The sequence below is a fragment of the Castor canadensis genome, chromosome X (genome assembly GCF_047511655.1).
Source record: "Castor canadensis chromosome X, mCasCan1.hap1v2, whole genome shotgun sequence".
Classification (NCBI taxonomy): domain Eukaryota; kingdom Metazoa; phylum Chordata; class Mammalia; order Rodentia; family Castoridae; genus Castor; species Castor canadensis.
Window position 1 is genome coordinate 2,095,104 of NC_133405.1, and position 71,912 is coordinate 2,167,015.

General features: G+C 44.1%; 2 protein-coding genes and 1 pseudogene across 6 annotated transcripts; 1 reads left to right on the forward strand and 2 right to left on the reverse strand.

Annotated features, from left to right (window-relative positions):
• Positions 1–1,854: 1,854 nt before the first annotated feature.
• On the reverse strand, positions 1,855–5,598 carry LOC109674927 (uncharacterized). The gene has a single exon (XM_074063570.1). The coding sequence runs from the start codon at positions 5,548–5,550 to the stop codon at positions 1,855–1,857; it is 3,696 nt and encodes a 1,231-aa protein (XP_073919671.1). The 5' UTR covers positions 5,551–5,598.
• Positions 5,599–18,738: 13,140 nt separating this feature from the next.
• Znf275 (zinc finger protein 275) lies at positions 18,739–36,788 on the forward strand. Of its 5 annotated transcripts, none has more exons than XR_012444653.1 (7): positions 18,740–18,905; positions 21,576–21,652; positions 28,615–28,706; positions 29,208–29,313; positions 30,118–30,207; positions 30,640–35,782; positions 36,344–36,788. XR_012444653.1 is itself a non-coding variant. In XM_074064394.1 (7 exons), exons 3-7 carry the CDS (start codon positions 21,625–21,627, stop codon positions 31,794–31,796), a joined length of 1,473 nt encoding a protein of 490 aa, XP_073920495.1. In that variant the 5' UTR covers positions 18,740–18,905; positions 21,109–21,249; positions 21,576–21,624; the 3' UTR covers positions 31,797–36,788. The 5 variants fall into 5 exon arrangements, 4 of the variants coding, with proteins under 4 accessions (XP_020042229.1, XP_073920495.1, XP_020042227.1 ...); XM_074064394.1 differs by adding an exon at positions 21,109–21,249 and having other exon boundaries at positions 30,640–36,788; XM_020186638.2 differs by having other exon boundaries at positions 18,740–19,022; positions 30,640–36,788.
• Positions 29,517–29,623, reverse strand: LOC141419989 (U2 spliceosomal RNA; annotated as a pseudogene).
• Positions 36,789–71,912: the final 35,124 nt, after the last annotated feature.

The following is a 71,912-nucleotide window of genomic DNA, read 5'->3' on the forward strand; positions in this document are numbered from 1 at the left end:
GAGCTCTTGGAAAGTGACCAGGTGGCAATGAGACACTGTGTGACCCACACACTGTCTCAAGGGCAACATTCTGCCCACTGTCACACCCCGCCATCTCAAACGTCCTGTGGTGTGTCGGATGGGGCTGGCCACCTGTAGGTGACTGTCAGGGTCAGCTGAACCCGGTGGGTGGGTGGGTGAGTGAACTCCACCCTCTGCCCTCTTGATTCCTGCAAGCACCTGCAGGCAGAGCCATCTAACCTCATGCCCGGGCCCTTCTGGACCTCTGCCCTAACCTGCTTTGCCTGCCTGGTCTTGCACACGTTGGTCATCCGTCTGGATGCCTTGAGGCCCCTGTCCCCTGCTGCCAGGATCCTGGGGTGGTGTCTGCTGTGTCACACACTGGCTCCCTTCTACGCCTAACCCACTTCTTCCTGGGGGCTTCGTTTGTGCCCTGGGAAGCCAGGCGGCCACTGCTCCCCAAACCCACCAGCATCCTGTCACCTGGCTCCCGCCCACCCAGAGCATCCCACAGCCCCCCACTGAGGGTCCCTTCCCTGCCCATTCCCCAATGTTAACCCGGCCATCATCGCCCCTCCCATCCCAGCAGAGGAGGGACTCAGGGGGAACATCCATGAAATTTATTGCATCAAACATTTGCTGAAACCATGGAAGAGAAGGGGATGACATCACAGACAGGAACTACCCGCGACCACCTGAGACCACAGGTCCCGGGCTCCTGACGAGGTTCCTCATTTGTCCCCCACCCCGGGGCCTTCCTGCCACGTTCTCCTTTCCTGAGGACCCCAGATCTGCCTCTTGCCAGGACCGTGGCCTCCAGCAATGCCCAGTCACTTTAGGGAAGAGCCCTTCCCAGGGACAAACCGCTGTGAGTTGGTCCTGCCCTATGGATGCACAGGACAGTCACAGGACACTGGAAAGAACAGCAGGGAACACCCCACCAAGCTGAAGAAACTGAGTCACAGGTAACAACAGGAGTGGAACATCAAAACACAGCCTCCCCTCCCCATCTCTGCTCCAGTTCTTTCTAGCTGAGGCCGAAGTCATGGTCTCGGAGTGAGCATCAGCCACTCGCTTGCCATCTACCCTTTCTTTGGGCACCTGGGACAGAATGGTCTCAAGGTTTCTGGGGAGGGACTGCTCAGAAAAGAACTCACACATGTCTACTAGAACAGTCCAAAGGCAGCTGGCCTTGATCTACACTGAGAAAGCAGAGGTTGAGCTCACAACACTGGACAGGAGTGAGCAGAGCCTTGGGTGGCACGGAAGCTCACAGCACGTGCCCGGGTGTGGAGGTGTCTGACCGGGTGGGCCAGGACTGCCACCAGGGTTGACACACACACTTTGCACAGGAAGGTTGGCTAGTGTGGGGGTGGCTACTTGCTTGACAGCCAGGTCACTTAAAGGGCTTACAGATAAGGGTGGGCTTCCCAGGACAGGGAGCAGCCTGCCCAGGAATGCAGGATGGGATGGGGTGGGGTCTCCCTGCTGGGAGAGCCAAGCAGCTGGCACCCTTCAGGTGGCCTCTTTCCCTCTGACTTGTCTCCCAGTCTTGTGTGAGAGGCAGATGTCTTCGGGAGCCCTCATCTAGGCCAGGGCTGGCCCCCTAGGGGCGTTTCCAGGTAGGCTGCCTGACTCGGCAAGGTCTGGAGCTGAGACTGGGGTTGATGTGCCATGGGGCAAGACACTTGTCTCTGCCCCATTTGATGGAAATAGTGGTCATTCTGGACACTTAGAGGGGCTGGGGATGATGGTGGCCCTGGGGACACAGGGGTTTGTTTTGGAGCGGTAGCCCCGGCCCCGCCTCCTTCGTCTTCCAGGGCTCTGTTGCCTGGAAGGAGAGGCATTCTGAGACTATTTGCCTGGAAAGGACTCGGAGTGACTCCTCTCCCCTGCCCCATCCTCGTTTCCCGACTCCTCCAGGATGGCCTGGAGCTCCTCCAGTGTGGGCTCCTCAGTGGCCTCCTGCTCTCCTGCCCTGGTGAGGCTCTCCAGCCCCCAGCCAGGCACCCCTGGGCCTTCCTCAGAAGCCCTGCCCATCTGGGCTGCGGTGGGGCCTCCAGGAGCCTCTGTGGAACCTGCCTGGCTTAGGCCTGCAGAGGCAGAAGCATTGTCTCCTTCCTGGGTGGCAGGGGAGACCTTGGCCTCTTCCGTGCCAGTGCCAGCGCCTGCCTTTGTGGCAGCATCAGCAGCAGGGGTAGCCTCAGCGGGGTGCTCAGGGTCAGGAGCAGGCTCACCGGCATCTTCATTGGCAGGGGAGGCCTGGGAGGTCTCATCAATGGCAGAGGCAGGTTCAGCATCAGCTGCCTGGGCGGCAGCCAGCCCACCAATGTGCGCTTGGGCTCCTTCCTCTCTTCGGGACTGCTCATTCCTAGCCAGGGGCGCCTCCCATACCTCAGTCTCCCGGACAAGCCGCAGCAGCCCCACGAAGCCAGGCAGCCTCCTCTCCAGCTGCATCCTCCTCAGGTTGTTCTGGAGTATCTGGTTCGGCCGGGCCCGCATCAGCACCTGCCGGGCTCGCAGCTGGTCTGCGATAGCTCGGTGGATCGCTCCCTTCTCCCTGGCCATCTGCAGCAGGCCTTCCAGGCGCATCACGTAGGCAAAGAGAGTCTCCCGAGGCCGCTGGGAGCAAGTCAGGAACTTCAGCCTCGCGGACACCTTGGTGTCCTTGTTCCCAAACGCCTGCACGAGCGTGGCCAGGCAGTCCTGTGCAGGGGTGTCCGGATGTTCTTCCAGGAGCCCGCACATGAGATCCAGGGCGGGGCCGCTCAAGCTCTCCACCAGCCTCCTCCTCCTCTCCCTCTCTGATATGTGGCGCCACAGGTACAGCATGTCATTGGCATGGTCCAGCCAGCTCTCGAAGGACTCTGCCTCACGGCCTGGCTCTTGCGTCCCTGAAAAGGTTCTCAGTTCCTGGTAGGCCATGGTTTCCAGTACAGGCTGCAGGGCCTGGCTCCACTGCCGGCTCCATCCTCCTGCCCCAAGTGTCCCTCCTGCTGCCTCAAAGGCGCCTTCCTCCCCTGCAGTCCCTGCCTCCCCTGCAGCTCCTGCCACACCCACAGCTCCTATAACACCCGCAAATCCCATGTCACCTGCAGCTCCCTCCTCATCTGACACTCTGGCCTCACCTGCAGCTTCTGTCTCACCTGCAGTTCCTGCCTCATTTTCACCTTCTGCCTCAGCAGAAGTTTCTTCTTCATCTACAGACCCTCCATCCCCTGTAGCTACTGTATCACCTACAGCATCTGCCTGACAAGAAGCTCCTTCCTGAACTGAAACTTCTGCCACAAGTGGTATTTCTTTATCACCTAAATCTCTGTCACCTGTGTCTCCTACTTTGCCTGTGACTTCTTCCACAGCTTCAGCTCCTGCCTCTCCTGCCTCTCCTTGCTTATCTGCAGTTCTTTCATCTGCAGCACCTGTTGGTCCTGCCTCACCCACAGTCCCTAACTCTCTTTCAGCTCCTTCCTCTCCAGATGTTCCTTCCTCATATGAAGCACCTTCCTGAAATGAAACTCCTGCCACACTTGGTAATCCTTTCTCACCTAAGACTTCCTTGCTTGTGTCTATTGCCTCAACTCCAATATCTTCCTTTTTCTCAGCTCCTTCCTCACCCGTACCTTCTGCCTCACCTTCAGTTCCTTCCTCACCTGCAACTCCTGCCTCACCTGCTGCTCCTTCTTTGCCTGCAGGTCCTTTCTCATCTGGACCTTCTTCTTCATTGGAAAGTATATCTTGAACTGCAGCCCCTGCCTCACCTGCAGCTTCTGCTTCACCTACAGCTCCTTCTTCGTCTGCAGATTCGTTTTCTCCTGTAGCTTCTTCTTCACTTCCAAGTCTTTTGTCACTTGCAGCTCCAGAAGCTCGTTCATCAGCTGAATTTCCTAACTGAATTGTACCCCCTGCCACAAGTGCTATTGCTTTCTGATCTATGGCCTCTTTGCCTGTGTCTTCTACCTTACCTGCACTTACTTTCTCTCGTGCAACTCCTGGCTCACCTGCAGTTCCTTCCTCACCTGAAACTCCTTTCTCAATACACTCTCCCGCCTTGCCTACTGCTCCTTCCTTGCCTGCAGGACCTTTCTTATTTGCATCCCCTGTCTCCCCTGCATCTCCTGCCTCACCAGCAGCTCCTGTTTCAATTGCAAGTCCTTTCTCACCTGAATGTCCTGCCCCACCTGCAGCTCCTGCCTCATCTGCAGATCCTTTCTCAGCTGCTTCACCTGAATCTCCTACCTCCCAGGTATCACCTGCCTCCTCTGGCGCTCCTGCCTCACTTGCAGGTCCTTTCTCACCTGAATCCCCGGCCTCACCTGCAGCTCCGGATTCACACACAGGTTCTTTCTCATCTGCTTCACCTGTAACTCCTTCCCCCCCTGTATCACCTGCCTCACCTGCAGTTCCTTCCTCACCTGTAGCTCCTGCCTGGACTACTGCTCCTTCCTTGCCTGCAAGTCCTTGCTCACCTTCATCCCACGTCTCCCCTGCATCTCCTGCTTCACCTGCAACTCCTGTTTCACTTGCAGGTCCTTTCTCACCTGATTCCCCTGCCTCACCTGCAGCTCCAGCCTCAACTACAGCTCTGCACTCACCTGCCTCACGTGTAGGTCCTTCCTCCTCTGCATCACCTGCCTGCCCTGAAACACCTGCCTCACCTGTAGCGCCTTCCTCCCCTGCATCACCTGCCTCCCCTGGAGCTCCTGCCTCACCTGCAGGACCTTTCTCACCAGATTCTTCTGCCTCCCCTGCAGCGCCTTCCTCCCCTGAAAGTTCTTTCTCACCTGTAGCTCCTGCCTTTCCCGTAGGTGGTCCTTTCACACTTGCATCCCCTGTCAACCCAGCATCACCTGCAGCTCCTGTTTCACTTGCAGGTCCTTTCTCACCTGCAGCTCCTGCTTCACCTGCAGCTCCTGCCTCACCTGCCTCACGTGTAGCTCCTTCCTCCCCTGCATCACCTGCCTGCTCTGCATCTCCTGCCTCACCAGCAAGCCCTTTCTCACCTGATTCTCCTGCCTCCCCTGCCCCACCTGCACCTCCTGCAGCTCCTTCCACACCTGCTGATAGTTCCTCAACCGAACCTCCTGGTACGTATGGTATTCCATTCTCACCTGTGGCATCCTGACCCGTGCCTCCTCCCTCACCTGTAGCCCCTGTCTCACCCACAGCCCCTGCCACTGCTTGGCCCTGGGGCTGAGCAGGGAAATCGGGGCTGTCCTGTAACTCAGCATCGGGGGCCTGGGGCAGGAAGATCACAGTCCACGGACCCCCATGGCCTGGTATCTGTCGGGGGATCAAGCTTCGGTTTAAATATTCAGCAAACTCCACCAAAGCGACTCTGGCCCCGAGTTCCTTTCTGAACATCTTGCCCAGCACTCGGTACCTGCCCACGGGCCACAGGGCAGCCTGCACCGCCTCCTGGAATGCATCTTCCGGGCAGTCTTCAGGGATGCCCAGGATGAGCAGTGAGCGCTGCTCATTGGCGCCCATCCACCTGCACCAGTCCTGCAGCATAGCCCGCGCCATGGCGGTGCACTTGGGGGAAGGGGGCATGATCGGACAAGGTTGTGAGCTGACTGTCGCAGTCTCTGTGGTGCCCTGTGGGTGCAAAGAGGGAAAAGGGATGTTGGTACCAGACAGCCCAGTCGTGTCCCCCACCGTTGTCCTCTACACTGCGGGGGCCAGAAGCTCCCCCACCTCCCTACTTTGTTTGGTTTTAAGGACGGGTTTAAATAACAAATTAGATGCAGTACTAGTCCTACATTCTACTTTACCTAGTGGCAGTTTAGTAAGTTGCTTTTGGCCCCGCCCCCAAGGAATTCCCAAGTTTCTAAGTTTTCAAAATTTTTGTATAAATTTGTACTTAATATTTCTTCATTATTTCTTCATGTGTCTATGACCTTCATAATTACTCCCCCCTTGCTTCCTGAAAGTGGAGATCAGTGCTTGTTCTCTTTTGTCTTGATCAGTGCTGTTAGAGTTGATCAATATTGTTACTCTTTGAAAAAGAACCAACATCTGTGTGTTAGCTGTCTTGTGGTCTTCTGTCACCGATTACCTCTTATGCGTATAGTTTCTTCCTTTGCCTCTTTTTGGATTTACTTTTGTTCCTGTTTTTCTAGCTTCTTTAGGTGCACGCTTAGGTCATTGATCCTGTTACTCCTTCTTCTTTCCTAATAGGAGCATTTAAAGCCGTACCTTTTCCCGATTGGTCCCTTTCTGCTTTCGTCGCCTCCCCCTAATTTTATTTAAGTTGTAATATTTCATTATTGTGTCCAAAAGATTTTCTAGGCTCCTTTATGGTTTCTTCTTTGACTTACGGGATTGCAAATATTTAGACCTGTTATCCTTGTTGATCTCTTATTGATGCAAACAGATTATCCCTGCGTTCAGAGAACTGAAGTAAAAGTGCAATCCTTTTATATTCATGACAAAGAAACTTAAGACGGAATCTCCCAATATTGCCCAGGCTGACCTGGAACTCCTGGGCTCCAGCTGTCTTCCTGCCTCAGCCTCCTGAGTAGCTGGGACTCCAGGCGCTCACCACAGCGAAAGGCTTCTGAAGACGTTCTGCAGTGTGGTATATCTAAGTAAATGTGCAACATGCCCCGTAATTAATCTGTATGTCCTTGAGAGGCCACGGTCCTGTCCGCTCCCACCACTGCCACCCACACAGACACCCACAGGGACACTGGAACGCAAGGGCAGAGGGCCAAGGCCCACCAGCTCACCTCCCCCCACACCACTTCAAGCTGTAGCAGCTGAGAGTCTGTGGTCACCACGGCAGCCCAGGCAGCCACATGGCCTCCCCTTCTTTCTGCAGGGATCCCACTCCCACTCAGCCAGCGACTCTGTCTCCCAGCCCTTACCCCTGCTGACGTCCAGGGCCGTCCCCTCCCTCCCGCTTGCCTGCCCACCAAGTTTTCCCGATTCAGCACGGAAGACAAAAGAACAGTAGAAATGCAGGATATCAGTTAATGCCTCTCAATCCTAACCCTAAATGTAAACGTCCCCAACTCTCCAGTCAAAGGACACTGATTGTCTGATTGGATCAAAAAGCAAGAGCCAATAATCTGTTCCTTATAAGAAACACATCTCACAACCAAAGACACACACAAAGTAAAAGTGAAAGGATGGAAGAAGTTATACCAGGCATATGGAACTTGAGGGACAGCAGGAAGAGCTATTGTCATGTCGAACGAAGTAGATTTTAAGCAAGAATCGGCCACAAGAGCTGAAGAAGGTCAGTACGCACGAACGATAGGAACAATCCAGCAAGAAGATACAGCGATTCTAAATATATATGCACCAAACGTCAGTGCACCCAAGTTCATAAAACAAACACTTCCGAGCACAAAGGAACAGATAGGTCCAGATACAATAGTAGTGGGAGATCGCAACACCCCAGTCTCACCAACAGACAGAACATCCAGACACCAAATTGACCAAGACAGCCTGGAACTAAAAAATACCACTGATGAAATGGACTTAGTAGACATCTATAGAATATTCCATCCTATAGCAGCATTTTTCTCGGCAACCCATGGGACTTTCTCAAAAATAGATCACATCTCAGGCCATAAAGCGAATCGCAACAAATACAAAAAAGTCGAGATAATCCCCTGTGTCCTAACAGGCCATAATGGAATAAAATTAAAAATCAATAGCCAGGAAAACTACAAAAACCATTCACACTCATGGACATTGAACAACACGATGTTGATCAATGGGTCACCAAAGAAATTGAGAAATTCCTAGATTCAAGTGAAACAAAAACACAACTTAGCAGAACTTGTGGGACACAGCAAAGACAGTGTCAAGAAGAAAGTTCATGTCCATGAGTGCCCACATCTGAAAACCAGATAGATCTCAAATAGACCTTCTGAGGTTGCACCTGAAACTTAGAAAAACAACAACAAGCCATTCCCCAAAAGTAGTACCTGGAAAGAAATTACGAAAATCCGGGCAGGATTTTCTGAAAAGGAGACCAAGGAACACTACAACAATTTGATGGAACAAAAGACTGTCCCTTTGAAAAGATAAATAAGATCGAGAAACCTTGAGACAAACAAACCAAAGGAAGACAGGAGAAGACGCAAATTAATAAAGTCAGAGAAGAAAAAGGGACTATTACAACAGTCACCAATGAAATTCAGAAGATCATAGGGGAATATTTTGAAAACCTATACTCCAGCAAATTGGGAAATCAACAAGAAACTGATAAATATCTCGACAGACGTGACCCTCCGAAATTGAACGCAGAGGGCACAAACAACATAAATAGATATGTAAGAAGCAATGAGTTTGAAACGGGGACAATGAAACTCTCCCAACAAAGAAAAGCCCTGGCCCAGATGATTTCACTGCTGAATTCTACCAGACTTTAAAGAAGAACTAACAGTGCTCCTCAAACTATTCCAAAACATACAACGGGGAGGAATGCTATCGAACTCATTCTACGAAGTCATTATTACCCTAATACCAAAACCAGGTAGAGCCATGTCAAAAAAGAAAGTGATAGGCTAATTTCCTTGATGAACACGAACACAAAAAGTCCTCAATGAAATACTTGCAAACTAAATCCCACAACACATTAAAACGATCATACAGCATGATCAAGTAGGTTTCATTCTGGGAATGCACAGTGGTTCAACATTCACAAATCAATAAAGGTAATACTGTTGTATTCCCATAAACAGGATCAGGGACAAAGTCAGGGACACCATCATCTCAATTGATGCAGAAAAAGTCTTTAACAAAATTCAACATCTTTTCATGGGAAAAGCTCTGAAGAAACTAGGAACAGAAGGAGCATACCCCAATGTTATAAGGCTATCGTCAAGAACACAAACAATGACAAATGCTGGTGAAGATGTGGGGAGGGGGGGAGGAACCCTTATAAACTGCTGGTGGGAACGTACACGTGTACACCCATTATGGAAAGCAGTATGGAAGTCCTGAAAACTCAAAAGAGAGCTACCATACGATCCAGAGATCCCACTCCTGGCTATGTATCTGACGGAAGGTAAGCCAGGATACAATGAGACATTTGCACACCCATGTTTATTGCTGCCCTCTTCACACCAGCCAAGAGATGGAAACAGCCCATGTGCCCTACAACTGATGAATAGATTAAGAAAACATATTCCTGGGTGAAACACCACGGAGAAACCCCTTTGAGCAACATGACGAAGAGGAGTGCACTAAGAGTCCTTTTCGGGGAGGGGAAGCTAGTGGGAGGGAGAGGGTGAGGGGAGAGGTGGAAGGAGGGCGAATACGGTCAATGGACCCTATATACTTGTATGAAAATAGAAGAGTGGGACCTGTTGTAATTGCTTTAAAGGGAGACTGGGGTGTGGGAGAAGAGTGGAAGGGAGGAATCTAACCAAGGTATATTTTAAGCATATGTGGAACTATCACAATGAAATCCCCCTGTCCAACTAACACATGCAAATGAAAATGTAAAGAACAGCCAAAAGAAAAAAGAAAGAAGAAGAAAATGTGCTATGTTTACATAATGGAATATTCAGCCATCAGGAAGAATGGAATCATGTGGTTTGCAAGTAAATGGATGGAACTGGAGATCATGTTAAGCAGAGTAAGGCAGGCTCAGAAGGACACAGGTCACATGTTCCCTCTCATATGTGGTGACTAGAGCTAAAAGATAAATGTGTGCATATGGAGAAAGAGAACATGTTTGTAACGGTGGGAGCGTTTTAGGAGAGTAGGGGGAGGCGGGAGAGGAAAAGACAATGCTAGAGAGTGAATAGTACCGAAAGAGGTCGCATCTCTGTGTGGAGATGGCATAACAACACAGACTGAAAGCAGTTAAATAATAGGGGCTGGGGGAATGGGAAAGAGACAGTAATGGGGGGGCTAATGTGATTAAAGTACCGCCTATGCATGTGTGAACTACCACAGGGAAACCCCTATGAACAAATAATATACACTTAACAACGAAGGACGGGAATGTGAAACAGGTGTCCTGTTTGCTGGTGGGTGCTGATGGGGGGGTGAGCGGAGAGGGCCAATATGGACTTCACATATCTGTATGGAAATAGAACAAGGAAAGGTGTTGAAATTGCTTTAAGAATGTAGGAGGGATGAATCTAACCAACGTACATTGCAAGCAGCTATGGAAATGTCACAATGAAACCCCCTGCCCAACTAATGCATAGGACTAAGAATGCAACGGGTCTTGGGGGTGGACACCAGAGGCACCTGGAACCTTTCTAATAGCCACTCAGGGTGCCACGGGTCCACCCCTACACACACACGCACACACCAGCAGCAGAGAGTTGTCTGTGGTCACCTCAGGCGGGCCAGGAAGCCGCCCCTACCCGTCAGCCAGGGCACTGTCTACCATCCTATCCCGCTCACGCGCCACCCCTACCCCACCCCCATCCCCACCCCGCCACCCAAGGTGTCTCGGCCCAGAGCATCAGAAATGGGCCCCAACCTGAAGACCCAGGAGAAAGCGCGCCTCCCCACACTGAGGCTGACGCCAGCCAGGGGGCCCTCAGTTCCTCCATTCCTGCCTGCCTGCGTCCTGCCAGCCAAGCCAGTGGCCCGCCCCTCAGCCCGTGGACCCGGTCGCCCCCAGAGCTAGGGCCCCGGGGCTCAGCCCGCCAACGTGCTTGGAGCACAGCCCTCCCCACACGTGCCGCCTTCCCGCCAACCGCCTCCGCTCAGGGCGCTCGCGAGCTTGCGCATGCGCACGGCTGCCCAACGCCCTCGGCACCTGCGGCCTCGCTCGCCTTCGCCCTTTGCGGGGCGGCGACTCCCCGTTGTCCCTCCCCCCGTCCCCCGTCCACGCAGGCCCGCCTCGGTGGACAGGCAGTCCGTTACCCCACACCTCCAGGTTGTCCCCGCTCCAACCGGCTCTCCCAAGGAGCCCGCCACTAGAGCGACCCCAGCCCGAGCCGGGAGCTCACCCACCTCCTGCCGCCCAGACCCCACAGGGGGACCCCCATCCGGGGACCCCCTCCAACCGCCATCGCCATCAGGGCGCCCGCCAGAGCCGCGCTCCCCGCCTCGCCCTTGACTGCTCCGCGCTCCCTTGTAGGTGCTCCCGTGAGAATTCTGGGGTCCCACCCTCCTCCCCCGCCCCCAATCGCTGCTGACTTTCTCCACTCGGGGTAACGCCGCGGTTCCACACGGAGAGGCTGGAAAGGCGGGTAGAACCCGCCTCCGTCGAGGCGGTCTGGCCTGGAACCGTGTGCAGCTCTCGGAGCTCCCAGAAGCCTCTCCGTCTCCCAGAACCCCCAGCGGGACGGGGACGGGGACGGGGGCGGTGCACGGCGCATCCTCGTGCATCCTCCTACCGTCCTCAGTCACGCCATGGGACTCCTTCTGTGCGACACGCTCGCGGGGACAGAAGAGCCTCCGTTGTGCCATCCTCTCTGGACGGCCATCTCGCCTTCCTGCTCATTGTGCTCTTCAGCCTGTCCAACTTCATTGCAGCTGGGAGTGTAGCTCAGCTGCACAGCACCTGCCTTACTTTCATGGGAGACCCTCTCCCTCTCCCCCACCACCATCTCCCTCCTCTCCCCCCATCTCCATTCCCCCACACAGAAGCCTTTCCATTTCCATTTGTAGTGGGACTTTGACAGGGCTGGGCTTAGGTGTAGTCTTCTGCTGCCTGTCCCATCTACCTAGGTCTCATGGTTGCCTCTTTCCTGCCTAGGTTAGCAAAATGTTTTGGAATTCCGTTTTCATTGAATTGTCTTCTTTTTGACTTCACCATCTTCTTTGTCCATACGGACAAAACCAAATACATCATTCATTTCCACTGCCCACTAATGATTCATGGTACGCCACTTCACATAAACCTAAGAACCTTCCCACCACGGGGATTCATTTCCATTTCACCTCATCCTTCAGGCTATCTTATCAGATCTTGTAAGTGTGCATGGTTTAAATCCTGCAATGCACTATTAAAATTTCATTTAAACCGTCCCATGGGTTATGTAGAAATGAAGAGCAGATGAATATTTTTAATATTTGCTCATTTCTTCTGTGCTTCATTTCCACCCAGAGGTCAAGGTTTCCCCTTTTCCTCAGATGACTGACTTCTTTTTAACATTGCCTTTAGCACAGCTCTGCTGATGAGTGCTCCTACCTTTCACGTGTCTCAAAATGCCCTCATTTTGCCTTCATTCTTGAAGGTCATTTGCCCTGGATGGAGAAACAGAGTTCTGGGTTAAAGAGTCCCCTCTACACTCACACCTGCCTTTAGCACTTTCAAGATTCTGTTCCACCGTCCCCTGGCTTCCATTGTTTCTGGAGAGAACTCAGTAGAACTTCTTCGTGTTGAATAGGCAATGCTTCATTTCATTCTAAGTGCCCCGAAGAGTTCCTATTCGTGTTCACTCCGTTTCTTTCTTGGAGCACTCCCTGTCTGTGGATAGCTCTGGGATCAATCAGAGATTTGAACAGAGTTAATATAGCACGTTTGGGGCTCGCAGTCCGTTTCTGCCTTTTCGGCAACCAGCCCTTTCACTTTCCCTCTCCTGTGGTCACCCTGAAGTCTGCTCTGAGTTTTAGACACTGAGCATGGCATCCTCTGTGGCCCTCTCTCACACAAAACCCACGAGCAAGAAACTCACCTACTGCTGGTCCCTTCCTTCATATGTCAACTCTCCTGTGGTGTTTCGTCTACTGCTTAGTTCCTTGTGCTTTCTGGAGGTTTTGCTTTTAATCTTGGGCCCTTGGCTGGTCTGACAGGGGATACCCCACCATGGCTGAAGGCAAAGCCTGACTTCTCCTTGACAAGATCACTTGGGCCTTGACAATTGCAAGAGCCCCTACCTAGCCCTTGGCTTCAAGTATTTTTCTCTTCTCCAACCCACCCCTCTCATGCCACCTGACGCGATTTATCATGCATGTCCAAAAACATGATTTAAAATCTAGGGCCACAAATTCTTTGACTCTCCCCCCTTTGAAGGACTGTAGGCTCTCAACCCAAAACACAGCTTGTTTCTTGATCTCTCCTGTCCTTTCCTCTCCTCTCCTCTCTTCTCCACTCCTCTCCTCCCTTCTCCTCTCCTCTCCTCCCTCCTCCTCTCCTCTCCTCTCCTCCCTTCTCCTCTCCTCTCCTCTCCTCTCTTCTCCTCTCCTGTTCTCTCCCCACCCTTGAGTGATCTCTGATTTTGTGGAGAACCCTGCCATGAAGAGCCTTATAGAGAGGCCCATTATGGTGAGGAACTGAGCCACTTGCCAACAAGCACATGAGTATCTTCAAGTGGGCCTGCCTCACCCCCAATCAGGTCTTCGGTGACTGCCCACAAGACTGTCACCTGCTGAGTTACCCTAAGCTAGAACCGCCCAGGTAAACCACTGGAGGTAATTTGTTACGTAGCAACAGATAACTGAGATTATAATAACCCTTAATACCCACAAGTCTCCAGCAGCAATAAGGATATTCCCCCGAGCCCAGTCTTTGGAGAAGCATTATGTTAGTAAATGGCACCAAAACTCTCCCAGGGAAGCATCATTTGGTGGAGCCCAGATACTCTCATCTATACATGAATAATGTGAAGCCTGTAAACCTGCCTATGAACAAATGGTCACCATGAAGGAGGGGAGGAGGAAAAGGAGCCTGAAAGGACTCTCTAATGAGCTGCCCGAGTCTAAGGAGCAAACCATGAGCACATGGCATCCTTGATCCCAGGGAGGGGGGCACTTAAAGCTGTGGGGAATCACATGGCATCTGCAGAGTCCTGGTCCCTTAAGGTTCCTGGCAACACACAACACAAAGAGACTCACTGGTGGAGGTGCCATGAGAATTGGCTCTGGGGTATCTCAGAAGCATCTGGGGAAGGGAGTGCTGCATGCAGGTACATGGGTCCTGGGCTGTGGGGGCTTTCCACTGTGGTTGTCACCTGAGCCTGGGCACCAGCTGCACTATACTCTTTAGCTGGGCCTCAAGTACCATAGTTGCCTCTGCTCCTTGAAAAACTAGTGGAAGTGCCACTGCTACCACTACCATCAGCCCATCCAAGTGGGATCTGTGGAACACTGCTTCTTCTTATCTTCAGCCTCAGATTCTCTTGGCAGGGCATGTCATTGGTGGAAACCAGGTCATGTGTCCACACCCGAGCTGCAAGTGCCTTTGGGAGAATGCACATTTACCCTCGTTGTGTTCTGTCGTTTGAGGTAAATTCTACATCATGGAATGGAACAATGTCTCAATTGTAGTAAAGTTGGGGTCATATTAAAACCAATGGAATTTTTTACTTTATATAGTACATCATAGACGGAAGGAAGATATGTGAGACAGCAACACACATGTGAAGAAACAAATATCACACAGAAATTGCCAACATTAGGGTGATCATATCATTACAAGTAATAGGGAATACTGTATACAACTTTATGTTAATTTTTGTGACAACTTACTTGTATTGTAATCATTCCATGACATGCACAATTTGCCAACCTTATTAAAAAAGAAACAGACAATCTGAATATTCCAAAATGTATTAAAGTAATTTACACTGTAGTTTAAAGCCATCACCCAGATAAAACTTAGTTCAGATGGCTTCACTGGATAATTTTGCCAACTATCAAAAGAAGACACAATTTCAGTAGTACACAACTCTTCCATGAAAGGGAACAGGAATACTCCTAACTTATTTGATGAAGCCAGCATTATTTTGATATCAAGATCATACAAAACCATTACACATAAAGAAAACCAGAAGCCATGCATTGTGTAATACACCTGTAATGACAACCCTTAGGAAGTGGATGCAAGAGGATCAGCAGTTCAAGTCCATCCTAGACTACACTGCTAGACACTGTCTCAAAAAACAATAAAAGAAGGTGAAAATAAAACCACAGACCAATAATGCTTCATGAAAATGCATGCAAAAATTCTAAATATGATTTTACTGAATTGAGTTTTAAGAGATATTAAAGAATAATAACATCACAGCTAGTGTTTATCATGAGAATACAGTTGGTTTAAACATTTGGAAACTATTAAGTATAATTCATCATATTTACATAATAAAAAGGAAAACTGCGTAGTCTAATTAGTCAATGGAGAATATGCATTTGACAATATCCAAAGTCCATTCCCTGTTAAAAAAAGAAAGAGAGAGAAATAAAAGGCTCCCAGAACACAAATGGCAACTTCCTCAACCTGATTATGGATTTCTATGACAAATGAATGTATAACTTCATACTCAACAGTGAATCTGAGTGCTTTCTCCCTAAAACCACAAGAAAGATGTTTCTATTCTCACACATTTTGTTCAGTATTGGACTGGATGTGATGGTCTGGAAAAGTGGCAGGAAACAGAAATAAACAGCATCCAGACTGAGAAGAAGACGTAAACTCTCTTTATTCAGAGAGAACGTGCCTATCTGTGTGGAAAATCCACTGACAGAATCTACAGAAAAGCTCTTAGAACTAATATATGAGTTTAGCAGGTTTCAGGTATATAACATCAATATATAAAAATCAAGTACATATTAGATACTAGCAATGAACAATTAGAAATAAAAAATTAAATCCATATAAATTATAACTGGATTACAAATAATCAATATTAGAAGCAAATCTGGCAAAGATGTAAAAAACCTGTACCCTGAAAACATAAAACATCGCCAAAAGAAATCAATGACAAAAATATGTGGAAAGCAAGAGAGAGATTGTTTATGGGTCAAAAGACTCAGTATTTGTAAGGTGCCAGTTTTCCCCCAAATTGATCTACAGTTTCAATTCAATTCCAATAAAAGTCTCAGAAGTCCTTTATTTCCCCTAGAAAATAGCAAGATAATTTAAAAATTTCCATGGTAGTGCAAAAACTATAGCATAGTCTACACAACACTCCAAAGAAGAACAAACTTGGAGAATTTTCTCTATGTTATTTAAAAGACTATTTTAAAACTACACTAATCAAACCAGCCTGGTATTGCTTTAAAAACAGAAAATAGATTATTGGAACTGCATGAAGTCCCAAAATAAATCTACACGTTTATGGACAGCTGATCTTTGAAAAAGTTGCAAAAGCAATGTAGTAAAGTGGTCTTTTCAACAAATGATGCAGGACTAATTAGATATTTACACACAAAAATAAACTCTGATATGTACCTTGTACTACATACAAAAGTTGACTCAAGACCAACCAGAAACCTAAATATACCACATCAAAACTTAAAACTTCTAGAAGAAAATAAGGTTTTTGTGACCTTGAGTTAGATAAGGTTTCTTAGATGTCACCAAAAGCACAATCTTTTGTAGATGTCATCAAAAGCACAAGTTCTCTTTTATGAGAGAAAATTGATCAATTTAACATCATCAAAATTTAGAATTTCTGCTCTTCAAAAACGCATTGCTAAGAAAATTCAAAGGCAAACCACAGACTGGGGAAAATGCTTGCAAAGCATATACCTGAAAAAGGACTTGTATCTAAAATATACAAGGAGCTCTTGCAACTTAAGACAACTCAATAATAATAAAACAGGGAAAAGTTTGAACAGATTTCACCACAGAAGATATACAGGTGGCTCAAAAGGATATTGAAATATGCTTAATGTCACTAATAAAGTCCACATAAGGCCACAGTAAGATTGTACTATACACCTATTAGAACCACTAAAGTTAAAAAGATTAACCATGTCATGTTTTGACAACAATGCAGAACACCTGGAACTCTCATACACTATTGGTAGGAATGTAAAATGGCACAACCACTTTGGCAAAGAACTTGGTGATTTCTTTTTTTAAGTTGAATGTACCTCTACTATATTATCCATCCATGTCACTCTTTAATATTCACTCTAAAAGCAAACATACATTCCTATAAAGAATGTATGAGAGCCAGGCATAGTGGCTCACACCTGTAATCCTAGCTACCCATGAGGGATGTAGTGACTGGGAGGATTGCAAATGGAGGCCAGCCAGGGCAAAAAGTTCAAGAGACCCCCATCTCAACTAATAAAACCTGAGCATGGTGGTGTACGCCTGTCATTCCAGCTACCTGGGAAGCATAAATAGGAGGATTGTGGTCCAGGCCTCTGTGGGATTGTGGTGAAAATGAACTACAGAGGGATTTGAGGGAACTTTCCAGACTGCTCATAATCTAGATAGGGGGTTGAGCATGCATTTTTCAAAACTCACTGTACGAGGCACTTAAGATTTGTACATTTTGGCTTCTGTGCCATCTGGCCAGGGACCACTGTTCCTTCTTTTGTAGTGACTATTCTTTTCTTTCAATGAAGCTTTGCTGGGATAGAGGTGTGGCTCAAGTGGCAGAGCAACTGCCCAGCAAGTTCAAAGCCCTGGGTCCAAGCCCCAGCACTGCCAAAAAAATAAAATAAAATAAAGTAAAATGAGGCTTTGCTACTGTTTTGCAAAAAGAAAAAACAAAACCCCAAAACTGTACATTTCACTGAATGCAAATTTTACCTACAAATATAAAGAAAACAGTAAATAAATACTGGCCCCCATTGCTATGAATGCTGAAGTGTTTAGGGATGAAGTGTCCTAATGCCTACAAGTTATTTTTAAAGGCACCCATAAAATAGGAAATCAAGCAAATACAGCATAGTGCTAATTTTAGAATGTTATTGATTGGTACATGGGCACAATCCTCTCTATTCTGTATGTTGCAAAGTTCTCATAATAAAATGTAGTGATAAAATAGGAAAAATGTTGCTATCTAATGTATAAGATTACTTCAAGAATATTTAGGAAGTAGTGTATAATCTTATTGCTAATGATGCATTAAATGTGTATTAAAAACAAGTGAAGGAAAAAGGTAGACCACGTCCCTCAGAATTCAGTGTTGAGCATCACCTCCCTAAAACCTTTCTTTCCTCTTGCTCACTGCACTCCAGCTGCATTTTTCTTTTTGATCCTAGTTTATGCCAAGGTTGTTCATATTGCAGGGTGTCTGCACTTGCTGTTGTTTTTGCTTTTGCCTCACAGAAGTACCTTCCAACCTTCACTTCCAAACATCACCCTGACTGATGTTTTTCAAAGTTCTCGGCACTCTTCTTAGGCTTTTTTGTATTGATCCTTGCTTACTACTGGCTTCCTCAAGACACCAGTATCTTCAAGAAGGTAAGAAGGCAGTAACTTGGGGCTTAGGCAGTGCAGGGCAGTAGCATCATTTGTAGGCTTCTGTTGACGGGCAAAAAAAAAAAAAGTCATCGGGAACTGTGTATTTTGATTCAGAATATAACCAGCTGTTTTGAAATTAACCTGAGTACTTACTTGCTGGTGTGTGTTCCCACAACACACACTCACAAGAGCTCTAGGGTGCTAGATGTGTGCCCCCTTAGGACTGGAAAGAGGTCTGGTTTTGCTCACGCTATGTAAACTCAGTGTCTGGGACAGCAAGAGCTCACAATATGACTTCATGAGCAACTTAGACCCCTGGAGTGAGGGGCTCCTTTCCTCAACGGTCCTCTTTTCTTGACACCCCCCCCCAGCCCCACCACCATCCTGAAGGCTCCCAAGAGGGAGGGGTCTTTTCCGTTCCTTCATTCTCTCATTGTCTGCTAGTCTGTTCGCTCATTCATTGCATTTTTACAATCTTTCCTCTTCCTCCACCTCCCCTCCCCCAGCTCATCCAGGCACCCAGTGCACGCCTTGACCCTGCGGTCCCGCCTGCCCCACCTCCTCACTCTGCCCGGCCCCCAGACCGCCCCTTTCCGGTCCGCCCCCTCTCCTGACCAATAGAAGCCGTCAGACCGGGCGGGGCAGAGGCCGGGGCGGGGCCTCGCTTCCTCAGTACCCCTGGCGGCGCCCCCGGCTCCGGAAACGCGCCGCGGGGCTACTGCGCTTGACCAGACGCTGGCAGTTCTGTGGCGCTTCCTGCCACGCCGGGCCTGCCTGGGTTGTGCCAGCTCTGCTCCTCTGAGGGCCGCGCGACAGCCGCCTCCTGGCCTGGGTGAGCGTGCGGGCCATGGGAGGGACGTGCGAGCCCGAGTAATTGTGAGGGAGGAGGAATGATGTGCGGGCCCGAATGAGCATGCGGGGCCGCGGGAAGATGTGCTGGGGGGCCAGGGTGAGTGTGCGGGCCGTGGGAGAGTATTGGGGGAGGGGGCATCTCAGTGCGTGTCGACTGCTCGGCCTTGGGGCAGGCTAGAGGCCGAAGGGGCTGGGTCCCAGATGGTGGCTGTGATGAGGCCCCAAGCCTTCCCGTGGAGGGCGGGGGTTGGGGGGCTGTAAGGGCGGGAATCGCGGATGTGCGGAGGCCTATGCTGCTCTTTGGAGGGTGCTGCGGTATGGGAACCGGTCAGAAGCCGAGAGAGAGAGACCCCCCCCTTCCCACCAAGCCCCAAGTGCAATGGAGGCCATAGGGAGGGGCTTAGGGGGGAAGGGCTTAATTAAAGGACTTTTCCCCAGTATAGGGGAAGGATTGAGGCTCATTCTGGGGCTCTGGGAATGATGGTTATTGCTGGGAGGAGACATTCCTTTCCATTTGGGTGGGGGCCGAGCCAAAGCTTGGCAGGGAGGATGGGGGCAAGTAGGTTGCCTAGGGCACAAGACCTGGCAGGGTTAGAGAGAAGGAGAAAGCCCTTGCTGGGTGAAGAGAGCTCAAGGCCCTCCATCTGAAGAGATCTCTTCTTTTACTTTTGCCCTCCTAGGGGCCACCATCTCTCCCTACTTTGGTAGTGTCTCCAGTCTATATTTGGGTGATTAATTACAGGTCTTTTTACTCACAGGCATACTCCGGCATACACTCACTGCTCTGCTGCCTAAAGCCCATGGTCCCTTTCAAACACTCCTCCCATTCTCAAGGGAGAATGGTCCCACTCTATTCCAACTGATACCCTCCAGCCAGCATTGGCTCAGCCAGATAGGCAGCCCCCTCCAAGTCTCTTTGGTCAGTAAAGCATTTCCTCTTTAACCTCAGCCCCAACATTTTCCTCTACTAGAGGATTTCAGATGGGATTGCTGGAATAGCACCTCACCAAGGTACTAATGCAGCCAGCCTCACTCCTGCCCTCATTAGGCCTTTCCATAGAAACAACATACAGTGTCTGGCACAGTCCAGTAAATTCCCCCAAAATGTTCTTGGATCTACATTTAGAATTCTCTGGAGCAGAGATTTCTAGCCTTATGTCAGGAAAGACCCCTTGGAAAATCTGTTAGAAAGTCTGAATTCTTTTTCCAGAAATCTATCAGTGTAGACTAAATGGCCTCCCATTTCCGGTAACTCCTGGGCGGGACCCCTGTCTAACGTGAGCTAGAAACAAGGGACCCTTCAGATTCTAGACAGGCCCCCCCTGGGGTAATTGTTCCCACCCAGACCTGCTGCTCTGCAACTTGATTTTTTTTGTGTGTGTGCTATTTGGGTTTGAACTCAGGGCTTCCCACTTGCCAGGCAGATGCTCTACCACTTGAGCCATGCCTCCAACCCTTTTTACTCTGGTTATTTTGGAGGCAGGGTCTCATTTTTGTCCAGGTTGGACTGCAATCTTCCTATTTTAGGCTTCCCTCCATCACAGGGATGGCAGATGCCTGGCTTTTTTCCATTGAGATGGTGGGGGGGGGGTCTCGAAATTTTTTGCCTGAACTGATCTGGAACCATATCTCTCAGTCTCAACCTCCTGTGTAGCTTAGGAATCTGTTGAAGGCTGAGTTTTGGGCTCAGAAACTACCTTTACTGGTTGCCAGACATCCTCAGGATGCCCTTGGGATGGCAAGCATGCACCACCATGCCCAGTGATTAGTCAAGATGGGGTTTTTGAACTCTTTGCCCAAGCTGGCCCCGAAATGGGATCTTCCTGACCTCAGCCTCCCAAGTAACTAGCATTATAGATGTGTGTCACAGGCTCCCAGCTCCACCTGAATTCTTACTAAACTCTAAACCAGGTTTCTAACCCAATGATCCAGCCCTTCTAAACCTGCTTGGACTCAATGGTCCAGGACTCCTTGAAATTTGCATACATCCCACCCCACCCCCAGTTTAGAATCTTTTACATACAGGCAGTGTAACCTCAATGAGACTATGCTTAAAATTTATTTTGATTTTTAGTAAGATGCCATGCTTCTTCTCGGGAAAATGGGAACATGAACCTTTTCTCAATTAAGTACAACAAACACTACAAGATCTCCTTCTGGTCTACCTTCTGGCTTTTTTATAGAAGGGAAAGAAGATGGAAACCTAAACAGAGAGAGACAGGTGCCCAGGAAAAGTGAGAGAGAAAACAGATGTCTTCCCCACCCACGAATACAGAAAAAGACACACACAGACACAAATATCCCAAGAGAAACAGACTTTCCTGGTGAGACATCCTCCTTTTTGGCCCTTTAGTATTCTACTTCGAGTAGCAGCCAGCTTACAGAATATGGGATGGGCCTCAAATGGGCCCCTGTGTTCACCTCCTGGCCTGCCAGGTTGAGGAACCATAAAGGCCAGGACTGGCTGCAGCTTAGAACCCCACTCAACATTTGCATCCTGGGACTCATTATAGCATTTAGGACCTCAGCAGTGGGTGTGCAATGGCACAGCCTGACCTGCCACTGAGTACTCACTATACAAGAGGAAAGTTTCCTGGAAGGTACACACATGCATCTACTTCTGTTCACTTGGATTATTTCAATCCAACAGGTAAGACCTTAACTGCCAGACTAATCACCTGGAATTGTTCGGAGACAAGATGAGTCATCCCTGTGTGTCTTTTTTGGGTAAGTCTCAGTTGTACTGTTAGAAGGCCCATACATGGGGTACAAGACAGTGAAGAGTGTTGTTCCTGTTCTGGAAGCATTTATTTCTCTCTCTCCAGCGTTGCTGATTTATCTGCCCCTAGACATTTCTAGCAAACCTAGAGATGCAGCTGTGGGGAGAGAAAACATCCAGTAGGAGAATCCAGGGGCTCATCAAATGGGATAGGGAGCTGAAAGCGACTGTGGGGCCTAGCTCTCCTTGTGAGTGTTTACAACCTTTGGGGTATATTTGCTTTGGCCCAGAACTGAGCTGAACACCACAAGCCACCTGTTACGTTCTGGGTAGACTCAAGCTTTATGGCCTGAGGATTTTCTGCTACAGGTCCTTATTTAGATGCTCTAGGGAGTCCAGGGCATCCCTGAGAAGCTTCTAGAAGCACCCAGGTGGGTCTTGTTTGGGTGACCTTGCTGCCCCTACCCTGCCCCACTGTCCAGGGAAGGACAGCAGGTGTCTAAGGAGGTTGTGTAGTGACTATCTGTGCATTGGGATCTATTGAAAGTTGAGCTTTTGGGCTCAGAAACTACCTTTACTACTTGCCAGACACTCTAATTATTGACCACTTTTGTGACATGGGTTGGTTTTTGTCTTTGTTGAATTCCATCAGATTTTTATTCTTTCAGATCAAAGTGAAATGATTATTTTGGATCTCTTAGTGTTTCTGATTCCATGCAGTAAATTTAAATACATTGGTTTGTTCAAATTTAACATTGTGCACATACCAGGATGATTTGTTCATTCACATGAGCTCTTGTATTTTAGAAAGAATAATTTTTCAAATTGTCCAGCAGTAGGTTAACACTGACATCATTATTGTCCTTGTTCTAGCAGCAGATGTTTCTTGAACAGCTGCAGCATACGTGGTGCTTGGCTAGATCCAGAGTGGAATCTGCAGTCGACCTTGAGAGAGCTTTCGTTGCTCTGGGAGTCGGTAGTCTTTAGGCTATCTTCATATCCTGTTTGAAGATGGGGATTAGTGCTTACTTAAGAGCTGCAGATTGGTTTGAACATGTTTCTCCTACTTCCATTTCCCAATGATAAGCAGAGTACACTTTTCGAGATTCTTTGAGATTCAGGGTGTGCTTTTCTGCTGAGTGAAAGTGCCTTATAGTCAAGGTCAGCATTACCCTTTGTGTCCATGGGAGAGTATAATGATTTCCTTGTTCTATCTGGAATTGCTTTGACCTGGCTCCCCAAGGATCCCCTTGATCAGAAAACAGTGGACACCACATTTGTCACTTGTGTCACAGCATCCAGCTTCTTTTCCAAATTAGTTCCACCATTTTAAAGTAGACCAGTTGTACAACATGGATTCTAAGTGTTCTGATTGTCTTTGGGATTGATGATAATTTTATTTTTAACTGTACTGGGATTAATGTGTATTATCTTTTTAAAAAATGATCTTTCTTTGCTTCTGAAGTTCTTTTACCTGATACAGTTGGTTAATTATACAGAGTTTAGCTTCCTTTTGTGAAAACAGGGGGCTGCTTTCTTCCCTTCCCACTTTATGAGTACCTTCTAAATTAGCTCTGTGTGTCCAAGGGCTCTGTTACTGTGGGTGGTGATCACATAGCTGCTGAGAGCTGAAGTGCTCTCAAGCCAAATCTCCAGGGTAAACTAGTACAGGAAGGGCCACTCCTATTGCTACATGGGAAAGGATAATTAACAATTCATCTGGGAGTTGTAGCTCCAGGACCTCAACAGTTAATCATGCCAATTAAGTAAAAACACTTCAGTAGGATTCACCCAATTAAAAGGAACACTTCGGTAGGATTTGCTCAATTAAACGTGGGTGGCTTGGAAGAGTGTGTGTGTGTGTGTGTGTGTGTGTGTGTGTGTGAGAGAGAGAGAGAGAGAGAGAGAGAAATGTGTCTATCTTGCTATTTTGTGTAGTGAGGATCTGCAATGGCGTGTTACTAGGATGATTTAAATGCAGCACCCAAACACCCATACATACCATGAGGCTTCTGCAGTGCTCACTATTGGCTTGTCTTCAGTTATAGCCTGGGGTTACAAGGATTGCATATTATTTCTTTCTCCTCTGGTGTGGCTCAAAAAGTCACAAATCTTGAAAGCTGGACCTTAAGCAAGCCACTTAAACTTGTGGATCTATGGTTTCCTTCTCCATAAAATGGAGATGGTAAAAACCATAGATTGTGATAATTAAATTATCACACAGGGAGACACACAGCTCCAAATATGCATACTAAGTGCTCCATAAATGGAAGCTCTCTCCATTTAACATGCTATTCCCACACACATTGATTCATTCGCTCTACAATATATCATATACCTTTGTGGTGCCAGGAGCTGCTACAGATGCTGGGATTCAGAGTTCACATAAAGAGAAGGCCCTGTACTATTGGAGTTGGTATTTTTCTTGAGAAAAATAAGCAACTTCATAGGAAACTTTTTCATTAGTGAAAATGTTTTTGAGTAAACTATGTTGGGTCTGGAGAGTAGAAAGATTTTGACACTTGAGTTAAGGCCTGAATTATGAGAAGGAGCCTCCTATGATAAGCTGTAGGGATGGTGTTCTTGGCAGATTCACAAGCTTTAGGGGCCACAGCCTTGACATATTCAGAACTGCATGAAGGCCACTGTGTCTGGATGGGATGCAGGATATATGATTGTGGGCTGTGCCAGAACCTTGAATGGTAGGTAAGGCCTTAGGTTGCTGGCCTGAAGGCAGCTATAAGAGATCTGTAACTGCTCATCTTTCTCAAAAGGTGCATATATGATGCGATATCCTCTCTCCATTTCATTTGGCAGCCAAACATCAACATTAATTGGAAATGAATTGCTAAAAATGAATTATACAAGAAATTTGTGACCAGTTCATTTTATACCAGAAGCCAAAGTCAAATTAAGATATTGAATGTGTACCAGGAAGAATTCAAGCAAGGTGCCAGTGGCTCATGTCTGTAATCCTAGCTACTCAGGAGGCAGAGATCAGGAGGATTGCAGTTCAAAGCCAGCCCAGGAAAATAGCTCACGAGACCCTATCTGGAAAAAACCCATCACAAAAAAGGACTGGTGGAGTTGTTCAAGGTGAAGGCCCTGAGTTCAAACCCCAGTACCACCAAATATAAATAAATAAATAAAAGAATTCAACAAGCTAGAGGAGCCCTTCCCTGGTGACACTGGACACAGAGGGCTGCGTGCAGAATACCTGGGGATGAATTCACACATTGGAGGAGCACCTGTGCTGGGAGCCACTTAAAAATGGGAATTGGGCTTCCAAGAACTTTGGAGTCAAATTAGGCCTTCTCCCCATACCTGTTCACAGTACTGATAGCTTGTGAGGAGGAGCTCAGGAGGTCTTTCTAGGCTTTCTGGTCATCCCGCTTCACAGACTATCCACAAATTCCCACCAGCCCTTCTTCCTTGTGCTTGATTTGCACATGTGGGCATTCCAGGAAGTGTTGGTCTTTTGACTGTCCACAAGAGCCACTCTCCTGTTGTTTCCTTGGCCTCATCCCTTGTCCTCTTGCATGCTGAGCATCTTTCTTATACCAAGTCTATCAAAATCTTTAAAAATTGTTCTTTTAGGACTGAGGGAATGGCTCAAGAAGTAGAATATTTGTCTAGCAAGCACAGGGTCCCGAGTTTAAACCCAAGTACTGCCAAAAAACAATATTGTTCTTTTCCCATACCAACAAAATTCAGCCAGGTTACTGAACCTTCACACATTATAAAAACAGAAGACTTTTCTAGACCTTGACTCACCTCTGTGTGGCCACACACACATTTAAGTGTAAATGTGCTTATTCCAGCTGCCAGTCACTCTCAGTCTTTTTTTCCTCTGAAAGTCCAAATATACTTAGTTATCTTCCCCCTTTCCTTTAAAAACCCTATGGGTTCCAGTTATTATCTCTGCCTATATCTTCTATGAAAAATTCACATTTAAGCCCTCTAGTTTTCTTCTTGCTCTGAGTTCTGGGACTCTTCAGTGGTATATTCAGAGCTCTGAGCCACATTCATCACCTCCCCCATATGATATTGGGATTATTTAGACTCTTCCTATGGGTTATAACATTATTTTTCATACTTTTACTTTAACACATGTGTCTTTTTTTTTTTGTCTTTTCTTTTTTGGTGCTGGGATCGAACCCAGGGCCTTGCACACGCTAGGCAAGCGCTGTACCACTGAGCTACATCCCAGCCCCATCTGTGTCTTTATTTGAAGAGTTTTTTCTTTTGGTAGGCAGCACATAGGCAAGTCTTGCATTTTTAAATACAGTCAAACAATCTCTGCCTTTTCTCTAGAGTGTTTAGTCCATTTATATTTAACTTAATTATCCATGCAATTGAGTTTTAGTTTGCCATCCTGCTATTTATTTCTATTTATCCCATCTGTTCTTTTTTTCTTTACTTTTTTTCTTTTGGATTGTTAACATTCACCAGAGTCTTGGAGGGTAAAACACACAATCATATATATTGCTTCTACATGTTACAAACCCACACTATCTTGTTACTATTTTTCCTTGAAATAATCAATTATTTTTTGAAGATTTTAAAAATGAAGAAGTGAAAGTCTTTTATATTTCCACACATATTTACATTTCTGATGTTCTTCATGCCTTTGTGTAGATCCAAGTTTCCACCTGTTTTCATTTTTCCTTTTCCCTCAAAACTACCTTTAATATTTCTTATGATACAGACCTGCTGGTGACACATTCTCTTGGCTGTTATCTGAAATTTTCTTTTAATTTTGCATTTTTTACATTTTTATTAGCATATATTAGTTGTACAGGAGGTTTCATTGACATTTACATATATGCTTACAATATATCTTAATTAGATTCACCTCCTCCCTCATTCTCCCTTCCCTCCCTTTCCTTGTCCTCATTTTTGAAGGAAAATTTCCCTGAATATAGAATTCTAGATTGACAGTTTTTTTTCTTTTAGTGCTCAAAAATGTCATCCAGTTGTTTTTTGGCTTGCATGTTTTCCAATAAGGAGTCACTGACTATTCTTATTTTTGTTTCTCTGTATACTCTTTACTCATCATTTCTTCCCTCCAGCTACTTTAAATTTTTTATCACTGTTTTTCAGAAAGTTGATTGTGATGATGTCTCTCTGAGCTTCATTTGAGGTAGTTTCTAGATGTTTCTTTTGGTTCTTTTTATATCTTCTATTACTCTCTTTGTGTCCCTGTTTTTCTTTCAATACTTGTGCAACATAGTTAAAGTAACTTTTTTCCCTTTGAGTTCTAGCAGTCATTTGTGGATATTTCTTTTGACTGATTATTCTCACCATAGGTCACATTTTTGTATTCCTTGGCATTTCAATAATTTTCCATTGGATGTTGGACATTTTAAGGATTATGTTATTGAGTATCTGGACTTTGGGAGTTATGAGTAGTTTATTCATGGATCAATTTGATCCTTTTGAGGCCAGTTTTAAGTTTTTGTAGGACAGGTCTTGAGTAGCTTTGCTTCTAAGGATAGATCAGTCTTAGTACTGATGCACAGTCCCTCTGTATCACTACTGAGCGTCCCAGGTGATCACAGAGCACTCTATGTTGGTTGGTCAGACATTGACCATCTCCCTCTCTTCATGTGTCCTAGGAATTTTTCAGCTTATAGTTTCCTGGTCCTTCTTTTCCCAGCCCTTTGGAGTTTTATTCTATACTTAAAGATGCAAGGGAAGCCTTGTGCATATTTTTACAGTCTTTTTCTGCAGAGCATAGTCCTTTAGGAACTCTGCTCTATGACTTCTGAGTACTGTCTGTGTGTCCTCAAGTTGGCAAAGCTGCTAAGTTGTTTGTTTTTACCCTCCCCACACTCTCCAGGCAGAGAGCTGGGGTGATGACAGGGCTCACCTCATTTGTTTCTCTCAGGGATCATGATACTGTGCTTCCTAATGCCCAGCATCTCAAAGCTGGTGTTTCACATATATTTTCTTTTGTTTTCTACTTGGTTATGGCAGTATATAAAATCTATTCCTTGTTACTCAGTTATGGCTATAAGTGGAAATTTTCATCCATCTCTTTTGACAAAACATATTTAAACTTATGTAAAAGTCTTTCTGGAGTGGTTGGCTTTGTAGTACTTATGCTCATGCCAAAATAGTTACTTTCTTTTTACTTCATTCTGAGTTGACCTCAGAACATGAACTGTGTGACTATTTCTTGGAACCCACTGAATGGGAGGCTTATGGTACACAGACATCAGTGGTAGTCTTGCAATATTTCACTTATTTTGCAACTTGGAAGTAAAAGATAACTTGAATATATTGTTCAGAGCTTGTATTTGCCAACTTAGTGTTTGAAGATCTTTTCTGTGAGGCTGGTTTTTCCAAACTGTTCTCTCCAAACTTCATTTTGTTGAATAATATAAGAGAGAGTTTCTCCTGTGCAGCTGACTCTTTCACCTGGTGAATTACTTCAGAGCAGCGTGGCTTTTAAGGGACTCACCATTGGTCAAGAAACCCAGGTTCCTTCTCTTTGTTGCCTCTCCTCCCTCCAGTGGCCTAAGCCAGTTTTGTGTTGCGTTCTACAAAGCTGGAAAGGACATCTCAGCTCCTAGTTAGTTCTGCTGATATTTTAGTATGCTTCCCTCCCGTGCAGTGTGAGTAGTGACCTCTTCGAGGCTTGCTATAAGGGAAACCTGTGGCCAACCTGTCTCTGAGAGCTGGTCTCCCTGCCATTGGCTCTCTGTAGCTACCCTCCAGCTCTGCCTGGGTTAGCATTTGTCTTATCTTGACCCTCTGGCCTGCCTATGCTAATTCTTTATCAGCCTACTTTCCCATTGTTTGAAATACGTTTTCTCAGGCATACCAATGCTCTAGCTTGTCATTGAGCCAGCATGTGAAAGAGAAAATAAAATTTAAAACCAAGGAACAGGAAATTGCCAGTCTCTTCCCCAGGAGACCCAGAGATAGGACAATTGTCACTCATGGCTTTTTTCACTTTCCTTAGCTCCACCTGCTCCCCAAGGTCTTGTCCTTCCCCAGGATGGAACCCCAGGAAACCAGGTCCTGGCAGTCCCTCTTGAGATGCCGGAGGCCCAGGTGAGCTGTGCTGCCCTCTGTCTTGCTTGGGATTCTGTCACTGCTCCCTGATTTTGGCCTCGGCCTCTGCCTCTTGCCCAGCATGACACACAGCAGGGTGTGAAGCCCAGCTTCTGCCTTCCTTCCTGCCTTCTGATTCTCTCCTGGAGGCTACCAAGGAATGGGTGCCCACTGGGCCTATAATTCCTATCTTGCATATGGGAGAACTGAGTTTCTGTATGGAAAAGTGATTGAACTGAGGTTCCTTGGGAAAGACTGTGGGAAGCCAGTGCTGGGCAGCCCAGGTCTCCTTGTGCTTGGTCATGTTTTTCCAGGACTTCTTGGGGCTTATGGTTGAACCTCCACATCAGCAACACACACACACACACACACACACACACACACACACACACACACACACACACACACACACACACCAGGCCTTGCCTCTTGCCCCTGGCATTACTAATGCCTCATTGTGACTAGATGGAAAGTCTGATTATTTCCTGGGAATTCTTTCAGGATTTGATGCCATTTGAAGTGGCATGGCACCTCACAAAAAGGGAGTGGTTGAGTCTGAATCCTGAACAGAAGACTCTGGCTTATCACGGGAATGTGACCTCCATGGGTAAGGATGACCCTAGCCCTTCTCCATATTTGCCACCTTCTGGGAGTGGATTGGGAACTCATGGCCGCCCCATACAGCCTGACTTTGTACCCAGGTTGTAGGGAAATGTAAAAGGCCTGCCACACTCAACACCTCCAAATTGAACACAAGCTCCCCCAACTCCTCATGGCATGGAAAGAGCCATGCTCAGTCTTTCATTGGAAATAGCATTGTCATTTAATATATTATCTTCAGATAGAGGACATATCAGATATTAAGCTGATAAGAACAGATACTACACTTGATCTTAACCAAAAGACCAAGAAGTGACTAGAATAATTTTTAACCTACAAATTCTGTGAATCTCACGGCCATTTGATTGTATTTTACTGTTGGGAGGAGTGGAAATGATGAAGCTCTTGTTCACCCCTCAGGGTCTGCATGTGAGGGGGGGTATTTTTTAGGAGAAGAGACTGTTGCAAGTTGGATTTGGGAGTTATGGAAGTACTCTGGTCTGGGAAGAGCATGAAGTTCAGTGTGTGTTCACTGTGGGACAGACAGTAGGGAAAGTTCAGCTCCTCAGGATGCCACCTGCCATACCACTGGAGACTCCCCAAGGGGGTCCAGAGCCTGCCTTTCTCCAGTCCCCAAAAGTAGCTATCCCTTGGGACTGTATTTGAACTGTATGAAAGGCTTGCCTAGGGTCACAGTCAACCCAGTCTTTGAGGATTTTGGGGGGGTTACCCTTTGAAGTCCTTGTCCCAGTCATCCAATCTGATGTCTTCTGCAGCTACCTCTGTAACCCATTTTCTTTTCCACAAGCAGCAGTTCCTGTTTTGAATCCTACCTTGGTCTCCCATCTAGCACAAGGACAGGTGCTGTTAGTATCAGACTCATCCCTCAGCACAGACCAAGGTAAGCAACCTGGTGAGTGAAAAAGAAATCTAAAGAAGCATGGGGAAATTGGGGTGAGGCCCAACTGAGCTATGTAGGTTCAAGTTAGAGTTGGAGGGTTCGGCTGAGCTCTTGGGGTTGAGGTTAGGATTGGGAAGATCAGCAGAGCTTGTGGGGTCTAGGATTAGGTTCGAGAGCCAATCTGAGGCTTTGGGTGTGTGTGGCTGTTCTCCCATCAGAAGAGGAGGCCTTCTCAGGACCCCTTTAGTAGACATGTCCAACAGTCAGGCCCTCTGACCCTTTCTTCTGGTGCTTGCTTCTGGAAGCAGCCAGGTCCAGTGTTCAGCAGCTGAGTCTGGGGAAAGAATTATTGACAAACATGAGTAACCACCATCCTGAGCCCTCTGCAGTCACCTTCTGCAGACTGGCAGTGTCTCATGTTTATTCTTTCAGAAAGCACCCCTGTGACCCACCAGCAGACCATGGGGGAAGAAGCCCAGCCACAGGAGATGGCCTCCACGAGTTCCCCGAAGGCCAGTGACCCCAGTGCTGAGGTCAAACAGAAGTGGGACTTTGAGGGGAGGGGAGGGAGCCCATCACATCTTCCCATAGAACACCATTTTGCATGTAAAGAGTGTGGGGACACCTTTCGGCTGAAAGTGCTCCTGGTTCAGCACCAGAGAGTTCACAGTGAGGAGAAGGGCTGGGAGTGTAGTGATTGTGGGAAGGTCTTCAGGGGAGTGTCAGAATTTAATGAGCATAGGAAAAGCCACGTGGTCCCGCAGCCCCGGCCGGGCCCCAGTAGGTCCCTGGAAGATGTCCTGGAAAAGAGGGAGCAAATGGAGAGGGAGGCAACGCCCTTTGAGTGTGAGGAGTGCGGGAAAAGGTTTAAGAAGAACGCAGGCCTTAGTCAGCACCTGAGGGTGCACAGCAGAGAGAAGCCCTTTGATTGTGAGGAATGCGGACAGTCCTTCAAAGCCAACACCCACCTCTTTCGACATCAGAAGCTTCACACTTCGGAAAAAACCTTTGCCTGCAAGGCGTGCAGCAGGGATTTCCTAGATCGCCAGGAACTTCTCAAGCACCAGCGGATGCACACAGGCCACCTGCCCTTCGACTGCGACGACTGCGGCAAGTCCTTCCGAGGTGTCAACGGCCTGGCCGAGCACCAGCGCATCCACAGCGGTGCCAAGCCCTATGGATGCCCACACTGCGGGAAGCTCTTCAGGAGGAGCTCAGAGCTCACCAAGCACAGGCGGATCCACACTGGCGAGAAGCCATACGAGTGTGGCGAGTGCGGCAAGGCCTTCCGCCAGAGCTCCAGCCTACTGGAGCATGCGCGCATCCACAGCGGCGAGCGGCCATACGCCTGCGGAGAGTGTGGTAAGGCCTTCCGTGGGCCCTCTGACCTCATCAAGCACCGGCGCATCCACAGTGGACTGAAGCCCTACGAGTGCGACAAGTGTGGCAAGGCCTTCAGGAGGAGCTCGGGTCTGAGTCGCCACCGGCGCATCCATAGTGCGGCCAGGCGCTGCGAGTGCAGCGAGTGTGGTCGCGTGTTCAAGAGGCGCTCGGCGCTGCAGAAGCATCAGCCCACTCACCGCGAGTAGATGCCCATGCCGTGGAGGGCCATCACAGGTCCGCAGAGACCGTGGCAGTGTCAAAGGAGATGAACAGTTTTGTAACGCTTATCTATTTTACCGTGTGAGAGGTTGAACCAATTTATATTGCCACCAGCAATTTCTAAGTGTCCACGTTTCCCATTATGACCATCAAGACTGGCTTTTACCATTTTAACTTAGTTGACCTGGCAAAAAGTACTGTTAAGGTATTTAAATCCTCCTGCCTTGAGTGAGAAGGAGAAGCTGGATGTGGGGATTGAGAGGGAGCTGGGAAGTCATCTACACCAAGCTCCACACCCAAGGGAAGCAAACCACAGATGTTCAACCATGACCTCAACAAAATATGATCCCATCTTTCTCGAAGACAAGAGTGCCCCAAAGGTTTTGGCCTACTTGAATTTATAAATATTTAGGGATGTAAATAGAAGACTCAAATGTCTTATAATATTTAATTTATTAATTTAGTTATACATACATTATTATAAATCACATGTTATATAGGATAATATATTAATTTAGAGAATACTCCTTTTTTCCATGCTCTGTTTTATGAAATCATTTTAATTCCTCACATGCATTTTTGACCTCACCATCTTCACTGACATGGGAACCCCTTTGAGTCACCAGTTTTAGACCACATGCAGTCACTTCTATCAGAAGTACGTATGGTAACACTGTGACAATCCCTGCATGAGGCTCTCACCAGAAATTTCCTCCTAAGCCATAAGAACATTTTCACAAAATGTTAGAACAGTTGTCTTGAGTGTTTTTTAGGTAGCCCTATAACTCTACTACAATATAACCACTTAAGGTGGTGCTTTTCCTAATGACCTTTTAAAGGGCATCTTTTAGCATCTAAAACATTAGTCTTAGGTTACACTCCTAGTAAAAGTTAGTGAACCAAGGTTAAATTTTTTTGCCTCTGTGTTTCATAAGCCAGTTCAATCTGTTGACCCCTCTACACACCCAAAACAAGCATCAGTTGGGGTTTTGGCCTAATGGGTCTTGCCCTTATATGGTACTACTTTGAAAATAAAGTAGGTGAGAGAGCAACCACAAATAAGAGTAACATCTCTGGGACTTAAGGGTAAGGCGACGCCTCCTCATTGGGAACAAGAGTCTCTCCTGGTATTGGGCGTACATGGTACTTCTTCAATCCTCCATTTGCTTCTCTGTAAAGTGGAGGGGGCAAGCGCAGTACCTACCTCCTGAGGTTATAAGAACTGCCATCATGCCTGCAGAGCACCGCACATACTGCCTGGCATGGAGGTACGCACTCACTGAAGGTCATCTGCTGTCACCATCGTAGTTATTGCTGCCATCTTACAGCTTGTTAATACCAGAACTTGGGATGGACCCCAGGCCTCTTGACTATTAGTCTCATCCTTCTTTAATGCAGTGACTTAAATACTATTGTTTTCTTGCATGCAAATTGTACGCTCATCTCCTTTGACTAATTATCAGGTTGCCTTTAGATATATTAACTACATAGCAGTTCTTTATATATTGATTGTGATTTTCTTTTCCAATTTTTATTGCTTTGCTCTTTGTAGCACTTTTATTATATTTTTGTTGTGCAAGCTTTTGATTTTTACGTATCCCAGCCTTCGTTTTTGTCCATTAAGTCGTGGCTTTCGTTGTTTCAGTACTTAGATATGATGACATTTTCTTCTAGATTTTAATTACAAAAAGTTGAATTGCCTGCCTATCAGAAGGTGAATGCACCAGGTAGGCAGGCAGGATGGGAATTGGCCAGAAAAGTAGGCCCATTCCTCATCTACGATGCAGACTCTGTACATCTGTGGGCAGCACTTGGCTATCCATCCTGGGCTCTGAGGCACCCTAGAAACATGTCCATCACACATTGCCCAGAGCACTCTGACTGCTCATCAGTATACCCCTAGCCACCAGCAACAGGGCTTGGCCTCACGTAGATCAGCAGTGTGGTTCAAACTTGGTCTGACAGCAGCTGGCCATCCTTCAACTCCCAAGCCTGGGCAATGCCGGCATGGATTCGGTGACTGAGCAGCAGATTCACCTAAGAAACATCTCCTCGGACACAAGAAGATTCACCTGACTGATGTCGTCACATGGACCACATCCTTCTCCTATTGAGTGACTCTAGAATGAGAAAGAGATCAGTTTGGTGGCTTCTGCTTTGGGCAGCTAGGGAGAATTTTGCCCATATGTGCTAGCATGACTTCCTGCAGCCACACCTAAGAGGAGCAACAGAACAGAGGCTCAGGAAGGAACTGTGTCTCTCCAATGGCCTGCATGTCATGCTGATACAAGCTTGCTCCACCAGGCCTGGGCCTGAATTTGCAATGGCTATGCCCAAGAGGGACAATAAAGCAGGGTTTTGGAGAGCAGTGAGGCCATTCTGATGATACGTGTGGCATAGAAATAGGAACTGGTCATCCTGGGGTTGGGCTGTCACTCTGACAGTCTCCTCCAGGAGGAATAGCAGCAAGGGCTGGCAAAGAATCAACCACTCCAGGGTTTTGGTGTGACTTTCCAGTAGCTGTGCCCAGTGGGGAACTGGAGGACCCGGACAGGAAGCATGCTTTTCTGACAGTCTACCAAGGGGAGGTAGGGCTCGCTAGCAGGCACAGCCTGGAGGGGCTTCCCGGGCCCCATCCTGGGAAGTAAGGTCTGATGGTAACCTCCATGATTGTGGCCAAAAGGGCCTCTTGAATGGCCCACAGGCCACTACAGTGGCCCTGTGGGATATCTCCATCCTGACCCCCAGGATGGAGAGAAGTCAACAGCACTTATTACACAGTGATTCCTTTTGCTCTGTGGGCTTAGTTCTTGTGGTAGTGTGAATCTGGCTGAAATCACTTAATTTATCACTGTTCTCTTTTCAAGCTGTTAGGACTTGTTTTATATAGCCATCATGGATTGGGTAAGGAATGTTGACAAGTACCAGGGCAAATCTGGCCCCTTTGCCCTGGAAGACTCTTACCATTTCTTGCTCATTCACTCATCATTTTTCAGGTTTGATGAAAGATCTCGTTGAAGTCTAGATTAATGCTAACTTGGAACATAGCCTAGAGGTCACCACTCCCAGTCAGGATGTGGTATCCTGGCATCCCTTCCTGCCCTCCTTTACTTTTTTCTAGTTTGGGTTCTATAATTTTTCTCTCAAACAAATCCTTTTTTAGAGTTAACACTAAAGATCGTGTCTTTTCCATCACTGTTGCCAGATCAGCTTTTCATGTTGTTGGCAGTGAAATCCACGTTCCCTCCAAATGCAGTCAGTCCATTGCTTTAGCATGTGTCACATTGTAGTTTTACCAAGTTCATCCTTTGCTTTGGGTCATGTGGGGGTGGGTTTCCTTGGATTCTCTATGTACACTGCTATGTCCAGTGCAAATGTGAGCAAGCTGCTTCTGCATGTGCTTGTCTATGTATTTGTGTATCTACCTCATTGCATTTTTCTTTCTAATCACATGTATTCCTGCTGGAAGGGAAATGGAGAGGAGCTGGGTTACATGGAATTCTGGCTCTCGGTAGAAATATATCCTTTTACCATGTTAAGAAAGAAACTCTCCCATTAAAGAAAAAAAGAATAAGAAAGAAACCGTTGTGGCTAGAGTTTGCGGTACTTGCTGAATTTTTTTTAATGAAAGCAATTGTTTACCATTTTGCCATTTATTATGATTAACTATCAGTTAGTTGTGCCATACCCACTCTTGCATTTCTGGAATATTCCCCACCTGATCACAGGGGACATCATTCTCCCATGGTATTGCATTCTGTGTTCTTGATTTTGTGCTTGATGAGGCATGGCGCCTGGCCTTCCTCCAGCCCTGGGCTGTGGCCCTGTTGTGTACTGTATGACTCCTCACCCCACTTCTAGGCTGCATTAACTAAACCAGAACTAAATACCTGACCCAAATGGCAGCTGTCAGTCATCAGAGCTGGCTGGAGATGATGGACTTGCCCTGTCAAGACTGTGAAATGCTAACAAGGTAACTGAAGCTTCTAGTTAGTGTTGAACCATAGAGGGAACCACAAGGTATTTAGAGGATTTGCCCCTGTGTGCAGCACCAAGTTGGAGATCCATGGGTTCCTGCTGGGCTCCCCAGAGCTCCTTCCATCCCAGCACCCAGAGGGAGCCTGGCTACATTATGTTCTTAAGTTGCTGGTGGCTGCCCTTACCAGTCCACATGTGTCCCCAGCATAAACCTCCCCTCCCCTATCCACCTTGAATTGAACCAACTGGAATGGATCTCTGCTTTTTGCAACTTGTCAAGAACCATTTGCATTTGACCATTTGGCTGCTACTTAAGAAGAATTATATTGCTGGCTTTCCTTTCATTCTACCCAGCCAGCTCTCCTGGCCCAAGGCCCACTAGATGTGAGAAACACCTGTTTAAATGTGATTCTGTATTCTGGTCACTTAATATGGGCAAAAATCTATGCCTTCTGGTCTCAGTGAGTTAACCACTGTCTGAGTATTGTTCCATTCCTGAACATGTGTTTGGCCCAGAAAATGAATTCATCATAGCCCATTCTGTTCTCTATTTCAGAAATGTTTCACTGTTTCCAGCAAATCCACCAGATTGGGGAATTGATGGCTCCTCTATTATAGTGTACTTATATTCTGTAGTTCTCATTGCATCGGTTTGGATATTTACTTTCAGAAATAGAAATCATCTCTTTAAAGTTGACCCTCAGTGTTACTTGTGTGTCTCTGAGAATAGTAGCTACATCCTGCACCAGTTTGTATTTCTGTTTTTGGCACTCTTTTTTTGTTCTTCTCCAGTCTCATTAACTTGTCTGTTTTATGACACTCAGCCTTGCACTAGAGCTGTTTGTGAACTTGGCTTCTCCTCTCCCCCACCCACAACCCTCTCCCACCTGTTAGATTGTGAGCTCTTAGAAGACAGGGGTGGCCCTTCGTGTCTGATCCCCTACCAAATCTAGCACAGTGCCTTGCATCGAGTAGATTTCAATAAATATATGTTAAGTGGCCTTGGTCTTACTTGACTTATTTTGTTCGTTTATCAGCTCTTTCTCCTTTCTCCACTTGGAGAAACACCCCCCAGGCTTCCAGGTGTTATCTTGGTACCCCCTGGGATTGGCTAGCTCTGCACCTGCCAGAAACCTGGAGGAAAGAGGACGCACCCTGATGGGGGGGGGTGCGGGAGAGACAGGTTTGCCTGGACCCTTGAGCTGACCCTTGGCAGAAGGGACCTTTCATTCAGCCAGATACATCTGCCACCAATGTTAGGGCTCCTCAGGTCTGAATTCCAGATGAAAGTAGAAGATAGGACCAGATTTTCACTTCTTTCCCTAGGGCCCAGGAATGGGTTGACAAATGGCTTCTGGAATTGAGAATATGCTTACCTCTCCAGGCTAAGAAGGGGTGGGAGTGAGGGGTCAGTTCTCTTGGTAGCCCATATCTGGCCCTCTCTTTCTGGTGACCATTGCCTTACAAGAAGGAGAAGGCCCCTGGTTTTCTGACCCTTGCACATGCAAACAGGACTCAGCTGTAAAGCCAGCTGCCCAGTTTTGAAAGGACAAGCACAGAGTAGACTCCAAGATGGGAGGCCCAACAGGAGAGAGCATGACTAGAAGGCATGACTTCCCCACCAACTGTCTGCCTGACCTCTGGCAATGACCTAGGCAGGGCCCATGTCATCTTTCTTCTAGGGTCCTATCATCACTGCTTCAACTCTACTCCCCCAGTGCAGCTCTAGGCAGGTGGCATGGTACCTTACCTACTTGACAGCTGCCTCCTCATGCACCTGCCCCAGCCCAACCTAATCCAGAACCTTTCATTGGCTTTTCTGGTTTCATTATGTGTTTATTACTGAGAATTCCACCTATTTTCCTTAAAATATGTGCAAACTCTGTTCTGGCAAGCTTCAGTTGATATGGGTCATTTGGACAGCTAGCCCTGGGCCTGTCGGGGAGAGGACTGCCTATAGGACTTCTCTCCAGTGGGCCTGTGGGACTCTAGTAGTGGCTTAAAATATTTCTTCCCCTCTCATAGTGGCCCTGCCTTCCTGAGCCCAGTAGCTTCTCTCATGCTACCCTCTATAGAACAAACAAGAAGGCATCTAATGAAACAGGGATGTGCTTTTCCCTCTCCCCTTTGAGGGAACATTCAAACATCCAAACTTACTGAAAAATTGTGTGAGGCCTGTTAGCGGTCTTGTGCTCGCCATCACCTGAGCCAGTTTGGACTGCCCTTATCTCATGAGACCAGGTTCCCATCACACCCTCTACCCTGTCCCACTTCTAGCTGGAAGCTCACCCGGTGGGGGGACAACTGGAGAGTAAATAGAAATGATTTGTGCATTGATGCTTACTGCATTTTAGCTTGCCTTTCCCCATGGTCTCCTGGTCCATTTTCTTGATGGCTCCACAGCCATGGCTTGTTCCACCCTCACAAGGCCCTCCAACAGCTGGGCATGGCTTCCTGTCCTAGGCCATCCTAGGCCAGTATTGGTTCCCTTCAAAAGGTAACCACATAATAATGTGGCTTCAGATAAATTTTTTTTTCAAGCAAGATAGATCTGAAAGTCCCTCTGCTTCCTTGCCCCTCATTCTTTTATTCAATATGCATTTATTGGGCACCAAATGTGTGCTGGGCCTCAGGAACACAAAAGCAGATGACAGTGTCCCTGCTGTAAAGAGGGAGACAGACAGATGAGACCAAAATACAGTAGACCCTCGGTACCTGTGGGTCTGTGGTTCCAAGGAGGTTGCCATTGAGGAAAACCCACAATGCTCAGGATGTCCATAGTGTATGCACGGCGGATCTGAGCACCCATGATTTGCAACCACATGGAGGATGCTCCATTAGGGTCACACACATTGATACTGCTCATCGAGACTAGACCTTACTTCATGCCCCTTATCTCTACTACTGCGGATGCTTGATTCATTTTTCCCATGAGATGCCCAACTTCTTCTAAAGACATGCTGCCTTTCAACAGATCTCAAATTTTCACTTTATCACTTATACTAAGCATTGTATGCTTAGTATACCTTGTTTGGAGGGCACCATTTGCTTCTGGGGAGGCATGTCTTCACAAAACGAAAGGAAACGGCAGATCAGGCAACACTTTAAACACAACTAACGAGGGGCTGACAGCTTCTCTGAATCAACTGAGCTGTGTAATATGCACATGGGAATTTAAAACTTTTGGTTTTGAATGGGTGGGGGCGTGGCTCGAGAGGTAGAGTGCCCACCTGGCAAGTGTGAGGCCCTGAATTCAAACCCCAATACTGTAAAAAAAATTTGTTTTTGAAATTTCTTTTGATTTAAAAAAAATTTACTGGTAGTACTTGGTCAAAAACTATGTAATATGGAGGGGTTGAATTCAAGTATGATATATCTGATATATTGTAAGAACTTTTGTAAGTGCCACAATGTGCTTATTTTGTAAGCACAACAATAAAAAAATTTGAATTCATATACTGTAAAAAAAATCTCTATAATCTGTGAATAAGGCAGGCTTGCTGTATCCCAAGTAAGATCTATGTGAACATCCATCAAGATGTGCTCTATGCATTCAGACACTTTAGTGCGTGCAGTTTACAATTCAATTAAAACGATTTCAGAACCAAACACGCACTGAATATTAGACACAATATTAGCACATGATTCCTTCTCCCTCCATCTTCAGGATGTGTTTGCATTCCTCTTGGGCACTCCACATCCCTGCCCTGTCCCTGCGTCCGTCAGCCTCACTCATGTTCCTACATCTGCCTTTGTCTGCCCTAGGCCAGGTTCCACCTGGAGTGCTCTTTTTGCTCCAAAGGTAAGCTGGCCTACTGCTCACTTCCCAGTAGGCCATACTGTGCTGCTCCAAGGAGCTCTTTATTCAAAGGTCATCACTCCAGAACTTTCAGAAGTGGGGCCTGGGCTCAGCCACATCATGCTTGGGAGCTATGCATCCCTGTCCTCTGTCCCATCTCTTGGACAAACCAACTCCACCCAAAAGTTCAACTCCTCTCTTTGCTATTGTAAATTCCTCAGAATCTTGTGATCCTGCCTCTGAGCCCCATGGCTGAAGGATTTCTGGCATCAGTTCCTTTTACTGCACTAAGTTGTTATCCTGTGGCTATGACTGTCTCCTCCCCCTCCCCCAGAAGTCTCCACCTCGGCAGGACCTCGCACACCACCACAGGGACCCTGGGCAGAGAGGGCTCCACCCATGCCTTGTGCCCAGCTGGGAAGGGTCCTCTCCCACCTGGGCCTCCTCCCTCCCCACAGCGCGAAGCACTGGAGATGATGGATCACATCATCCCATCTGGGCTGGGCCAGCCCCAGCTCTCGGGGACCCCGGCCGCGGAGCCCCTGGCAGTGCCCATGATGCTGCTTAACCTGGTGGAGCAGCTCGGGGAGGCGGATGAGGAGCTGGCTGGCAAATATGAGGAGCTGGGGGACTGGTGCACCCAGAGGATTCTGCAGCACGTCCAGGTAGGGGATGCCTGGGGAGCTGGTGGGCAGGATGAACCCCACTCTGCCTCTCCCTGCTCCTGCCTGCTCTCCAGCATTGCAGACAGGAAGACCCAGGAAGCTCATCCTGGTGAGGCGCAGCCCAGGGCCCTTGAGAAGGTGGATCACAAGCCTGCAGGGCTGGGTAGGGCCGAGGGCTGAAGGGAAGGTGCCAGAGCCTCCAGCAGGTAGGTCCTGCACCCAGGATCTGGGACCTGATACCTGTCCTTCCCAAGCAGCTACTGAGGCAGAGGGCAGCTAGCCTCCTGGTCAGAGGTGTTAGGTGCCCGGAAGATGGGATTGGCTGGGAAAGTCTCTGTTATGGTTTGAAATGGTTTGTCCTCCCTAGAATTCATGTCAGGCCTTAGTCCTTGCTGAGGCAGTGTCAAGAGGTGGGACCTAGTGGGAATTGCTCAGCTGTGGGTGCAGGGCCTGAATGAATTAGTGCCTTTCTCCCCTTAGTGACTTCTGTCTGTCTTGGGTCTGGATTAGTTGCCGAGTGAGCCAGTTATGAGAAAGCAAGTTTGCCCTTCATGTTCTTTTTCTTTCCCATGGAACACTTGGCCTTTTGCTGTCTGCCATGCATTGAAACAGCACGGGCCCTCAACAGATTTGACTGCTCAGTCTTAGACTTCTCACCCTCCAGACCCATGAGCCAAAATAAACCTCTTTTCTTTATAAATTATCTAGTCTCTGATATTCTGTAGTAACAACAGAAAATGGACTAAGGCAGAGACCCCAAGGTCAAGAACTGCCTACAGGCTTGGTGGCCAAAGAGGATGAGCTGAATGGTAGAGGTTGGGGGCTATATTGATTTGAACCTAAAGAAGTCTCACACACCAAGCCCACTTTGGAAGGGCATCAAAGACACATTTTTCCAATGCCAGACAGCCAAGGCCAAAGCCCAAATTTCACCATCAGGGAATGAACTTCTAAGATTTAAAAACTGTTATTGTAGTTGTATTTATTTTTATACTCTGAGTTTCAGAGTTGACCTTCTGGTGGGTAACTGGGGTCTCTCAGAATGGTCACCTATGGTTGGCCCTAGGGTTCCTGTGCTGCACTCTTGCCCATCCAGCAGCAAACTGAATCTCAAAAGAAAGGTTACGGCATGTTTTCCAGAAGTAACTTTGTACCAAGGATTGACTTCTGAAAATAGTCAGTACCTATAGCAGTCCTTGTGACAAGATTGCCTTTAAATTTTTCAGCAATTGTTTTCCTAAAGCATTTCGAAGCCAGTGGCTCACGCCTGCAATCCTAGCTACTCAGGAGGCAGAGATCAGGAGGATTGTGGTTCAAAGCCAGCCTGGGCAAATAGTTCATAAGACCGTATTTTTAAAAACCCTTCTCAAAAATAGGGCTGGTGGAGTTGCTCAAGGTGAAGGCCCTGAGTTCAAGCCCCAGTACCACCAAAAAAAGCATTTTGTAAAGTATGATTTGAAATTTGTTTGGTTGAGATAAAAATCTGTTTGTAAAACCTCCTTTTCTCTAATACTTTATTGTTTTCTTCATATTTTCACATTCTTTATTTTTGGGGGGATCAGAGATGATTTATCAAAGACACAATTGGACACAATTTTAGAGTTTTTCCTCCTAGACACTCTACTTCCTTTCTTTCTTACAAAATGAGAATTCCCCCTGGGATTTTTCCTGAAAACACTCATGAACTATATAGTCAAGCAACTAAATATTCAGTTCTATTCTTAAGCATCCTTGATTTAATGCCACAAGTGTCAATGTGCCAAACCATATATTATTTTTAAATTATGAACATTCTTTGTTATATTCTTTTAAATTTTATTTTCATTGCACAAGCAAAACATGAATGTGGTCTCGTTTTAAAATATTAAAGAAAGATAGAAAAAACAAAGTCTTTTTCGACCATTCTTTGGCCCTCCCAATCCTCCGTTCCGAGAGTATCTGTCCTAACATTTTTCTGCATGCTTACATGCACATATACAATAGAGAGTTGATCATACTATCTGTTCATTCTGCAACTTAATTCTTCACCTAACAGCTGGATGTTTGATAGCATGGATACAGGATAGAAACCAGGCCTTGTGCATGGTAGGCAAGTGCTCTATTGCTTCACTACACCCCCCAGCCCTGGCTTAGGAAAATTGAGCGCCATTTCTGTTTCCTATAAGTCTGAGTTGAGGGGGGCAGCTCCATTCCAAGCAGTCACTCGGAGACTCCAGCTCCTTGCATCACATTTTTCTTCTGTCCTCTAGGGCAGCACTTCTCAAACTGTGATCAAAGACCAATTCATTTCCCTGAAGTCACTGAAGACCAAAACTTTTGTAACACGAGTAAAGATGTCACCATGATTTTCAGCTCCTAAAAAATCTTTAAAGAACTTCTTCTTGATATCTGTACTGACCTGATCTCAGAGTACTAACTAACAGGGACCCTCTACAGTAGCTCGCAGGAGGACATTGCCTTGACCACAATGTCACTCTCTCACACAAGCACATCTGACTCCTTTGAAGTGCAAGGGTAAGAAGGTGCACCTACAGGGAAAGCACTTTCTCTCCAAGAAGGGCAGGTAGAAGTTGGACAACATCACCACTGCTTGCACACCATTGGCAAACTCCATGGCACCTACGTACCCCAAGGAACACGAAGGCAGTCCTCTAGCTGAGCAGCCCTCACGCAGGAAAGGCAATAAACAGTGTCCCCCACAGATATCCCGTAGTGGTATGTACTGGGTTCAAAAGGCACAGGTGTTTTTAGAAATAGATACTGTCAATTTTCCTTCCAAAAGAGCTGTATTGAGTATCTACAAGAGTTCCCATTGCCCGAAACCATAGTCAACACTGACAGACATTTCCCTGGTAACTAGTGTGTTCAGCTTGAGCATCTTGTATGTTTGGTAGTAACCCTTTGTCTTTTATAGATGCTGCACCTACTTTCGTCTACGCTGCTATTTTTTTACTTAGTTTATGGTCATGCAAAACTTGTGTTTTTATCATTATGCCATCAAAAGTATTCAGTTTTTCTCTTACACTGTCTGCATTTTGGGCATTTTCTTTACCCAAGGACTAGAAAGACATGCTTCTCTAGTCTTGTTTTTAAAGATTTGTTCGTTTAGTTTTAATTTTATAGTTTGTGTTCTTATGTTTAGATCTTTTGGCCATTCAGGAATATCTTTTCATCTATAATGTCTAGTTAACCCAATTATTTGAATTAGCAAATTCATAATGTCAAATGTAAACTTCCAGCTTCCTTGAGGGCACAAGTTTTGTTTTATTCACTCCCAAGACATTGTCTGGCCCATCACAGAAAATCACTGTCACCTGAAATACTAAATTGCCAAATTTTCACTAGTGTGTTTCTGGAATTTCTCATGTTCAATTAATTAATTCATTGAATTTTGCTTCAATATTGTTTTTAACTACTAAAACTTTGTAATATGTTTAATAGATTCTTTTAAAAGTTTTGGGACCAATTTTATATATTTTCTTTACAGATGAATTTAAGAATCAGTTCATCAAGTTCCATTAAAATCCTCTTGGGATTTTTTGGGAGGGAAAGTTTGCACTGAAGGTATAATTTCAAGAGAACAGACATCTTTCAGAGTTCAGTCTTTTCTATCCAAGAATATGATATATCGTATCATTTTCAGGCTACTTTTATGTCATGTAATGAGTTTTTATATTTTTCTTCATCTCAGTCTTATGCATGTTAATACATTGTAATTCAGAGTGTCTTATAGTTTGTATTGCTCTTAGGAACAGGAGAGTTTTTTAAATATTGCATTTGCTACTCCATAATTGTTGGGAATATAATGTGACACTTCTCACCCCCGCACTAATGTTTTTTCTGGTGCTTCGTTTAGATTTTTTCAAAATAAGCATTGCACATCTGAATAATTACAGTTCTTTTGTCCAGAATTTATACTGTGTATTTCTTTTTAATCTCACAGTGATCAGGATGCAATGATGGAGTGAATCAATATTGAATTTTATCAAATGCTTTTCCTACATCAATTGAGATAATATATGTATGTGCCCACTTTCACCAACAATGAAGTGACTTTATTAACTCTGTTAATATTGATCTATCATTGTGCTTTTGGAGAAAACTGTACCTGAGTGTAGCAAGGGATTCTTGTAATGCCCTCATGGGTATGATTTACTATCTTCATGCTTTGTTCATAAGAAATATTGGTCCCATAGTGCTTTTATTGTACTAGCATCTTCCAGTTTCGGCAACAGGGTAATAATAGCCTCATAAAATGAGTTTGGATGTTTTCCAGCTTTTGCAACACAGAGTAAGGTTTATACAATATGAAAATTATCTATTTTTGTAAGAGTTAGAAGAATTTAGCCATAAAACCACTCAGGCCTGATACAATACTGAAGGATAGATCTTTGACTATCTTTTCTTTTATGGATATTGACTCATTCTGTTTTCTACTTCTTGATCAAGTCAAATCTAGAAAGTTATCTAGATTTTCAAATTTATTCACATCAAGTTACATGGAGCACTCTCTTACAACTTTTAGAAACCCAACTCTACATCTGAAGTTGCACCCTGTCTTGTTTTTTTTATGATATTTTTGTGTCTTTGCTATCTTTGCTCTCTGACCAAAATTGTCATGAGTTTGTGCACTTTAAAAATTTTGTTCTTTTCAACTGTTCTGGGATTTTGCTGTCAGATTATTTTGTTAATCATTACTGTCAGTATTGGAGGCTTTTCTTTTGCTGGTCATTTTAAAATTTTAATCCTTTGGAGTCAGTGATATGAATCTGCTTTTGAACTTTCTGAGATTCTTTTTGTGGCCAAATAAATGTTCAGTGTTTGATAATGCTCTGTCTATAGTTGGGAAGAACCCATGTGATTTGATTGCTGGGACCAGTTATATGCACTGTGCATCTGAGGGGTTGAGTTCATGACATTTTTCTCTCCATGGTTTGTCACCTCCTGAGAGAAATACAGTAAGTCTCTTTCACTCCAGTTTTGGACTTGTCAATGTTTTTAACTTCTATTGATTTTTTGTTTCACATATTTGAAGCTATTTTGGGCACAAAAGTTTATGCCTGTCATACCTCCTTTAAGTTTGTGTCTTTTATATATTCATATTTTCCCCTTGATTTGCTTTGGGTTCTATTTTGCATGATAGTAGTAGGGTTCTACTCGCTTTCTTTCCGTTAGTATTTTCCTGACTTTTTTACCCATTTGTTTTGATCCTTCTCATGATTTGTTTTGTAACAAGACCCTGAGTTTATGGGTCTGCTATGGGGAGTAGCAGTGTTGCAAGGTTCAAATCTGTATTTCCAGTCTCCCGTGCAGATAGAAGTTGCCCATAAAGTGAGAATGGAAATTGTTGGCTGGGTTCCTGGAAAGTTGTTTACAGTAGACTGAATTAGTTGGAGCTGCCCCCTCCCCACATGACTTGCTCTTTCCTCCTAATCTGGAGCACATATTTGATGGCCAGAGCTCCGGCAACTATGTTGATGCAGTAAGGAAAATGCCAAGAGAATCATAAAGATTTTTCTTTTGACATTATTAAGCAACTAAGCAAGACCAGCAACTGTGTACTTCCAAACATCTGAATATATGAGAAAATAAGCTCACTGAACATAGCTCTTAATTAATACATTGCCTGTGGAAGTAACTAGTGTTTTCAGTTTATAAATATTCTCTTTATGGCCATTATTCTAAGTATACTTTTAGATTTTATTATGGAAATTTCCAGACATACACAAAAACCAGCTAATAGTATAAAGAACCTCCATAAACCCAACAGTCAACTTCAGCAATTATCTCTCAATACTCTATGCACATACATGCTGTGTGACACACACACACACACACACACACACACACACACACATTCTTGTTTAACCCAAATGCCAACATACTATTTACACTATAATTTGCCTTCCTTCCTTAAATTAATGATGTATGTTGGAGGGGGATAAGAAGGAGTAATAGAAGGGGTGAATTTGATCAACGTACATTATAATCATGTATGGAAATATCACAGTGAAACCCCTTTGCACAATTATATACACGAATAAAAGAGAGAAAACCAATACGTGTTGTTCCTTGTCAGCAGTTTCTTCATTGTCTTCAATGTCTATCTAGCATTCTTTTAGCTTTTCACACATATGCAAATGATCTGTAGAATCAACTCCTCCATGTGGAATTGTCCAATTGAATGGTACATGCATTCGTAACTTTAATTTATGTCCCAGGTTACCTCCACAGAGGCTGAACCAGTTCCAACTCCTATAAGCAATGCTAGACAGCGCTTGTTTGCCCACACCCCTGCCAGCACTTTGTGCTATCAAACTTTGTTGCGATAGCAATCTGATAGGTGAAAATGGATCTCACTCATTCTTATTTTGATTAATTTTGATTTCTCTTATTGAAATGCCACTTTTTCTCTCCTGTGAGTCATCTCATAGCCTTTGCTGTCTACTGCATCGTTGGCGTTTTCTGACTATTTTGTAGGAGGCATTTTATGTTTATATGATAGGATTGTTAGTCCCCTTGTCTCTTTTATAGATTGCCTTGGACTTGGCTAATGGTGACTTTTGCAATGAAGAAACTTCTTTGTTTTTTTAGTTTTTTTTTTTCTTTTACTAAGCAAATGAATGTAGAAACTTTCTGTTTTTATGCATTGAGTTAATAAAGCTTTTCTTTTTGACTTCTGAGGTCTATGTTACACTTTAAAAGGTCTTTTCCTCCTCCAACATGACGTTTTAAATTTCCCATTGTTTTGTATGGTATTCTTATGGTTTCTTTTTTATCTTTAAATTTGGTCCATCCAAAATTTACTTTGTTGCATGTCATGAGGCGGAATTCAACTCTGTCTTTTCTCAGATAGTCACCGTATATTGAGTAATCCATATTTCCCAGGGGAACTGAAACATTTTTATCATATACCAAATTCTTGTTTGTATTCTGGTATGTTTTAGACTTTATATTCTTCCATTGCTCTGTCATTCTATTCATACACTAGTACAACACTGTTTTATAATTACTGTAAATTTATTATGGTTTAAAACCTTGTAGAACTAGTGCCCCTCTCATTAGTCTTCTTTTTCATCTCCATTTTCAGTTCTTCAGTTTTCTATGTTAATCATAGAAAAGAACATTTTAAAGTTTCTTTACATAGATCTGACATATTTGAGGAGGGGTTTCCGAAGTGTAGTGGTTATCACATTCGCCTCTCACATAGATCTGACATATTTCTAATTAAATTTATTTCTAGATAGTTTATCTTTTTTATTAAGTGGCCACTTTTCTTTCATTATAGCTTTTTTTCTCTTTTCTGTACTGGGGTTTGAACTCAGTGCTTCACACTTCCTAGGCAGGTGCTCTCCCACTTGAGCTACACCTCCAACCCTTTCTTCTCTGATTATTTTGGACATAGGGTCTCACTTTTTTTGTCCAGATAAGCCTGGATCATAACCCTCCTATTTTAAGCCTCTTGCCATTGCTTGTATGACAGGTGTGCACCATTGAGCCCAGCTATTAGTTAAGATTGGGTCTCACTTTTTTTTGCATTTGACTTGGATTTTTTTAAATTTGATTTTCTCACTAACATTTTGCCCAGTCTGGCTTCCAAACCTGATCCCACCCAGATCAGCCACACAAGTAGCTAGGATTACAGGTGTCAGACACCAGCACCAGGCTCATTATGTTTTTCAACTTGTTTGTCTAAATAAACCCAACCAAGTTATTAAATTCTCCTTTCTTTTTCTTACAGTTTTTTAGTAGATTCTGTTGGATTGTCCAGATAGGGAAATGTATTGTCTGTAAGTACTCATTTTAATTCTAGCTTGTAATGTTTAAACTTTTCAAGTTGTGAAGTACAGCCCAGATGCAGAAGAGTATGTAGATCATATATTTTTATGTCATTTTCTGCACTTTATACTATGAAGTGAACACATTCACATAAGCACCTCCCAGATAAGGGGCTGGAGCCCTGGCCTGAAGTGTGTTCCTTGCAATTACCTCCTTCTCCTCTATACCTTCTGTGGTAACGATTTCTTTGCTTTACATCAGAGTTTTGCCATTTAAATGCACATTCGTCCAGAAATAATGTTACTCAACATCGCCATTTTGAACTTTATATAAACTCCAATTGTAATTTATGTATTCTTTTGTGTGTTGTTTCTTTCATTCAAACTCTGTCTTTAAAATTCATCCATTCAGTAGTACATGTATTTTAGTGCTTTTTATTTCAGTAGGCTATTCTACTATATAACTTCACCAGAGGGTATTTATTCCACCTCCAGGATATTTGGTTTATTTCCAGTCACCAAATGTGGCAATGAACCGTAGTGTAGCATGGCTGTTGTAACAAATACCATATGCTTAATGGCTTACAACAATGGAAATTTGTCCTGTACAGTTAGAGTCCTGAAGTCCAAAATCAAGGTGTCAGTAGGCTCTGGGGCAACCTTCTTTCAGCAAGACCAGACTTCCTTGGTCTGTGGCCATATCACTCCAATCTCTACTTCCATATTCACATCACCTCCCTCCCTTCTGTCTGTCTCAAGTCTTCCTCTTCCTCTCTCCTATAAAGACACTTGTCATTGAATTTAGGACCTGAGTGGATAACCCAGAATGATCTCACCTCAAGAGTTTGTATACTTGGTGGGGAATTTCTGGATCATAAAGAAATATGCCCGATTTTACTACAAGATGCTAGCCCTTTTCCCAGTGTATGTCCCCATCAGCACTGGATGAAAATTTCTATTGCTCTACAGTCTTTCTCAGAATTGTCAGAGTTTTTACTTTCCACCAATTTTGATATCCCATGGTAATGTTTGCTTACAGTTCTGTAAAAACAGACAAGGTTGTTTGTGGAGCATTTGGGTTTCTTCTGTTGTGAAGAAGTGTCTTGGTGAGGTCAATGTCTGCTTTTGTCACTATCAAAGACATGAGTCTTTGGCCCCTTTTTCTATTGTGTTTTTCTGGTTGTTTTATTCTTTCTACCTTCTTGTTATGAGAAATACGTAAATTATATCTAGTTCTCTTCTTGTCTCCAGATCTTTAATGTGGCCCACCTAACATAAATATATAGGGAGTAGAATTCTGGGAAATGTAGTTTAGGCTAGCCAGGTTGACATATTGCAAAGTTACCTCAATCCCTCTATTTAACTCTCCTCAAATTACTTAGTTTGCATACACCATCTGTTTCCTGTCAGGCTGATTTAGTGTGTAATATTTTTATCATTCAACAAAATATTTCCTAATTCGCATGTTACTATCTTTGAGCCATGAATTACATCAATGTGTATTTCTTATTTCTAAACAATTGGTCTTTCCTAGTTATCTTTTTGTTATAGGTGCTAGTACTCTCCTACCAGAGACTCCCAAGAACATACCTATAGGTGGATGTTTGTCTTATTCCTCTTTTCTTTTCTGTTTTGTTTTTTGGGTGTGTTGGTGGTACTGGGGTTTGAAATCAGAGCCTCACACTTACTGGGCAAGCATTCCACCACTTGAGACACTCTGTCAGCTCTGTATTCCTCTTTTCAGTGAGGAAGAACACATACCATAGGGAGCCATGAACCATCTCAGAAAGAGCATATTAAGAACATATTAGCTCTTCCATAGGAGGCCTTCATGCTGCAACTGTTGCTGCCATCGTGTCTGTAGTGGTCCCTGAAAAGTTCCAGCACATTTTGTGAGTTCCTAACACTAACATCAATGCTACAGAAAATAACCTTTGCCATCACTGCCATTAGGGATATGGAATAAAAATAAGATCATGTGATGATATTGACAAAAGCAGGCATTGACCTCACCAAGAGGGCCAGAGAACTTACCAAGAATGAGGTGGAACCTGTGATGACCGTTAGACAGAATCAATCTATGCCAATACAAGATCACAGACTGATTCTTAGAAGAATGTAAAGGATAACAACAGCCAGGTTCTGGACAATGGTCTACACAACAAAGTATGTGAAGATCTGAAGTGAGTGAAGAATATGAGAGCCCAGAGAGGGCTAAGCCACTTCTGGATCTTTTGTGTCTGAGGCCAGTACACTAAGACTACTAGCCACTGTGACTGTACTATGCATATATCCAAGAAGAAATGAATCTCTGGATCGTTTCTGTTAATAAATACTTTATATACCTAAAAAAGAATGCATTAGAATATTTGGACTTTGGGTGATTTCAGGGAGACTTCAAGGTAGCTGGGGTTTGTTCTAAGTACTGTCAGAAAGTGAGGACAAAACTATTCCAGGAATAGAGGGGAAGGGATAAAGGAGAATGATGGGGGTGTATTTAACTATGATACATTGTAGGAACTTTTGTAAATGTCACAATGTACACCCAGTACAACAATAATATGATAATAAAAAATTTTAAAAAGAAGGGGTGGATATGGTCAACATTCATTGTGTGCATGAATGGAAATGTCAGAATTAAAACCATTACTTTGCACATGTAACAAAAAAGAAAGTGAGGATAATTCTATGATTAGGCATCTCAGTACATCTCTCTAGGAGGGTAGCTGTTTTGCAGCTCTAATTATAAAAAAAGCAGCAGTCCCCTGTATCAGCTAGGCAAGGTGGAGGTGCTTGGTATTTTGTGGGTTGCACATTACATTGACCTTGTTTTTATCTGTGCTTGGACAAAATTATCAAGTGGCCTTGCTTTGTCTCATTTTCCCGTGGTATCGAGGTAACCTTGTCTGAGGTTGGCATTCTGTGAGATTGTTTATGTCCAGTAGAAGAACAGCACGGCCTTGCTGTGAGTGCCAGGCCAGTTTCCAAATATCAGAGCCTGGTTGTTTTGTTTTTCCTTTCTCATGCATTCTAGCCTAATTATAGTGTGGTCAACAGATCATGATCTCAATTATTTTAACTCTTTTAAACATGCTGAGAACTGTTTAGGTTCCAGTGTGTGGTTGTTTTTAGGAAGTATTTCATGTGTGCCTTAAGAGAACACGCAGTGTGCAGTTGGACTTGATTTCATTAGGTCAAGCTGCCTGCCAGTTCTCATTCAAATCCATATCCTTACTGATATTTTGTCTGTTTGATCTATCAATTACCTTTTTCTAGCAATTACTGAGACAATGTTACATACAAATTAGCCTTGCTTAGAAAAAAAGAACCGACATCTGACCGACCCTCTGGATCCAGCTATCAATTTACAGGAAATGTGGAGATCAGGGAAAATTGTTAAACTACCCCCATAGAGTTGCAACCATCAACATCCAGACTGTGAGGAAGTCTACAGCATAAATAACATTTTTTCAACAAATACATTGCAAAAGAGAAAAAAAGAGATGGAGAACATGTAGATTAAGACATTTTAAAACCTCAGCTGGCTTCTGATTCAAACGAATTATAAAGAAAAAAAGTGACAATGGAAAATTTCAACACTGGCTATTTGACAATATTAAAGAATTATTTTTAATTCTTAGAGTGAGAGTCAGATTATAGTTCTATCATAATAAAAAGTATATTTCGGAGATGCACACCACTTTTGAGTGAAGTAACAGGATGTTTGGAATTTGCTTGAAAATAATTCAGGGAATTCTGGGAAGATGGCTAGTGGCATCAAACCTTTTTGACCTCCCAAATCCTCACATAAAACAGAATCAGATGACAAAACCAAAACTGCTATGTACAAAGGTTTTCTTAATGAGACACCAAATCTGAGTGGACGGGTGCAAACTACCTCTAGCCACAGGACCTGTGGTCTAGCCCATTTGTGCAGAGCAAGGCAGAGGGGAAACAAAAGACATGATTTTCCTGAGAATAGCAGGCCTCAAACTTGTCCACAGCTATACACTGATAAACAAGGCAGGCCAGTTTGAGAACAGCAGCTCCACATGGGAGGAATTTTGACCAATTCAGCAGCAGGTGAGCAAGAGGGGTCCTTATGACGACATAGCCTTATGTGAGTATTCAAAACTGACCAGGTGCTCCCCAGGATAGGGTCCCAGGTGAAGAAGAAACTGCTAGAGAGATGCTAAAACTGAGTGAAGTACAGACAATAGAGCCAAAATAAAGAGAAGGTCCAAATAAAAGTATGCATGGGGAAAAATTGAGGAAATTTCAGATGACCACAGGTAAAAAGCAAAAGAGGGACATGGGTGATGTTAAAAGAGTTATCCTGGACCGTGCCTCCTTCTGAAAGCTTAATAAAAAATAATTTCACATGAAAAATATGAAGATAAAAGTCATACCTTTTCTTATAACATGAGCCACTATAAGAAAAAAAAGTGAAAAACAGAATCATATCTATGAAGACAGTGAAGGCACAGCAGAAAGGTATGCCCTCAAAACTGAGCCAAGCAGGACTTACTATTTCAAAAATAATGGGCATATGCCCAAAGGAATGTGCTCCAGGATATGATAGAGGCACCTGCTCACCCATGTTTATTGCAGCACTATTCACAATAGCCAAGTTATGGAAACAGCCAAGATGCCCCATTACTAATGAATGGATTAAGAAAATGTGGTATATGTAGACAATGGAGCTTTATTCAGCCATAAAGAAGAATGAAATTATGTTGTTTGTAGATAAATGGCTAGAACTGAAGAACATCATGTTAAGCAAAGTAAGCCAGGCTCAAAAGGTCAAAGGTCACATGTTTTCCCTCATACATGGAAGCTAGATCTGTAAGTTAAATGTACACATAAATACATATGTAATCTATGATCTTTCATATATATGAGAGAACAAGTGACAGAGAACAAGACTGTATTCGTGGGTCTATCTGAGAGCACTATGGGAAGCAGGAGAGGGAAAGAATATTGAAACAACCAATCCATATATGAAGATAACATACTGTAATGCCCTGTAAGCTGTTGAATAATAGGGGAGCAGGGTAATAGAGAAAGAGTAAGTAGTGGGGAAGGGGAGAGTGATCTGATTAAAGCACTACATACACATGTCTGAAATGCCAAGGTGAACCCCCTCGGACTATCAATATACACTTAAAAAAATAAAGGACAAGAACATAAAACAGGTCTTTTCTGGGCATGGGTACCAGTGGGAGGGGGAGGGTATAGGAAAGGGTGAAGGAGGGAGAATATGGTGGATGTATTTTGTATTCATGTATGAAAATAGAACAATTAAACCTGCTGAGATTGTTCTAGGAAGGGAAGAAAGAGGATGAGGAAGAATGATGGAGGAGGTGGATATAAGTAAGGTACATTGTAAACACATATGTAAATATCATCTTACATGCTAATAAAAATTTAAAAGTAAGCAGAGACTGGTGTCAGTGACTCACACCTGTAATTCTAGTTACTCAGGAGGCAGAAATCAGGAGACCATGGTTCAAAGTCAGCCCCGGCAAATAGTTCGAGAGACCCTATCTCAAAGATACCCAACACAAGAAAAAAGGGCTGGCAGAGTGGCTCAAGTGGTAGAGTGCCTGCCTAGCAAGCCTGAAGCCCTGAGTTCAAACTCCAGTACCACCACCAATAATAATAATAATAGTAATAATAATAAGCTGAAGAAATTAAGAAAATAATTCAAGACATGAAAGAAAACCATAAATCAGAATTTGAACTCAGAAATTAGGTGTTAAGATTCGGGAAAGAATTAGAAATAATTTTTAATTTTTTCACTAATCAAATGTTATTATCTTCAGGCTTTCTAAAATATTGTAAATATTTCTTTAGTATTGTACATATTTATGGGTTCAGTGCTATATTTTTAGACATGAACTTTTGAAGTGAGAAATAAACACTAAAGTAGAAGGTACACAAGAGCCAAAACACAGCAGACATGTAATAAAAGGTGAAAGTAAGGAAATTTTAAACATAAAAAAATGAATAAATAGATGAAAAGAGTTTGACACAAAGTGACAAACACTGAATATAAACAAAAAAGATTGAACACATAAATGATAGGCACTCTCAAAAAAGAAACCCACAGAGAGGCAACAGAACAAAAACTGAAAGTTATAATTCAATGAAACTACCGGAAATTAAAAGGATTTGAAACTACCGGAAATTAAAAGGATTTGAAACTACATATTAAAAGAGCAGAACATGCAAATATTGGCTCAAAATGCCAGACTCCATGTCATTCTAGTGAACTTATTGAACTGTAAATATGAAGACGAAGGAAAATGTCCTTTGGGCTTCTATGAAAAAAGAGCAAGTGAATTATAAGGGAAAGAAAATTAAACAATCAAACTTTTGACAGGAATGGTTTATGCCCAAAGAGATACTCAAAGATACTCAAAGGTGTTTGTTTTCTAGGGCTACTGTAACACATTTCCTCAAACTGAGTGGCTTATACAACAGAAACTTTTTTCTCATTTTTCTCTGGAAGCTAGAAGTCAGAGATCAAGGTGTCAGCAAGGTTAGCTCCTCTTGGGGACTTTCAGGGAGAATCTGTTCTATGCCCCTTGGATACCCTTGGGTTTTGAAAGCATCTCCTCAGTCTCTGTCCACATTTTCACATGATGTTCTCACTATGTGAACATCACTATGTCTATATCTCCCTTTTTATAAAGACACCCTCAGATTGGATCGAGGATCCACCCTATCTCAGAATGTCTTCATCTTAACTAAGGTATCTAGAAAGATCCTGTGTCCAAAGAAGTCATGTTCTGAGGTAAAGGCAGTTATAATTTCAATATGAATTTGGGGAAGTGAGAAGGCAATGCAATCCATGATACCAAGGAAAGAAGGATAGCTTTATGCCCAAAATTAACCTTCAAGTGACATTTTTGTCACGCCACAAAGCAAGGAAGCAACCACAGACCATTGGGGTCATGTAAAAATGAGTCAGAAACCAAATAAAGAGGCTCTCATTGACCAAAGCTGGAATAAGTTAGATGTCGATAAGAATAATAATTATACTGAATTAAAATCCATCAAATATGTCTAAATGTACACCTTTGTTTTTTTTAAGGTTTTTTTTTCTTTTTTTTTTTTTGTAGAACAAGTGTTTGAACTCAGGGCCTCACTCCTACAAAGCAGGCACTCTACTGCTTGAGCAGTCCATTTTTGCTCTGGTTACTGTTGAGATAGGTCTTGTGAACTATTTTTCTGGGCTGGCCTTGAACTGCAAGCCTCTAGATCTCAGCCTCCCAAGTAGTTAGGATTACTGGCACCTAACTAAAATTTCTAATGGATCAACTCCAATGGATATGAAAAAACTAATCATAATCTTTAAATTTGGTCAATAAAATGAAAGAATCAAGCATTTATCCTGCCTTCCTATATGAACTGTACCTCTGTGTAGTAGCAACTCTTTATGAAAAAAATCAGAATATCACCAATTTGGTGGGGAAGTACTAGAGTTTGAACTCAGGGCCTTATGCTTGCTAGGCAAGTCCCCCATCACTTATGCCACACTCTCAACTTTTTGCTTCAGTTATTTTTCAGAGAGTCTTACACTTTTTCCCTAGGCTAGCCTGGAAGTGGATGGAATTTAGATGACATAAGGCTAGCTATGAATTGATTGTTACTGAAGTTGAATGATGAATGTATGCACTTTCCTCATATTATATGCCTATTTTTGGCATATGTTTGAAATTCTTTAAAATAAGAAACAAACAATTCTAGAGGGAGGATCTATATTCCAACATAATTGTGAATTTATGGACTTCTCTTTTGTAGGTCTGTCAGCTTTGATTCAGATATTCTGATGCAAACTTACAATGTACTTACAAACATGGAATCATTAAATACTCTTGGTGAGTAGAACATTAGGGACTCACTTGATCAACAGCAATGTTTTTGCATCAATTCTTATAGCAGCTTGCTTTTCGTTAGTGTTTACATTCTTTTACTATTCTTTCTTTTATTTTCATTGGTATCTTTATGTTTTAAATGTAGTTTTTCAACAACATATATTTGGTTTTTTCTCTTCTATTTGGATTTTTAAAATTACAACTTGATGATGTTTGACTTTTAGGGGGCAGTATTGGGGTTTGAATTCAAGGCCTCACGTTTGCTAGGCAGGTGCTTTACTGCTTAAGCCACTCTGCCAGCACGATGTTTGACTTTTGACTGAAACATTTAGTCCTTCCCTATTTAATGTAATAATGGACATTTTTGAAATCTACCTTCTTGCAGTGAACCTGTTTTAATTTTAATGTAATAATATTTAAACTTTTACATTATCAGTAATTTGTTTTATATTTAGTGCTTTTTCTGTCATCTCTATTCCTTTCTCCAAGGTCATGAATATACACTTCTATACTTTCTTCTAGAAGCTTTATAGTTTTAACTTTTACATTAGGGTATATGAGCCATCTTGAAATAACTTCTGTATGTAGTATGATGTAGGAGGTGAGGTTCATTTTTTCCATATGTTTATCCAGTTGTTCCAGCAACATTTGTTGAAAACAGATTCCTATTCTGTTTGCTTGACTCCCTTGTCAAAAGTCAGTTGAAGCTGGGCACAGTGGTACATGACTGTAGCCCCAGTTACTAAACAGGCTGAAGCAGGAGGATCACAAATTTGAGGACAGCCTGGGCAATTTACCACGACCATCTCAAAAAAAATCAGTTGAATGTATGTATGCACTTTGGTGTGTTCCTGGGCTCTATTCTGTCCCACTAAAGTATTTGTTTACCCATGTGACAATACCACACTGTTTTGATTACTGTCACTTTATGGTAAGTATTGAAATTTTTGGCAGTACTAGGACTTGAATTCAGGGCCTCATTCTTGCTAGGCAGGTACTCTACCAATAGAGTCACTCCATCAGCCGTTTTTTTCTAGATAGGATCTCATGAACCATCTACCTGGGTTGGCTTTTAACCGGAATCCTCCTGATCTCTGCCTCCTGAGCAGGTAGGATTACAGGTGTGAGCCACTGGTGCCCAGCTGAAATCAGGTAAAATGTTCTCACTAAGTCTTTTGCTTTTCATTATCAATTTATAAATTTCCTGAAAAATCATGCTGGGAATTTTATCAGGATTGCAATGAATCTGTTAATCAAATTGGGGAGTTGTCATGCTTAAGTCTTCTTTAATTTCTCTCATCAATGTTTGCGTGAGTCTGCACATATTTTGTTAAATTTATTCAAAATATGTTATCATCTTTGCTGCTATAGTAAATTAATGTTTTATACTTCTTATTTGGAAGTAGTTTCAAACTTTCAGAAAAATAGCAAGAGAGCTACTAAGAACATCCATATACACTTTAACCAAATTCACCAGTATTAACATTTTGCCCATGTAGTTTATCATCTCTTTCCACCATAGACAAATAGATAGAAGATAAATGATAGATAGACAGACAGACAAAAGCATAGACCAGTTGTTATACTTTTTCAGTCTCCCTTAATCTGGAACAGTTCCTCAGCTTTTTCTTCTCTTTGATGACATTGGCATTTTTGAGGAATACAGTTCCTTCTTATAAATAGAATTTCTCTAGTTTGAGTATGCCTGGTATTTCCTCAGGATTATATTTGAATTGTGCTTTCCTGGCTAGGATATTACATAAGTACCATAATGTTCTATCCACCTTTGTTGATGATATTGATTTTGATCACCCAGTATTGGTGCTGGCTTATTTCTCTACTGCATATTACAGTGTTTCCCTTAATAAACAGTCTGTGGGGGGAGATATTTCAAGACCATGCTCATGTTATGCTACTCCTCAAAATCTGCCCCCTGGATTTAGCATCCATTGATGATTCTCACCTAGGCCAGTCATTACTACTGAAAGCCAAAGTCTTCCCTTCACTCTCATTTGTTTATTTGTGTGTTTATCTCTTTATTGTTGGTTTGGACTCACAGATTTCAATTTTTCAAAAGTTTGTAATTTGTGATGGTTAATTTTATGCGTCAACTTGACTGGGCCACAAGGTGCCCAGATTAAACATTATTTCTGGGTGTATCTGTGATGTTGTTTCTGGATGAGATTAGCAATTGAATGTTTGTACTAAGTAAAGCAGATGACTCTCCCCAAGGTACGTGAGCACCATCCAATTTGTTGAGGGCTTGAATAGAGCAAAAAGTAAATCAAGGAAGACTTTGTCCCTTTTTTCTATGGGGAAACATTTTAAGACTACACTAAGATTCTGCTATTCCTCCCCCTCCAGATTTGTCATCCACTGATGATTCTTACCTGGGTCAATCTTTACTACTCTGAACTGGAATATTGTATCTCATCTTTTCCTGCCATCAGACTGGCATATACACTCAACTTGCCTTGTTCTCAAGCCTGTGGACTTGGACTGAACTACAGCAGCAGCTTTCATTAGTCTCCAGCTTAAAATGACAGATGATGGGATTGCTCATGCCCCACAAACATGTGAGGCGACAACGGGCTCTTACGATTCCACTTCTCTGTACCAAAGGTGTGGTTCTAGAGGAACAGAATGTTCCAGGATAAGTTTTCTGAATTGGTTCTGGGATTTCTGGAACTGGCTCTCTAATATGATTAAAGATGCTAGTAACAGAAGAGAGCACTGATGATCTGACAGTAGAGATATGCAAAATAGCTACATTAGATACTCCTAATCAACCACTTATAAGAAGCAAGGAGCTATATGATTTTGTATATGATACTTTCGAACATTTTTAGAAAATTAATGAATACGGTGATGTTGACTTACTGTGCCTAATGTCACTGGATAAGGTGGGGCAAGGAAAGGATGAGATCTGATTCCCAGCTCAAGCACTGGAAGGGGCCCTGTTTTCTCGCTCCCTCCTTTCTTAGAATGAGCTTGCTCTCTCACTCCTGGTTATTACAAACCTAACTGGGCTTAACTGGAGGCGACTGGAGATTCAGAAAGGACACAGGATAGACAGACAGACAGAAAGTGGGGTCAGGTGTGTTGGGCACTCAGGTGGAGACACCCAACCCCAATTGCTTCTTTTCTCTATCTTTATTCTTTAAGGCCTTACTCCTTGCAGTTCTTTAAAACCTTGCTTCTGAAGTCTTCTTTAAAACCTTGCTTAAAATCTTTCCTGAGACTCACACTGTCCCATGTTTTCTCTTAGCTTATCTTTAGCCTAATCGCTCTTAAAGTCTTTTGCCCCCAAGCTTGCAGCTTTTCTTTAGCAGTCTCTTTAGCTTTCTTAAAGACTTCTGTGCTCAGACTTTGGTCCTCTATCTTGCACTGTCCCCTGTTCTCTTTGGCCTTTCTTTAGCTTCTAAAGCCTATGTTAAAGTTCTTTCCTTGGCTTTCTTTTCTAAGGCCTATGTTAAAGTTCTTGGTGCAATTTCCCTGCAATTCTTTTCCCTTCAGTAATTCTTTTCCCTTCCAAAAGCTTCCCACACCAAAAAGCCCAAAGCAAAAGAATCAAGACAAAGCCCAAAGCCTAAAAAACCCTCCAAAGCAAAAGCCAAAGGCATAAAGCAAAAAGCCTCAAGCCCTCCTTCAGCGCAAGCAGCGTGCTATTTGTGCCTTGAAGGAGACCGAATCCCCTTTTCTCCATTAGCCATCGGGCTGAAATGACTAAAACTCAAACACAAACTCTTATCCTGCTACCAAATTACGATGCAAGTTGAACTCCCAGCCTTGCAGGGTGTCTGCTATTAAAATGAGGGCATCTATTAGTAAAGAATACAATCCTGTGTTGAGATGGCAATGTGTGGGAAGATCCTAATGAAGCTGGGGACCCTGAGCCTCTAAATTCTGTTAAGTTTTCTTTGCCAGTGGAAGACGTCTTCCTGCTCTCAGAAAACTTAGTTTCCCGTCCACACAGTGGCCTCTCCACCCACAGTGGTTCTATTTTTCTGAAGAACACTGACTTCATTACTGGTGCCCAAGCTGCCCAAGATCAGGCCAGTGTAAGCTCATTCAGACTGTCTCCAATGTGCTTTGGACATGCCACAGTCATTTTTCAAGTACCATGGCTTTCACATCTATCTCTACATGGAAGACTCTCAAATCTTGATCTCTAGTTTGGACATCTCCCTCGAACTCTGGACTCATAGGGCCAACACCAATTCAACATCTCCACTTGAAAGTGTAAGTGGACATCTAAAGTTTAACATATGTGTTGCAAGCAGGCGACTGTGCAGAGTTGACCGTCAGTCAGGTGCTAAGTGAATTAACTTAGGCAGGAACTAAGTTGCTCATACACACACTTTATTGCAGGGATTACAACCAATGCCCGACAGCTCACAGCCTTCCCCAAGCTGTGCTCACCTTGTGAAGTGAATCTTAGTCCACCGGCGGCTGGCTCTGATCTGGTCCTTCTAGTTCTCAGTCTCATACACCTCCAGGACACCCAGGGACTCCGAGGGGCCGTGCAGAGTGTCCGGTCCACTTCGTCAGGGGCTGCTCTTAACCAGCGGGATGAGTGTTGCCGGTCAGGAGGAAGAGGCGTTGGTCTCCTGGCGAGTGGGGTTTAAATGTCCATAGCAGGCCAGCTTATCAGCACCAGCTTAGGGTTAGCTGATTTGCATATCAGCACCAGTTTAGGGTTAGCTGATTTGCATATCAGCACCAGCTTAGGGTTAGCTGATTTGCATATCGGTCATCATGTGGTGTTTGTGTACATCATAGGGCTTACAAGTACACACAATATTGTTTTCCTATAGATTTTACAATGTATTATATTTTTATATATTTTTTCAATATGTTTAATGCACAGCAAACATAATACTCATAACAATATGCAAAAGCAGTCTCTTCATTTCCACACGTTGCTCCAGGTTTCCCCTAACGTCAAAGGCCAACCTACTCTTCCTTGAACTTTCTTGTTTCTCATCTCCCATATTCAAATCATCAGAAAATCCTGTTGGCTCTTCATTAAAGTATATCCTGAATCTGGGCACTCCAACCCTCTTCCCTGCAACCACCTTGGTACTAGCTACTCCTGGATTGTTTTGGTGCCCTCTTAACTGACTCTCCACTCGCATTTCTGGACCCACTCTCAATTAGGCAGGCTGAAACTCTCTCCAGTGTTACTACTCTCCTTCACACTCTGCTTATCTTACCTGCTCTACCTCTTACCATTTACCACCATCTGATGCTTTATGTGTGTATGCTTAGTGTCTGCCTCCTCTCTCCACAATGTAAGCTCCATGACGGCAGACTTAATTTTGTTCACTAACTGCAATGTAGTAGAATGAATGATTCATTGTGTAGTATTTGATCATATAATTATAGCTTGATTTATTTATCCTTTCTCCTCCTTATGGATGTTTAGGTTGTTGGCAATTTTTCGGTACTATAAAAAAAACCTCACTGAAGATCCATGTCTATATCTCCATGTGTATAGCAGCACATTGCTCAAGGACTTATCTCTAGGAGTAAGGTGCTGAGTCACACACTATTCACTTTCTCCTTTTACTTGTTGTTATTAAAATGTTTTTCAGAAAAACTATCTTGCTTTATAATCCCCTAAGAAATAGAAGAGAATCCCATTTTCCCTCCACCCTGGCCAACATTTGAAAAATTTTTGGACAACCTGTTCAATGAATGAAAATGATGTCTCTCATTAACATTTTAATTTATATTCCCTTGATATCTAATGAGGTTGAGCATTTTTCATAGGTGTATTGGCCACTTTTAGCTCATCTTCAGTGACTCTTTTGTTTATACCTTTGCCCATTTGTTTGTTGAAGGTCTAACCATTTTCTTCCTGACCTATCTTTATAGCCTAATATTAATTCCTTGTCTCATACATTGGAAACATCCTCAATCAGGCTGTCATTTTAGTTTTCTCCAGGAAGGAAGAAAGATATCTGCAGGGGGGTTCCATCTCTCTCTATACCTCAAGCTCCTAGCCCAGGGGCTGGCCAGAGTGGGTGCTCCATGAATGTCAGAGCCATTGAACTGCACCTGTTGTGCACAGGCAAAAGGAGCTGGGTGTGGCTTGGGGAGCCCACATGGAGTTTGCAGTCTCGAGAGGGAAAGAAATGGGCGCCATTTCAGAAAGAAGTGACATTGTGAAGTAAATATGCTGGTGATGGGAGCCCTGAGGAGAACAGGACCTTGTCACAAAATCCCACTTGGCAGAGCCACTCACAGGTAGAGCCACCTTCGACGCACTGTTCACCAGTGTGTGCCTCGGTTTCCCAACATCCTCACCAGTTTACATCCTACACACTATGTGAGACTTTGGTACATGTGTCCCACTTCTGTGGAGTTCTATCTCTTATCCCTTGTTATGCTTTGGATTTTAAATGTCCCCCAAGGTTCACTTGTTGAAGACTTTGTTACTGGGAGGTGGTAGAACTTTTAGGATGTAGGGCTTATTTGAAGGAACTTAGGCCATTATGAGTGTACTCTTGAAGGGGATATTGGGACCCTGACCACATCCTCTTTTTCATTGCTTTCCAGTCTCCATGAGGTGAGCAGCATTGCTTCACCATGCCCTGCTCACCATGATGTACTCCCTCACTGCAAACCAAAGCAACAGGTCAATTGAGCATGGTCTGAAAGCTCTGAAACTGGAAGCCAAAATAAATCTTTCTTCCTTACAAGTCGATTGTTTCTGATAGTTTGTCACAAGGACAGAAAGCTAAATGACAATCCCTCTTCAGGTCTCAGATTCAAGGTCATCTACTCAGTGTCCCCTCCCCATCAAGATCTTATTTGTTTACTTCTTTTCTAATGACTACCTCACTCGTACCTTGCCCTCCCCAGAGCCACATCTGCCCAGCTGAGAAGAGTTCCCTAAGCTCCAGCAATCAGGGAATCAGTGAAGGAAATGGCTTATAAGGAGGAAATGAGGTGAGGTGAGAAAAAGTGTCCAGCATGAAGTCTATCACAAAGTGCTTCAATTTCCTTGAACCATGAGATCCAAATAGAACATAAGTTTAGGGAAATTGGTAACCAAAGCAGTGGAGCTGAGAGTTTCCTGGCAGGCTGGCTTTCATCCCTGCCCATGTCACCACAGAGCTTGCCTCAGCCCTTCCTAGGCAGCCACACACAGGCAGACGACCCCGGCCTGAGTCATGGGACTCTGAGTTAGAACGTGTGTTTCCATCAGCTGAGCTACAATGGAGGACAGTTGTCCTTGTCAGCACTGGCCATGATCCCAGCCCCAACCCTTCCAGCTGAGCTAGGGATTGCAATAGGAGCCACCAAGCAGGGCTTCTGGAAATGGCTCCCTAAGGTGGAAGAGAGGTCAGCTGGGCTCCCAGGAGGCCCTGAGGGAAGTTCTCAGGCCTAAAAGTGAGACCAAGGTGGCCTGCAAGGTTGCCAGCAGTAACCAAAGCAAAGCAGGAGAGCTTTTAGAAAGTCCAGAGGGAGGAGTCCTGTGGCAGGAGAGGCTCTTAGGCTGAGAGTCTCACTTCCCAAGAGTGTAATGGCTCATTGTGCTATTTGGTTCTTTTGACAATGTTGGCTGCCTTCTTGGGCCTTAGTGAAGTGTGACGGTGCGTTGGATGAGCTGTACCTCCTTTCTGGCTGGATACCTTGAGGTATGAATATAAAGGCACCAGCCTTCTTACTACTGCTCTTCTGATGACCCCCCCACCAGAAACCCCACCACTCACTGTCACCTGGTAGAGGGACTTGAAACTGACCTTCAAGGTCCCAGGCAGGCTCCCATGGTCTTTTCTCCTATGGACCAACCATGGGATCTTCTCCCTCTAGTCAGGGAGTCAGGGGCCATTCAGAGGAGGCAGTTCTAAGTGATGTTCACCTTCACAAAGACCTCACTCCATAGGCTCTTCCTCAGCTCCCTCCTCCCAATCAGGGGTCCTTGTGGGTGGGTGATTACTGTGTTTAGAACCATCGACCACATAATGGCACCAGATCCAAGATTACCAAAATAGAGGAGGTTCTGCTGCCTCTCTCTAACTTCAGGGAAATAGAAGAGAGGTGTGAGCTAAGAGTGACCCACGATTGGCCTTGGGCCAAGAAATTAGGCCAAAATTAAATCTTAAACTAATGGTTTTATTCTAAGAATCACTGTTCGTCAGAGCTCATCCATTTGATCTCCACAGAGGCAGGCACCTGCCTTGGTCTCACACTGCTCTAGTGTCAGAGTTCAAGTACTTAGATTGATTTGGAGCTGTGCAGTGCTTGTTTACAACAAGAAATGTTCCTTGTATGGATTTGTGGACTTAACTAAAGTCCTGAAGCCGGGTCAGGTTGCGTGGCTCCTGCTGTGACACACTGGCTTACCAATGGCACCATCTGCTTGTCTGGCTCTGTCAGGAAAATTACATATATTGAACTACAAAAGACTGTCCCTTTTAAGGACACGTATTGCAGATTCCACTGGAATCAAACCTATTTCATGGCACAGAATCACTGGGGAACTAGCAATCTGCATGTGGTTTTCATTGCAATTCCATCTCCCATGTCGGATGAGTAGTCTGCCGTTGCCATGGTGAATCAGTATTATACTGTGACCTTGATTCTGAGCAGAAATGTACGTTGCCTTGACCATGATTACACAGAATGTGTTGTCTAGGAAACAGCACATTTCCAGGAACAGGAAGGGCTCGATAATTCTTGGCTTTGACTGGAAGCCATACAGTGTTACCTTGTACCCAGCAGGGTCTCAGCTTTCCTCTGGGTGGGCCCTGGGTTTTGTGTTTATATATGTGATACATGCTGAAAGAGAAAAAAAGAGAGAGGCAGGAAAGAGATGAGGCTAAGCAGAAAGGGGGAGAGTGCCCTGCACCTCTCTACATCTTGGAAAATTTCAGGCCAAGACAAGTCTCCACGGCAGTTGCTTGAAAGTGATCAGGACTTGCAGCACCCTCTCCCATCTTTTCCTTGGAGCTACTAGAGAGCGGTCAATACTTCTGACCTCCTGCCCAGTTCCTCTCACCCAACACAGTTCCAGAACAGGGGAGGTGTGGCACTGAGGCAGCCCTACTTACTTCAGGTTAATGTTGGTTTTCCAGCATAGCCTGGTTCCATCTATGAAAAGTTACACACAAACACACACACACACACACACACACACACCACCTGTGCCAAGGATGATTGACATGAGAGTAGGTTGTTGGGACTAGTATCTATTATTCTCCTTATATATACCAACCAGAGCTGCCTCCCAGACCTCTAGGCAAGCTACCTGGACCTAGCACCAAGTGGGCTAGCATGGCAGAAAGACCCCATCCAGCCCAGGAGACATGAGGTGGAGCCTCGGGTTCCTGACAGATGCTACCTGCAACTAGAAATGGCCCGTGGATGTACTAGGATGTTCCTAGTATTCCTCCACTGCAGTCCTTCCTCTCATGGCAGCCTTGAGGATAGCCCAGTTATTCAAGATGGGTACCTCAGCATCATCCAGGATGCCCCATTTTTTTCTCAAGCACAAGTTCCTAACAGGCTCCTGGCCAGTCTGTCAGGACCTCCTGTTTTCTCAGCCCCTCAACACTCCCAACCACCCACCACTCCTCCCCTTCCCCATACTCCCTGCTGCCTCCTATGTCCAGGTCCCTGGCCTGTGTGACCACTGAACACAGGATTCAGAACACAACAAACATTTCTCATGTCAATACCTAAGAAGGAAAGAAAGAGGGAGGCAACTAACAAGGAGAGAAGAGAGAAAACATGCTGCCTGGAAAAAAGTCAAATGTTACAGAAAAGTCCAAAGATGATATTGAATCCACTCCAAACCCCAGAAATATCCACCATTAATATCATCCCAGACCTAATGATGTGAAAGATAGAAAGATGGACAAATGCAGGAATTTGTGGGTAAGACAAGACTACTCATCCCAAATGGGACTACCCAATGTGTTAAATGAGAGCAGCTAGACACAGTAGTCCACATGCTGTGGGATTCCATTTCTATCCAGAATAGATAAACCCATAGAGACGGGTGCACATGAGTGGCTTCCATAACCGGGGCCAAAAGGATTGAAAAGGAACTAACAGGGGACAAAGACAGGGACTACTAAAGGGACAGGGTCTCCTTTGAGGTGGAAAAAGGGTTCTGGGGGTAGATAGAGATGATGATTGTACTAGATACCACTCAATTATACAAATTGAAAGATTGATCTTATAGTATTTGTAGTATATCTCAATAAAATGGAATCGTGTGAATGTATGTACATACACATTACATTTAATCTAAAATTTTATGCTCTTTTCATATGTGAACATAGACAAAGAAACGGAAGTAAAGCTGAAAGATTTGTTAAACTGCTAATAAATGTTTCTTCACAAAAGATCCCACCAAATTAAGGAATAAAACTATGAAAATTGCTAAGCTATTTGAAATATTCTATTTAGTTGCATAGTCCAGCACAATGTCCAGTAACTCCTTACAATAACGGATGCAGAAGTCACTTATCACACATTTCTCCCACAGCTTTAGTCCTCCACCTCTAGATTTTGTTCATGTTATGTTGTCACAGTTTTTAACACTTGTACCCTGTCCTACAGCAGGTACGCATGTGGAGTTCCACAGTTGTTTAGTGTTAGTTCTCTATAAATACACTCAGTGTCATGATTGTCCTTCCACTTCCAAGTTCCTTATTTTTCAGTCATCTAAATTTATTTTTATTATATTACTGTTATACTGGGGGTACATTGTGACATTTACAAAAGTGCTTACAATGTATCTTACTTGAATTCACCCCTCCACCGTTCTCCTTTATTCCCCCTGCCCCCGTTCTGGAATAGTTTCAACAGGTCTCATTTTTCCATTTTCATACATGAGTATATAATATTTTCAACATATTCACCCTCCTTCACCCTTTCCTTATATCCTCCCCCCTCCCACTGGTACTGACCACAAGACAGGACCTGTTTTACTTTCCTGTCCTCCATTTCTGAAAAAAGACATTTTTGTTTGTTTAACATATCTATACAAAGTTTCATTATGACATTCCCATGTATATATGTATTGTAACTCTAATTGGTTCATCCCCTCCATTTTTCTCCTTTCTACCTTAGTCCCCTTCTTATGGTGATTTCAACAGGTTTAAAAATTCTGTATCATTCTGGTATAGAAAGTGAATCACCCATAATCACCTTCTTTACTTCCTTCTTTTTCCCTCCCTCTCCCATTAGTGCCCTCCCCTTAGTATGACCTGGTTTTCGTTTGTGCCCTTCATTGTTTAGGTGTCTGTTTGTTGGTCAATGGGATTCTTGCCTTGGTATTTTTCCTACACATGCATTGTGCTTAAGTCGGTGGAACCTCCTCCCCTGCACTTCCTCACCATTTCTCCCTATCCTGCGTTAACAGATTTCAGCATATTTCCTGTGTTCCAATTTCCTATTTCGATACTTCTTTTAGTTGGCTAGATTTCATTGTCCAGTGGTAATTTTTTTTTTGTTGCTTTTTAACTTGAAGGATCCAACATTCTTGAAGCAAATTATCTTTTACTCAGAAGTATGTAAATTTTGTCACACTGTCTTCTGGCATTGACAACTGATGTAGAGGAGTCTAATGCCAACACGATTTTTTCTCAAAGTATTTCTTCACTGTATTTGTTGTCTTCTTCAGGAATAACAGTTATGTGTATGTTGCATCTCCTTTTCCATCTCAAATAGCTGTCATTTTCTCTCCAGTCCTCCACTCTTTTCCATTTTGTATCATGTAACTTCTCGAGTGTGGCCACTGAATCCCTGATGTCTAGTATTGGGTGGTTTCCTTTGACACGTTTCTTCAACTTATTATTGCTTTTAATATGACTTTCAAGGGCTGGTAGAGTGGCTCAAATGGCAGAGGCCCTGAGTTCAAACCCCGGTACCACCAAAGAAAAAAAAATAAAAATATGACTTTCATCTCTGCAATATCTTTATTTTTCTTTTCCAAGTCTTTCCTGAGCTCAGTAACCCTAATTTCATTTTCTTTTTCTTTTTCTTTCTTTCTTTTTTACTGTCTTTCTTTCTTTCTTTTGGCAGTACTGGGATTTGAAATCAGGATTTTGCACTTGCTAGGCACACTCTGGACTGTGATACTCCTATTTATGCTTCCACATAGCTGGGGTGACAGGCACACACCACCACACCCAGCTTTTATTGGTTGAGATGGAAGTCTCAAGAATTTTTCTTCCAGGCTGGCCTCACACCACGATCTTCCTGATCTCTGCTTCCCGAGTAACTACGATTACAGGTGTGAGCCACTGAGCCCTGCTTCCTTCTGTTTTCTCATAATCTCTTGTTTAAAACCCATGTCTCTTCTTTAAGCTCTCTTTTGTTTTGAGAAATGTTTCCTGGGATTTCCTCATGTCTGTGGGCAATTTTTGTGAAGAATCTCCCTTTATTTTCATGTAATTTACCTTTTGTGGTGTGTTTTCATCTGTGGTTTGCTTCTCTTCCCTTCCTCCTACTTTTTTTAATTGACTTGTACTGAATGTACACATTGATGGAGTATATCATGACACACAATACATGTATACAACACATAATGTTTGATCAGGGTAATTATCATATTCACCACCTCAAACATTTACCATTTCTTTGTGATAGGAACATTAAAAATCTTCTCTACTAGCTATTTTGAAATATACAAAAAATTGCCAACCATAGTTACCTGACTGTGCTAGAGAACATTAGTTTAAGTGATTCCTCCTATCTAATTGTACTCCTGTACCTACCAGTTAACCATCCTCTCTCCATCCTTTCTACCTCCCACCCTCCCCTCTATTCTTTCTTTATGTGAGATCAACTTTTTAAGCTACCACATGTAAGTGAGAGCACGCAGTATTTGTCTTTCTGTCCCTGGCTTGTTTCACTTAAAACAATGTTCTCCTTGCTCATCCATGTTGCTGCAAATGATAGTTTTTCATTACTTTTATGCCTCAGTCACATTCATTTGTGCATATATACAACATTTTCATTAGTCATTGCTGTGGTTTTGATTAGTGCCCCCACAAGCTTGTGTGCTGAAGGCTTAGTCCCCAGCTTAGTGCTATTGGGAGGTGGTGGAACCTTAGGAAGTTGGACCTAGTGAGAAGTATTAGGCCATTGCAGACATGCTCTTTGAGGAGACTGTGGATCACTGATCTCTCTCTCTCTCTCTCTCTTCCTGGCTGCCATGAGTTAAGTAGCTTGCTCTACCACATACTCCCCACCATGGCATACTGTTCTTCCACAGGTCCAAAAGCAATGGAGAAAACCAACCATGAACTGAAACCTCCAAAACTGCAAATCAAAATAAAGTTTTTACTCATTTAAGTAATTATACCAAATATTTTGTTGTAGCAATGAAAAGTGATCTATTGATCCATCAATGCACATTTAGGTTTATTCCATATCTTGGCTATTGTGAATAGTGACACAATAAACAGGGGAGTACAGACTGAATATATACCCAGATATCGAATGCCTAGATCATATGATAGTTCTGTTTCTAGTTTTTTGAAGAGCCTCCCTACTGTTTTCTATAATGAATATACTAATTTACATTCCCACCAACAGAATATGAGAGTTCCTCTTTTTCCCCAACCTCATTAGAATTTTTCTTTTTTATAGCAGCTATTCTAACTGGGATGAAATACCTTGTAGAACAATGGAACAGAATAGAGAACTCAGAAATAAATGCATGTATTTATAGCCAACTGACTTTTGACAAAGGAAGCAAACCATACTTTGGAGAATGGACAGTCTCCAATAAATGGTGCTGGAAAACTGGGTATCCATTTGCAAAAGAATGAAACCATACCCCATTTCTCACTCTGTACAAAAATCAATTCAAAACAGATCAAAGACTTAAATATAAGCCCCCAAACTATGAAATTACTAGAAGAAAGCATAGGGGGGTATACTTTGGGATATTGGAATGAACACAGGTTTTTTTTTGATAGGACCCCAAAACACAGGCAACAAAACGAAAAATGCACAAATAGGATTACAACAAACTTAAAAGTTTCTGCACAGCAAAGGAAACGATCAATAGAGTGAAGTTACGACCGATAGCATGGGAGAAGATATTTGCCAGCTATGCATCTGACCAGGGGTTAAATCCAGAATAAATAAAGAGCTCAAACAACTCAACAGTATAAAACAAATAATCCAATTTTAAAATGGGCCAAAAATACACATTTCTCAAAAGAACACATATAAGTAGCCAACAAGTATAAGACAAAGTTCATCACTTAATACTCATTATTTTTTAAAGTTGTTGCTGTCATTGTTTTTTGTATAACACCCATGGTGGCCTGGGACTGTACTTCATTTTCACCAACATCTTCAAATCATCTCCCACTTGCACATTATCTGACTGAAAGTTTATGTCACTTCTGTGGCCTGTGGCTTTAAATTTCATTAATGTAAGCAGAGATTGGTTTTCAATTTTCCTGTGACTTTTGGGACTGTGACCCTTAGCTTGCAGGCAATCTGATTTTTGCTCCAGTTCTGAGAAGGCATTGTTGGCTCTGCTTGCTTCCTACTCTCTGTCCAGACTTAGCAGTACTTGACTGGACCACTGGCTAATTTGTGGTTTGGGGTTGTAGCAGTTTCTGATGCTGTTCCTTTTGAAGTTGCCTTTGAAGCAATGCCAGCCCATCATTCTTCTGTTTAACTAGAAGGGAAAAGAGCCCATGACCTTGAAAGAATTTCCTTTCTGAAGGCTTTATCTTTTGCAGGCAGATAACACTATAGGCTGTGAGCACAGAGGGTCCTGGCCCCATCAGTCCCCAGGCCGACTCAGTCATGGAGAGGCAAATCACTGGGATTTCTGCCCTGGGAAGAGGGCATCTACAGCTCCAGCTTGAAGGCTGTCCCAGGCTGAAAAAGCTTAGCCCATCTGAGTTAAGAGCTCATTGTTGGAGAAGACTGAGCCCTGATCTCTGGCAAGCAGCATATTTGTGGAGTCATATCCATTTTGTCAGTGGAATGTCACACTAAGCCTTTAGAACACCTCTCCCAGCTGGACAATAGTCCAAAAAATATAAAAAATATTAAAAAAAAGTCCCAAAAGCCCCAGGAGGATAGAACAGAGCATTAGAGTAAGGAACTAGTTGTCTCAGGCTGGGGGCAGCCAGGAATGGGCAGCCCTGGGTGACAAGTCCTTAGGTGCTGAGTACATGACCTTGTGCCAGAATGGTGCCCCTGGCCATTGTATGTCAGTTAAGGTTCAGTTTAAAGTAGAACTTTTTATCTGAGTGAGACTGTGTCTCATGGTATTCCAGCTATCACAGCTGGGGAGCTGAGGTTTATGTCAGGCTGTTGCTTCTCCAGCTTCTGGGGATGAAGTCAGCAGGACTAAGGAGCAGGGAGTAGAAGTAGACAGAGGCCACTCTTGCCTCCCACCACCTCAAACCCCCCACTATGGGGGCACTTCTTCATGGAGCTGTGCTGCATTTTCACTTGGCCCTGATCTTGAAGACTTTCAAGGAGATGATGCAATGGGAGCAACAGACTAGGTGAGGTAGCAGATAAGTAGCACCATGTGAGTCACAATGGCTTCGTGCCTGTGCTGACTTTCTGAGCATGAAAAACCAAAACCAAACAAACAAAAAAGCTTCATGGCTTCTGTTTCTTTACTCCCTTCCAAATTTTTCTTATGGTCAACCCTAACCTTGAATCATAAAGAACAGGAAATTCTGAGAAAACTCATTCTAACTTAGTGCAATGGACACAGTATGCCTGACACTTGCTGCCCCTGATCTGGGAATGCCTTGTTTCCTCTGCTACTTCCCGCCACCTCTTTTATGTGCCCCTGAGGATTATCCACTTCATCCTTCAGAAACACGCACTGCCCTTAGCCTCCCAAGACTCCCAAAGTCTCCCCGGCAAGATATGTGGGTGCATGGGTGTACCACATGCACCTCAGCTGATGGTGCTAGGGGACAAGGGCTAGACTAATGCCCCCACTCACAGAAGACTCAGAGTTCCTGGAGAGCCACTGAAG

What these genes read in the sequence shown, in the direction of transcription:
- LOC109674927 (XM_074063570.1), bottom strand. Translation starts at nt 5,550, where the DNA reads ATGCCCCCTTCCCCCAAGTGCACCGCCATGGCGCGGGCTATGCTGCAG.
- Znf275 (XM_020186638.2), top strand. Translation starts at nt 21,625, where the DNA reads ATGAGTCATCCCTGTGTGTCTTTTTTGG. An exon ending in TCCCTGTGTGTCTTTTTTGG is followed by an intron (nt 21,653 to 28,614) that starts GTAAGTCTCAGT and finishes CACTTTCCTTAG; the next exon opens with CTCCACCTGCTCCCCAAGGT. An exon ending in TTGAGATGCCGGAGGCCCAG is followed by an intron (nt 28,707 to 29,207) that starts GTGAGCTGTGCT and finishes GAATTCTTTCAG; the next exon opens with GATTTGATGCCATTTGAAGT.